At 43.9% G+C, this 71,250-nt stretch overlaps 3 protein-coding genes across 3 annotated transcripts; all 3 read left to right on the plus strand.

The window, feature by feature from the left end:
- The first annotated feature begins 10,552 nt into the window (after positions 1-10,552).
- On the plus strand, positions 10,553-14,401 carry LOC146759410 (obscurin-like protein 1). The gene is made up of 2 exons (XM_085510379.1): positions 10,553-10,871; positions 13,982-14,401. The coding sequence occupies exons 1-2, from the start codon at positions 10,553-10,555 to the stop codon at positions 14,389-14,391; spliced, it is 729 nt and encodes a 242-aa protein (XP_085366505.1). The 3' UTR covers positions 14,392-14,401.
- Positions 14,402-15,233: 832 nt separating this feature from the next.
- On the plus strand, positions 15,234-18,674 carry LOC146759411 (obscurin-like). Its single transcript, XM_085510380.1, has 5 exons — positions 15,234-15,685; positions 16,521-16,789; positions 17,433-17,702; positions 18,339-18,605; positions 18,664-18,674. Exons 2-5 carry the CDS (start codon positions 16,591-16,593, stop codon positions 18,672-18,674), a joined length of 747 nt encoding a protein of 248 aa, XP_085366506.1. The 5' UTR covers positions 15,234-15,685; positions 16,521-16,590.
- Positions 18,675-19,246: 572 nt separating this feature from the next.
- On the plus strand, positions 19,247-32,612 carry LOC146759412 (kinesin-like protein KIF20B). The gene is made up of 11 exons (XM_085510381.1): positions 19,247-19,355; positions 21,038-21,301; positions 21,794-21,855; positions 22,059-22,178; positions 23,398-23,593; positions 25,833-27,036; positions 27,477-27,615; positions 28,344-28,466; positions 28,859-29,020; positions 30,770-30,889; positions 32,406-32,612. The coding sequence occupies exons 2-11, from the start codon at positions 21,223-21,225 to the stop codon at positions 32,610-32,612; spliced, it is 2,412 nt and encodes an 803-aa protein (XP_085366507.1). The 5' UTR covers positions 19,247-19,355; positions 21,038-21,222.
- Positions 32,613-71,250: the final 38,638 nt, after the last annotated feature.

Here is a 71,250-nt window from a genome sequence, read left to right on the forward strand (position 1 = left end):
TGTCTTAATGCTCTTTAGATGCAAGTCTGGTATCTCATTTAGAGATGGAAGATTAAATCATAGGGACATTTCTACTTCTCCCTTTGCATGAGTGCTGGAAGAAGCACTTCTATGCTTAAGATCTGCTACAGAAAGTTCTGCCTCTTGCACATGTGACATATCAAAAGATAAGGATATTCATCTCTCTGTCACAGAAACATAACTCGTATCACTTTAGTGGTATCTGGAGGTTGATAGGAGATAGGAGAACTGGGAATAAAGGAAAGACTTTGGTGTGTTAATGCACTACTGTCCTTAAAGTCAAAGGAAACATCTTTAGGGAACCAACACAGCTGCTCAGCACACACTGACCCATTTCCATTGGGGTTTTTGTGCTTACCAAGGTGCACGCTCCCTGGGAATTCCAGAGACGGGCTCTGTCCATGCGCATTGACTGCAGACACTCGGAACTGATCATCAGCCTCTTCAGACAGATTGCTCACCGTGAACTCTGGGACGGGGACGTGAGACTCGTGGCACTCACCCACTTGAAGCCAGTTAGTTTATTGGGTTCCACATGTAGCCATGGATTGGAATGGGGAGGTGCATCTTCGGAGGGGACCATGCCAGCGTCACTGAGGTTTCTGTTTTATTTTTCACCACGGGGTCAGCTGGGGGCTGGGTGGGAGGTTTTCTGGGAGCTGAACAGAAATAAATACAGAAATATTAGCAGATGGTCATGTAGGCTGGAAAAGACCTTCAAGATCAGCAGACTCAACTTGCAGCATGACCTACTGAGTCCCACCATTAACTACTGTGGTACCTGAGGACATATATGACAAGCTTATTCCTGCAGGTATTTGCATAGTGAATATATTCACCCTCTGGTTGCTTTGGAACATTTTATAGGTTAAAATCCCATCAGACTTTTTCACTGTGTGCAGCCACTGATACAGGCAGGAGGCTGGGAATTACCTGATAAGCTCTAGTTACAGACTACTGACACAGTAAAGGATTGATTTCATTTCATTTTGGCCATCAGAAAGTTTGGTGTCTGGTTTAAGTCATTCATCTAGACTCCAATTATAATCATATGGAGAACAGCACATTTAGAAGAACTCATCTCATCTCAATAAACCTGAATGAAATCACAGAATCATAGGATCACAGGAGGGCTTGGGTTGGAAGAAAACATCAAGATCATTAAGTTCTAAACACCCTGCCATGGGCTGGCTGCCCACTAACTAGCTCAGGCTGCCCATCCAACCTCGCCTTCAACACCAAGGACAGGCACCCACAGCTTCTCTGGGCAGCCTGAAATGGAAGCAATGAGCCACATGTTGAAGATACTCAAATATTCATGACTGTAGAGAGAGCCAAATACTCCATACATATTGCCTGCCTGGTAAATGGCATTAAAATGCCAACAACAGACTCATCCAGCTCATTGAAAATGGAGTGAACATGGCGTACAGGATTCTTCCAGCAGCTAGTTAGATCTGCAAAGAGTAAAAATAGGAAATCTCAATGCGATACAATTTTCCCTCATAACATAAACAGACACATAACTGCTTTGGGGTGCACTGTTACCAGCCTGTCAGTTGCTGTTGGTCAGTGCTAGATGCCAAAGGTCCCACTAACACAGCATGAAGCCGAAAGCTAGACGCTGGAATCAGATCTCCTGACCTTACCATCAGAAACTGAGATGTCATATTTTGCTCAGAGGTGCCTGCTTGTAGGAGGGACAGCTTCCGAGCTTTTTCTGCTCCAGGAACCAGCTCGAGCTTCAGAATTTAAACAGCAGTCAGAAATTAAACTGAGCTTTGTCACCTCCATCAAACAGAAGGAGTGGTTGGGTGGTACAGCTTTCCAAATAACTTAGAAACTGTCACAACAATCAGATGCCTACCTTTTCTTTTTGAACTTTTTAATACATAGAGCTTAATAGCATCAGAATGCCCCAAGCACTTCAGATAACACGACAGCTGTAAACCCTTCTTTAAGGATTCCTTTGTTTAACCACTGAGTAACTGTAATTCAGTGGTGCTGGTGGGAGAATGGAAGTCCTAATCTTCCCAGATGGTGAATAGAGCTGATGTTCACATGCAGACTGGTGCTGCAGCACAGCCAGAAACCACTCATTTGGGACACAGAGCACCAAGAAAATAACAGGAATAGCTTCATAAAATCAGGCAGCTTCACCCAAATTTCATGTCAGGTCCATTATTCTTCCTATTTTCAGGAAGAAAGGTTTTCCCTTTTTCTTGTAGTTTTCGTTTCATGCAAGCAGCTTTGTAGCTTACAAATTGTTTTCTAATCACCTCCTGGTGTGGACAAATCACACAGGTTTGACTCCATGTTTTACATAGTTAGCATTTTATATTTGTTCCAGTATGGAACTGTACAGTCATAGAATGGCCTGGGTTGAAAAGGATCCCAAAGATCATCCAGTTCCAACCCCCTGCGATGTGCAGGGTCGCCAACCACCAGACCAGGCTGCCCAGAGCCACATCCAGCCTTTCCTCACAGGAGAGCTGCTCCAGCCCTCTGATCATCACAGTGGCCCCTCCTCTGGACCCACCCCAACAGCTCCACATCCTTCCCCGGCCTGGACACAGTGCTGCAAATGGGGCCTCACAAGAGCTGAGCAGGAGGGGACAATCCCCCTCTGCCCCCCCACAGCCCCACACCCCCCTGTCCTCCCCGCACTCCCCATCAGCCCATCCCACCTCAGTGCTGCCTCTGTCTCTTCTCTCCTCTCCCCATCCCAGCGCCGGCCTCCCCCGGCCTCCCATTGGGCAGCGGCAGCTCCGCCGGCTCCGATTGGCTGAGCCGCAGTGCGCGGGAGTGGCCATTGTGGGGGGGGCAGAGGGGGATGTGGGGCTGCAATGTGTCAGCGTCAGGAGCGCAGGTGAAGGCAGCTGAGCTGTGTGAGCAGTTGTGTTTGAGTCTGGCTGCAGCTCTCTTAGACCCCACTGAAGGGCTGAGTGCCACTGGGAAAGGATCTCAGTGTGGAGATTGCTTCTACTAGAGGTAGTTCTATCAGACTGTTCTATAGAGCTGTGCAGGGGCTGTAAAGGGAGTTGAGGGGGACTGTAGGGGGGATATGGGGCTGTGGTGGGCTATAGGAGGACTAGGGGCTCTAGGGGGCTCTGAGGGTGTGTAGGGGTTGTGGGGAGCTATTGGAGGATATGGGCAGGTCTGGGGCTTTAAGGGGTGGTGTATGGAGAGATAGACGGTTGTGGGGGCCTTAGGGTGATATGGGGCTACTGGGGGCTGTTGGGGGCAAATATGGGAAGGAATATGGAGGAGTACTGCTGCCCTGCAGCCAACAACAGCCTGAATGAGATCCTGGAGTCCCAGACGCTGGAGGATGAGCTGGGAAAGAGCAGAGGCTCCCCACAGAAGGGCAAATCACATCTGATAACGTGAGTGTGGAGCACAGCCAGCCCCTTCCTCACATGTGTGGGGCTTCCATGTTCCTCTGTGCCCATTGCAGTGTGCCACCCCAATCCTGCTGCCCAGCCAGGAGTGGATGGGATGAGCAGGTTGGGATGCACAGAGCAGTGCTCAGACATTGCTGGGACATTTGTGCACTGCTGTTGAGCTTCCCTTTGTGCAGCAGGGGAGAGGATGGAGGTTTACAGGTGGATGGTTGTTATTTCGATGGCATTGCACAGGTGGTAGAACCATGTCCATTCCCAAACTTATTCCAGGGCATGCGGGAATTTGTGCAGTTGTAGTTCCTGAATTGTGCTATTTAAAACCCTCCTGTAAATGGGGATGTTTTGTAATGCCTGCTGGGGCTGCAGGCAGCATTGCCTTCCTCCTTAGGGGGCAGGTTTAATCACAAACCTCCCTATTTCCTATCACAAACGTCCTACAAACCATGTCTGGGCAGTGCTGTCTCGGCCTGGATCTCAGCTCCTGAGACTGTCAGATGTGAAGCAGCAGCAGCTGGGACAGGGCTGGCTCTGTGTGCCCTCTCTGGGTCTGTGGGCATAGAGTGGGGCAGAGGGATGACTGTGAGAGGGAGGAATTGCCCAGCCACTAGAAAGAGGAAATCAGCTGAAAAGGGGAGATTTGAGAAGCACTGAGGCTGTGGCTGCTTTGACAGTAAGAAGAAACCAAGCTGTCACTGTGCAGATGGGAACTCCAGTAGGAGAGCTGTGGTGGCTTTACAGATGGCAGACAGCAGCTGGAGTGTAGAGCCAAGGGTAGGGGGGGGATCTTCCTCTTAGCAATGCCATGCAAAGAATGATGCAGACTCCTGCAGGGTCGGCTTTGCTGTGTGACCCTGGGTGGAAGCAGCTGGAAGGTCTCAGCCCTTCTGCGTTATCCCAGGAGCTGGGGCAGTGCTCGGTCTCATCCCACCTCTGCTAATAGCAAATGCAGAATCCCTTATCTGAGTGCCCTTTTCTCTCATGGAGAGTCACCGACCCTGGGAAGTTCAAGAAAAGTTTGGATGTTGTGTTGAGGGATATGATTTAACTGGGAAGTATTGGTGATGGTTGGACTGGATGATCTTATAGGTCTTTTCCAACCTTGATAATTCTATGGAGTTGTAGCAGATTGTGGGGGTGTAGGTGTGGTATATATATGTACATCTATGGGAATATACGTATGAAAAAGATAGATCCATGCACATAGCAGGGGGTTGGAACTGGATGATCTTTGAGATCCTTTTCAAACCAGGCCATTCTATGACTGTACAATTCCATACTGGAACAAATATAAAATGCTAACTATGTAAAACATGGAGTCAAACCTGTGTGATTTGTCCACACCAGGAGGTGATTAGAAAACAATTTGTAAGCTACAAAGCTGCTTGCATGAAAGGAAAAGAAAATGATACTACAAGAAAAAGGGAAAATATTTCTTCCTGAAAATAGGAAGAATAATGGACCTGACATGAAATTTGGGTGAAGCTGCCTGATTTTATGAAGCTATTCCCATTATTTTCTTGGTGCTGTGTTTCCCAAATGAGTGGTTTCTGGCTCTGCTTCAGCACCAGTCTGCATGTGAACATCAACTCTATTCAGCATCTGGGAAGATTAGGACTTCCCTTCTCCCACCAGCACCACTGAATTACAGTTACTCAGTGGTTAAACAAAGGAATCCTTAAAGAAGGGTTTACAGCTGTCGTGTTATCTGAAGTGCTTGGGGCATTCTGATGCTATTAAGCTCTATGTATTAACAAGTTCAGAAAGAAAAGGTAGGCATCTGATTGTTGTGACAGTTTCTAAGTTATTTGGAAAGCTGTACCGCCCTACCACTCCTTCTATTCGATGGAGGTGACAAAGCTCAGTTTAATTTCTGACTGCTGTTTAAATTCTGAAGCTCGAGCTGGTTCCTGGAGCAGAAAAAGCTCGGAAGCTGTCCCTCCTACAAGCAGGCACCTCTGAGCAAAATATGACATCTCAGTTTCTGATGGTAAGGTCAGGAGATCTGATTCCAGCGTCTAGCTTTCGGCTTCATGCTATGTTAGTGGGACCTTTGGCATCTAGCACTTAATGATCTTGAAGATTTATTCCAACCCAAGCCCTCCCGTGATCCTATGATTCTGTGATTTCATTCAGGTTTATTAAGATGAGATGAGTTCTTCTAAATGCCTGGAGGAGTAATGCTTGTCACTGACATGTTCCTGTTCAGGGTGGAGCTGGAGGGTAAAATAACACAAGAAATTGTCATTGAAATTCAATATCTGTGAAATTCAGCTGGCTGCATTCACAGAACCTGGCGTTAAGATCTGTTTTCTGGTTTCTATCTTGAGCCTATTTTCCATAACCCAGTCCTCAGTTATGAACTGAAGCTCTACTGAAAGCCTTTCGCTGTGTATGCTCATGCTGCAGCACAGCGCTTGTGACCTTTAACAGCACATTCACGTTCCTCTGATCACAGGATCCTTAAGGTTGATTAAGACCCTCTAGTCCGACTGCTCACCCATCACCACCATGATGCTCACCATCAGCTAGCTAAAAACTCAGCAGAGATGATAGATCAAGCACAACACTGGATTTGGGATGGCTAGAGATTCCTAAGATATTGAAAGATTGCTTGCAGGTGATGTTGGCTCAGGTATTCATCCTGCATCCCACCTGCTGTTCTGTTTGGTTGAGAATCATGCATTCTGCAATTTCACTTTGTAATTCAAAGACTCTGGCTTTATCTGTTGAAAAACTGATCTAAAACAAGCCAAGAAGACTCCGTTGGAACTGGTTGATGCAGAACAAAGGCATCCCCAAAGGACAAGTTGCACTGTTTGATGAACATTATTGGATGAGAGCTAAGCTAAGATTTTAAAAGTTCTGGGGCTGTCTCTGAGCATCAAATACAGAGGAAGCCTGCATGATTCCCTGAGAATGGATACCTCCTACTTTGGTGTTGGGTTAAGGGAACACTAGCAGTAACTCCTATCACAAAATGTCACATGGCTCAGACAAAATGCCATCAAGAGGGCTTAATTAGGAGCACCAAATGGTCACAAGATGGTCTTAGGGCAGGGAAGTAATCTATCTATGTGATATTGATTGATGCTGTTAGTTCTTAACAGCTTGACTCTAGAGGGACTGTTCTTCTTTGGTCACCTAGTTTTAAAATAGATGGCTCCTGTCTATTACAATTTTTAAGGCATTATTTGTTCACTGATGCCATAAATGTGCCTGGCATAGCAATTGGCCTTGGTGTATTCAGTGACTGAAAGCAACAGTTGTTGCTCTAAGAAATGCAGTACTAAGCTAGGTCTGCCCGTATCTGGCAGCCATCAGCTTGCTCCTCAGGCAGGTTCTGTGTGGATGGAATGAAGGGCATGAAATACTGATGTGCTCATCAAACTCTGCTTGTTAGCTTAGAGATAAAGTGTTGAATAGGTTTGTTCATGTATTGCAAACACGTTACTTAGCTGCCTTCATTTTATCTTCAGAAGAACATGTGCAGAATACAGAATTGATTAAAAGAAATAAGAACTGTCTGCATAGAACTTACTCTTTCCTTACACAGGAGAATCAAACAGACGTTTGTATGTAAGTACCCCCAGAGGTGAAACTCGATCACCCAAATGTAATGAGCAGAGACATTACAACCAGTTCTAACTGTATCTTCTTGCTGTGCTGAATAAGCCTGAGTCAGGATGTAAACCACTTTCTCTTTTTTTTTTCAGATGAAGCCATTAATTCTGTCAACAAGCCCAAAATGACTCCAGAAATATCAGTCAGTCCTTCTGAAGACCTGGAGCTGGTGTGTGAGGTGTCAGCTGCAAGCGGAGCTGTCGTATGGAAGAAAGATCAAACAGAGGTGAAGCAGGACCAGAGGACAACCATCATCTCCCAGGGGACGCACCGCAAGCTCATGGTCAAAAATGTGACCCTGAAAGACCGAGGGAGCTACAGCTGTGAAACAAAAGATGACAAAGCAACATTCCAAGTGAAAGTCAGAGGTGAGAAAATGCTTGGAAACCCAGAGATAAAGGAACGCTTCATTTGGTGTGTCTTGCATTTGGAGGATCAACTTACAGCCTCTCTGGTGCAAAACACTTTGGCTATAGGACTTTCTTTGTCATCTAGTGTCATAGCAACACTTTTCTACATGTGCTTTTCCATCCAGGAATGAATTACTGCAACAAACCATAGGCAAGGAGGGTAAATTGTGCACCTCTTGTAGTCAGCTGGTGTCTGCAGGGTTACAGTGCAAGCGCACACCAGGCATGCAAGGAGTGAGAAAAGGGGAGGTGTTTGAAGAGATCTGGTTACAAAATTGGAAGGACACAATGAGGTGGAAAATGCCAATAATCAGACTCATAAATGGCCTGGGTTGCAAAGGCCCACGGTGCTCATCCAGTTCCAACCCCCTTCTTCCTATGTGCAGGGTTGCCAAGCAGCAGCCCAGGCTGCCCAGAACCACATCCAGCCTGGCCTTGAATGCCTGCAGGGATGGAGCATCCACAGTCTCCTTGGGCAACCTGTTCTAGAGGGCTGTTCCCTTCTGATTTACTGGAAATGTAGAGAGACATGAGAAGAAAAAAATAGAAGGGAGGAGGTTCAGCAGTGCATGCAGGTGTTCTAAATCTCATGTCCAAATCTGCTATCAGAGTGCGAAATGTTTAGCTTTCTGATATGATATGATGTGATATGATAGGATATGATATGATATGAAGTGATATGCCTATTATTTCCCAAAGCAAGATAGAGGGGAAAGTATTTTCCTGTCTTAATGAGGCATCACAATGCTCAATGTGAAGGGCAAGTATAGTGAAAACGGGGAGCTGGAGTAAGCTCTGCAGCAGACTACAGCAAAACGGTGTGACTGTTGTGATGTCCCTGCAGAGAAAGAAGACGTGTTTACAAACAAGGACAAGGTACAAAAGGAGGTGAAGGCTGTACTGACTCAAAATGCCACGCTGAGCTGCGAGGTGGCCCAGGAGAAGACGGAGGTGAAGTGGTACAAGGAGGGGAAACTGATCACCTCGAGCAAGAAGTTCAAATATTCTGCACTTCTACAGCCTTTTGTAGGGCAAACCATGGAATAGAAATGGAAGCCCATTTATTTAGGGTTTATCTGTTCTCCCACGCCTCAAATAGGAACTAGCATGAACGCTCTCAGCAACCAGTTGTTGGTAAAAGGAGAATCAGATAAAACAGTCATTAAAGTAATCAATAAAAGATTCAATGTATCAATCGATCCTACTTAGCAAGGTGATTAACTGAATCACCTTAACTGAAGTGTGTATGCCTAACTAATTACACTTGCTATCTTTCTGATGCTAACTCCATTTGTTGACACAAAGGGTAAGGTGGGCTTTAAACACTTTCTTCTTTATGTGTTAGTTATTAAGAGGAGATGACCTCAGCCAGTTCTCTGAAGAATCAGGGGTTGCTGAGAGTAGAAAACCTTGCTTTATGCATAAAACTGAGCTACAAAATCTAATGTAGGCGAAATATTCACCATATTAAGGGCTATATCATTACCAAAGGGTAGACTCAAAAGATGGTTTTCTGCTCTTAAATTTCTATGGTTTCCTGATCTTGAGGTCCTCACTTCATAATTGAGCTGTATTTGGCTGATCTCCAGTGCAGAGTGGAGCAATATCAAAAAGACAGACAGATGAAGAGCTGTCATTGTCTTCATTAGAAGAAATCTGAAAATTAGGAGTTCCAGCTGATAGTAAAGACTACTCAGAGGGATGGGATGACCATAGGGACTGTGCTGAGATGCATTATAATGTGTGATAAACACTGTAAAGCAGTGTTGCTCCAGGAAATGGTCCAATACAACATAGAAGCAACTTTTAATGTCTTCCAGTCACAAGTTGTTCATATCTAATGTATATTTTACCCAATGTTTTCCAGTTCCAGAAGCAGAGGATGCCTTTATCAACAAGCAGAAGGTGCAGAAGGAGGTGAAGGCTGCACCAACAGAAAATGCCACGCTGAGCTGCGAGGTGGCCCAGGAGAAGACGGAGGTGAAGTGGTACAAGGAGGGGAAACTGATCACCTCGAGCAAGAACTTCAAGGTGGAGTCAGAGGGCAAACAGCGTCGGCTGGTGGTGAGCCAGGTGGAGAAGAAAGATGCAGGGGAGTACAGCTGCGAGGCTGCTGGCCAGAAACTCACCTTCAAGATTCGTGTCACAGGTAAGACAGGTGTTGTATGAAATACAGCAGAGAACAGTAAAGTAAAATCTAGTTTCTATTATACAGTGATCCAGTTGCAGTAGTCTGTGCTGAGGTTTTTCCCCTATACTTGATTGCCTGGGTTTGTAGCAAGTATTTGGATTTAGTATGGCACAAAGACCTGTTTCAGTCTGTCTGTAGAATAATAATTACTGATATATGTACAGTGGAAGCAATATTCAAGATATTATTCAAATCTCTCCTGTGCCTGAGATCCCAAACTGTAATTCCTGTTCACCGAAACATTTGACTAAGATAAGTATGTGCAGTGAGGCTGGAGTGCATGTTCTACGTGCAGCCTTTCGTGGCAGGAGAAGCAGGAACTTCTCCTAGTAGTACACTGACTTTTTACTATGCCTTTATGTTGGAGGCTGCATCTGGATAGGTGAGTCTGCTACTCACAGTAAGAGACCTGGTAGAGCTGACTATTGCCAGAGCTCAAAGTAAGATAGATATCTGCAAATCACACACAAAGAACAAAGGACTGCGTTGGTGAGCATATTTCCTTTGTGCCTTTGACAGTCACAGTTGTGGCAATGGTAGAGGCCATGAGGAGTCTGTTCAGGAAGCCAGGAGTACTGTTCTGGGTCATGAAAAGGCAGCCAGTGGTTTGACTATCACATGTTTATGTGTTTTGATGTTTCACAGTGGGTCTTAAGTTAAAGGAACTCAGGTTTTGGTTGCCTGCAGGTCAGATGTTCTTTTGGGTTCAATATGTTTGCATAGTGACTTGCAACCATGGGACTGGTGTTCAAGGACCCTCTTGGTTCCTTCAGTTCCTAGGTTCTTTCTTGCCTAGATTTGACACTTTGTTTCAACAGAAGAGCTGATATTCTCTATGAAGGCTATTAGTTTGGGCACAAGTGGTAACCTAAACCTGTTCCAACCTGTACATACAAACCTGCAAGATGGTCTCATTTCAGTCCTTCTGTTTTTCTTTTCTTCCCTCAGAGCCAAAACCTGTGTTTATAAACCAGGAGCAGGTGCAGAAAGAGGTGAGTGCTGCCCTGGCAGCAAGTGCCTCCCTCAGCTGTGAAGTAGCACAGGATCCAACTGGAGTAAAATGGTTCAAGGATGGAAGACTGCTTGCCTCCTCCAGAAGGTTCAAACTGGAATGTGTGGGCAAAACACGGCGTCTGGTTGTGGAGCAGCTGGAGAAGAAAGATGCTGGAGAATACATCTGCCATGCTGCTGGCCAGAAGATGACCTTCGAGCTGGAAACAACTGGTGAGCATTCAGAAATTCTCAGCCAGGATTTTGTAGCCTTGTTGTGAACTGGGTTTTAGGGTGAAATCTGAGTTTTCTTTGCACCTGACAGTGTGAGAATTTGCTCTGGCCCTTTGTGTACCTCCCTGGTGCTCAGTTGTTCCTTCCCTTACTTGGGGATAACGTCATTTATTCAAGGTGATGTCCAAACGGGCTTGTTAACAGTCCTCCGCAGTGCTTTAAGCTGTCATAGGTCAGCCAGAATTTATGCATGTTCTATAGCTATTCCTACATGTTGAAAACACTGCACTGTGCTTAAGCTTCAGCATATGTTCCAGTAAGTACAGTTCCATTAATTCTAGGGAACTGGGTGAATTAAGCATAGATCTGAAGGCTGCCTTTGCCCAGTGCAGAGGTGGAAGGACTAATGTAGATTTGACTTGATATTTTCCCTTCTAGGATGGGAAGGAGCTCTGTCAAAGTAAAAAAGTGGGCATTACTTCCCAGGGAAATAAGAGAAGTCTCATTATTCACAGGTGGTGAACTCTCATTTTCTCTCTCAGTCTGCAACCAGGCTGGGTTGCTGTTTCAGTACTGGCTGTTTTATGCAGGAACTCTGCTCCTGAGGTTAATCCAAGTTGTATCCAGGCCCTTCAGAAGGAAAGGGAAATAGCAGCACAGAAATATGGTCTGATTCTGACATAAATAAGTGCAGACCTAGAGAGTTAAAAGGGATTGTGTGATGTTCAAGGGACTTTGAAGCAAAGATGTCCCCTAGGTAAGATTTGTGGCTGACATTCCCCATACATTGTGGGCACACAAGCTAAGGAGAGACTAGTGATGAGCATGCAGAGAAGCCAATGGTTCAGACAGGTTTGTAGTGACACGACATTGTAGAGTTCTGTCTAGTTCTCCTTGGCATAGTTTGGAAAATAAAGATGAGGAGATTGGTGGTAACCAATATGGCTTCCTCAAGGTCAAGTCATGCCTGACAAACTTGGTGGCCTTTCATGATGGAGTAACAGCATCAGTGGATAATGGGAGAGCAACTGACATCATCTACTTGGACTTGTGCAGAGCATTTGATCCCGTCCTGCATGACATCCTGGTCACCAAACTGGAGAAAAATGGTTTTGATGGATGGACCAGTTGCAGGATAGGGAACTGTCTGGATGGTGACACTCAGAGAGCTGCAGTCAATAGCTCAGTGTCCAGGTGGAGGGTGGTGTTGGGACCAGTGTTATTTAATATTTTTGTAGGCAACATGGAGAGTGGAATCAAATGCAGCCTCAGCAAGTTTGCAGATGACACCAAGCTGAGCGGTACTGTTGATGTGCTAGAGGGAAGGGATGCTACCCAGAGGGACCTGGACAGGCTGGAGAGGTGGGCCCTTGGCAGCCTCATGAACTTGAGTGTGGCCAAGTACAAGGCCCTGCACCTGGGTCAGGGCAATCCCAAGCACAGGCACAGGCTTATAGGAGAATGATTTGAGAGAAGCCTTGACCCTGAGGAGAAGAGTTGGTGTGGAGGGAGGTGTCCCTGCCTATAGCAGGGGGACTGGAACAAAATGACCTTAAAGATTCAGTCAGTTCTATTGTTTTTCTATACTTAATTTTGCTTGAAAGGTTTTAGAATAAATGAGATTCTGGTTTCCATGAAAACTGTTTGCAGGGAGCTCCATTGTAGCTAGTAAGTCTATCTTTAAGTTCCAGGGCAATAATGCATTGACTGTGTTGAAGAGAGAAATGACTCAGGAATGGATGATGGTTTAGAATAAAACATAATCCTACTTATTTTCTATGCAAATATGTGTAAGGAAAAGATGCTGCACTCAGTTCTGGAAATACCCTGACAAATATATCTCTAGTGTTTCACAGCTGGAGATATCAAGATTGTTAAACCACTGGAAGATGTGGAAGTGAATGAATATGGGAGTGCATCTTTTGTCTGTGAGATTTCACACGATGAGGTTCAGACCCAGTGGTACAAAGAGGACAACAAGCTGAAGGCTGATGACAACATCAGAATGCGGCAAGATGGTAGGGTGTAAGAGGGAGATCTTTCTCCTGAGTGGGGGGTGGGTTGGAGATGAAGCAGAAAGGACATCTGAAATGAAGTGAAGAAGGTTCAGAAGGGAGTTCCCCTTTTGTTTTGGGACTGAGGTTAGGGTGGAACAAGTGACATGGACCAGCTAACATCATTTGCAAGAATGTCAAAAAAGTTGAACGCCACCAGGACCTTTGACAGAAATAAAAACTCCTACCTACCTACCTTTCTGCCCACAAAATATCCAGCTAGTCTTTTGGGTTTTACTTCTGCTAAATAGAACAGATTATTTTCTTACGAGGTTGATTTTCTACTTTTAAACTTCTGATTTGTGTTTGAACGTTGAGGGATAAAAAACATAGCTTGACTTTTTCTTCATTTTCTCTGTCTGTTTGAAAAGAACACAGGGTTTTGGTTTTGTTTTGTTTTTTTAATATATGCAATATTAGGGTATATATATGATGTTAAGTGTGATAAAGAAAAGGGAGACATATGAGTTAGCACACTACTCAAGAGTTCAGTCCCCAGCTTTGCCACTGTTACCATTATAAGGGCAAGAACATCCTGGAAAATGAATTTCTCCTAAGTAGAGTCATTACATTTGAGCTACAGAGACCTTTACTAGGAGAAAACTTGTTGTTCAGAGCTAAGTTGCTGTATTTAACCAAAGTAATTATCAATGTCCGTGTTTCATTGAACCTCTTTTCCATTTCGTAATGTGAGGAGTTTGATATTGGGATGGGAAGGTCATGGTTTGATTTGGATGTTGGACTGGGAATCAGAAGATCTGGACTCTCTTCAGGTTGTCAGTCTTATTGTCTGACTTCTTAACAACATTCCTTTCTTTAGAATATTATTTAATGATGTTTTAAGGCATTTTGAGCTGATAGGTGTAGTGTTCATGTGACTTCTTAACAACATTCCTTTCTTCATATTATTTTTTAATGATGTTTTAAAGGCATTTTGAGCTGATAGGTGTAGTGTTCATGTGCAGTTATGCTGATGTGAGTAAGTGGGGTGATAATGTAAGGGTTTTTTACATTCCTTCTACATCTCTGCTTTCTCTTGTTCCATCCTTCTTAAAGAGCAATCCATTAGTCTAATAAAGGAGCTGTGTGATGAGGATGTGACTGAGCCTGAAAAAGCCAAGTTTGAATGCGAGATATCCATTCCTTCTGTGAAACCTCCCAAGTGGTATCTACGTGGGGAAGTCTTACAGGCTGGCAGAAACTTGATTATGCAGCAAGAAGGCACCATCCACCAGCTGACCATACCGAAAACCACCACTGATATGACAAGCACCATTCAGTTCTCAATTGGCAAATCAAAATCCACAGCCAATCTGCTTGTCAGAGGTAACATATCCTGGCTTGGTTTACATCATGAAGATGAAGAATTAATTAACGTACAGCCTTCCTTCACTGGGGTCTTTGAAATATTGTGTGTGTGTCTGGAGGGTCTGCTCCATTTCCAGTTCAAAGTCGTTGGACACTAAATGAGACAGCTGCATCTCAGTAAAAGATCTGTTTGAATAGCTGTGATGTGCTTACTATTCAGATCTGCAGAGCTGAGGTTTTGTCCTTGGCTATACCAAAGAAGTCAAATCAGGTGAAATTAATTGTATTTCTGAACTAGACAAGGTTAAGTTTGGTAGCACCTAAATTTGATGCAGTTTGTCATTGATTTCACCTGAAAGAAACTTCCAGGTTTTTTATCTGCTGTTGTCCCCAGCGTAAGAGTCTCCATTCACACCCTAAAGTACTTGTTATATTTTCAACTCACTCTTATTTGAATAAAAGCCTCAACTGGGAGCAATTTAATAAGCACAGAACAAGAGCTGGACCTTGCATTTGGTAGATAATATACAGTATTACTTTATAGAAATGTAGTCAATGGCATTCCCTATAGGCAATCGTTTGTTTTATCTTTGGAGTGGTTCAAAGAACCATTGTGAACTTGACATTATTAGGAATGGAATACACGCAAGAGACTTTCCTCTTCTTCCAATTGTCCTCATCCTTTCTTCTCTTCCACCCCTGCTTTGCAGATTACCATATACAAATCACCAGGAAGTTGGAGGACAAGACAGCTTTGGAATGTCATTCTGTCATCCTGTCCTGTGACTTCAGGCCTTCTCCAAAGGTTGTGAAATGGTTCAAGGGCCACACACTCATCAAGCCCTCTGAGAAGTACAAGATCAAGAGGAATAAGCATTCAGCAGAGCTCAAGATTCTGAAGCTGAAGCCCGATGATGCTGGTGTGTACAAGTGCAAGGCAGGAATTGCAGAGACTGAGGCCACGCTGACAGCTGAAGGTATGAGCAGGGAGGGTGGCCTCTTCCATGTCCTATTTCACCTCAGACTTCTCGTCTTGAGGTTGATTTCTGCCGTTCTCTCCTGCTAACTTTATAAATGTATAGTCTTCACTGAGAAGATTACACAAAGATCATCTAGTCCAACCATTCTACCACATCCCAGTATGATTTATAGTAACAGTGGTAACAGTTCACCTTGTTTCCCCACAGCCTGCAACGTAGAAGTAACGAAGCACCTGCAGGATGTGGAAATTGAAGAAGAAAGCTCTGCTGTCTTCTCCTGCGAGCTGTCTTATGATGACGAGGACGTGGAATGGTTCCTGAATGGCAACCTCCTTTACACCAACAATTACAATGACATCAAGAACGTTGGCAATTGCTGCACACTGACAATGAAGCAGGTTAAGCCTGAGGATGCTGGCACAGTGACAGTGAAGTCAGACAGGGTGTCAGAAAGCGCACCTGAAGGTGATAGGTGGGTCTGATCACACCCCTCCTGGATGTAAGAGATGCTAAGGAGCTCCAGTTCATTCTATTGTGCAGCAATCCTGCTTCTAAAGCTCACCTCTCTGGGGCTCAGATAGCCACCAAAGTCATGATGGGCTTTCTTCCAGTGATTTATGGAATTAAGGATTTATGACTGCAGGGAGAGATCATTCAGTGTGTGTTTTGCCTCTGGGATGACTAATGACCAGGCTGTGAGCAACCTGATCTAGCTGTGAATGTCCCTTTTTATTGCAGGGGAGCTGGGCTAGATGGCCTTTAAGGGTCTCTTCCAATTCTAAGGATACTGTGATTCTAATCTGCTCTCCCCTGCAATTAAGCTCTTTTACTCTATGCGCTCAGAGTTTGAAGGATTTCCTCTTTCTCCTTTCTTTTGCATTTGGTGGAAGTTTTTTCCCCAGTATAAAAATCTGATGTGTGAAATAGAAGACAGATAAGAGTAGTCAATAATACAGGAAAATCAAAAGTGTTCCTCTTAATCCTGTGGCCTGCTGTATGAGCTCTGCTCCATGTGAGGGCAATGCCAGCTCTCCAGCTTTAGAAGAGCTGCATCCCAATTACTTCATATGATATCAGTCCCACCCAAAGCAATGCAGGCTGTCCCTCCTGTTCCCTGTATTCTCCTACTGATTAGTTCAGAATTCCATAAAGCGTATTCAGTCAACAGACATGAAACCGCTTTAGGTTCTATCTTGGTGTCGTCAGTAGTGGTGAAGATTTATTTATCCCTCTTTAAAAATCTGAAAGCAACTGGAAATGTCTGATCTTCTGTATCATGTTGTTCTGTTTTGCCTGTTTAATTGCAGAGAACCCTGCTGTCTTCATGAAGTCCTTGGATGATGTTTTTGGTGAGGAGCGGGGTGTGATTAAATTGGAATGCGAAGTCTCTATAAAGAGAAGGTCAAACCAGTGTGGAAAAAGGACGGTGTTGTGCTTCCTTCTGGCCACAAGTATGAACTGGTACAGTCTGGGAAGACCCTATGTCCCCTTATCCATGACCTCGAGATGTCAGATGCAGGTTTCTATACCTGTGATATTGGCACTGATGTTGCCAAGTCAAAGGTCGGCATTCAGGGTAAGTACTGTGGAAAGTAAAGGAGTGCTGAAAGCACATTCAGTGTGGTCACTATGTCTTACACCTATTCCCCCTTGAGCCTTAATAGTTTCTACAATAGAAGTGTATTACTGCAATTTAGTGCAGTGATGTCTGGAAAATTCCCATTGCTTTTGATGTAAATGTATCTCATTTTGCCATGGAAATCACCAAACACATCAAGAATGTCCTGGAAATATTTCCTTTCTAAACATCCCTAAAATGGAGAAATGGTTTGAACACCAGTAGGGGTAGGATGGTAACAAATGAGCTAATAGAAACAGTTAATTTCTTGTCATAGGCAAAACCCTTTTTCTCACGCAGCATCTTAGAGTTGTCCTCTCTGTTAGGTTTTTCCCTCTGTAGCTCATTGAATCTTCATTCTGCTCCATGGACTGAGCTGCTCTCCTTGTAGTTCTTCCAGAGCAAAGACAAGAGATTCACGTCTCTTTTTTTTATAGCTTTCTGGTAATTCTGAGTGGAGAATGTCTTAGAGAATACATCAGTAAGGAACACAGCCATGTTCTGCAAATCCTGAGTTAAAACACCAGTACTGCTACTCACATATGTCACAAATGCCTTTTCTCCATATAAACCTCATACTAACCTATCTCTTATCTTCCAGAGCTGAATATTGGCATTACCAAACGGCTGAAAAACACTGAAATCCAGGAGGGAGAAGATTGTACTTTTGAATGCATTCTGTCCCATGAAAGCATTGATGAGTTCAAGTGGACACTGACTGGAAGCAGAGTGGAAAGTGGTGGGCGATTTAAAGCTTCTAACGTGAGTCGGAAATATACTCTCATTATCAAAAGTGTGACTCCTACGGACACTGAGGAAGTCGTTTTTACTGCCCGTGGTCTAACCTCCAAAGCCTCTCTGTCTGTGAAAGGTAATGAGATGGGAGAGATTCTGGGGTCTGATTCCTTCAACTGTCTTCTGATAAGATTGTCGTGAGAGCTAACTCATAATATGGTTAAAGTGAATAGCAACCTTCTACTTGAACCTTGAAGCACTGAGAATTTCTCTTAAAAATAAGTAAAAGGAGGAAACATTTACACAAATGTGAGAACTACCCAAAGCACTGGGGTAGTGTTGGAAATGGGCATCTCACTACAGCTTGTTCCATTAACAGTAAATCAGGAATGCTCTGTTGAGGGAACTGTGGGAGCAAATATCCTCTAAGTATAAGCTGAAGGGATGGCCTTCACATCATCTGGCTGTACAACAAATTCCTATCTAGAACATGTGCATCTGAGAGCATCATCTGAGGCTCCCAGTGTGATGAGTGGAGAGAAGAGAGAGGCAGTTTTCAGACATGGTTCATCATCCTCAATTGGGTAGATTTAAGAGAAAATAAATGCTGCCTGGAATTCTATTGTCTGTACTTTGCAGATTACTGCTGGCTGTAGGATGGCGTCTGTTGCAAGTGCCTCTCTAACTTATCTCCAGCATGTAGATGCGTGTATTTTGAGAGAGGCATCCTACCCTAAGTGTATGTTACTCAAAAAGCAATGTTTTCTTCCAGGAAAACCTACTGAGGTTTCAAAACAGCTGGAGGATAAGACAGCAGCAGCAGGGCAGGACATCAGCCTGAGCTGTGAGCTGTCAAAACCGGATTTGAACATCAGGTGGTACAAGGATGGCAAAGCAATCAGAAAAAGCCAGAAGTACGACTTGCAGCAGGAGGGAAGTGTGGCCATTCTGATCATCCATGACTCTACTGCCAAGGACAGTGGGGAGTACCCCTGTGAGACAGAGGACTCCATAACAAAAGCCAGGGTCACTGTGCAAGGTGAGTTGAAAAGCACACTGGGGATGGCATTTAGAGAAGTCAAGGTAAATATCTGCAGCCTGTGGGTGATGTTTTTCTCTTCTGTTTCCTTGAGCAGGATCAATTCTTAGTTTTCAGAAAATATGATGGATTAAAATATTTCCTTAAAATAATCTGGAAACTGAATGATTCTCCAGTGTGATGTGGATCTGGGCAGCCTGGTCTGGTGGTTGGTGACCCCTTGGAGGGGGTTTGAAACTAGATGATCTTTGAGGTCCTTTTCTACTCAGGCCACTCTATGATTCTGTGATCATTCTATGATTCTATGATCTTGGGTGTTAGTGAGCCAAGAAAAGATGGCAATCTGAATTAGTCTCTATTGAATATGTGTAATCCAAACTATATGCAGTTTATCAGATGAGATCCTACCAGCGCATGTATAATGGTATTGAACTTTCCAGATATCTACTGGAATTATCAAACCTATGTAAATGGGTGGACTCTGTGGTCTTCTTAGACTCTTTGCATCTCTATGTGATATTCTGAAATGAGGGCAAAGGAGATTCAGGACACCTCTGTATGCTTGGGACTTGTTGGGGTAACAAATCCCTTTGTCCTACACCCTCATCCTTTTTTTTTTCCTTCCAGAAAAACCTAATTACTTTATCAAGGAACTTTCAGATGTGAAAATTGAAGAAAGTGGAAGTGCACTTTTTACATGTCAGAGCGAGAAAGCCGCATCCTTCGTCATATTATCAAGACATTATCCTGGTAGAATTTGTACATTTATGGCAGGTCTTTGGGGCTGCAGCTGTCTGGCCTGAATAGCGGTTCACAAGCCATGCACAGAGCAAGCTGCACAGAAAGGGAAAGAACTACCGACTAGAGCAGTGCTATTGAGAACTTTATGTATCATTTAAAAACCAAAAATGCTGATGTACGGTGAGGCTGGTGACCCAGAAATCAGTATGAACTTTCTATCTCTGACCTTTCTGAGTTACAAATAGTCCTCCAGAGTTCTAGGCAAAAATTCCCTTATGCTGCATTCTGGGTAGTTGTCACGGTTTAGACAAAAATCTACCTGTGTCCGTGACAGGGGGGCCGCAGGCAAGCGAGGTGCTAGAAGGAGCTGAACCTCTGTCCCAACTACTTCAGAAGCAACCCAAACCCCCTCATACACGGCTAAGATCTCCTTCTCAGTTGGAGTGTAGCACTCCTCAGACCCTTTATATGCTCGACTCCAAAGTCCCGGGGGTTGGCCTTGGGTTTCTCCTAAAGCTCTTTGCCACAAACTCCAAGTGGGACCTTTCTCTCCAGCAGCAGTGTAGAGATGTTCTTTACATCCTGTCCCGTCCGTACTGGCCCCAAGGCCACGGCACGGGCTATCTCTTGTTTTCTCTGCTCAAAAGCCTGCTGCTGCTCAGGACCCCATGAGAAATTATTCTTCTTCCGTGTTACCTGATAGAGGGGGCTCACTATGTGGCTGTAGTTTGGGACATGCATTCTCCAGAAGCCCACTACTTCCAGAAAAGATTGGGTCTCTGTCTTGTTGGTGGGCGGAGACATAGCAGTGATTTTGTCAGTCACATCTGCTGGGATGTGTCGATGCCCATCTTGCCATTTTACACCTAAGAACTGGATTTCCTGTGCAGACCCCTTCACCTTGCTGCGCTTAATGGCAAAACCAGCTTGCAAAAGAATTTGGATTATCTGTTTTCTTTTCTTGAAAATCTCTGCTGCTGTATGGCCCCACACGACAATATCATCAATATACTGCAAGTGTTCAGGAGCAGTAAAAGTATTCATGCTTTATATGACGTTATGATGTGGAATACTGATAGCAAAATTACGAAATTATTAAACCATGACACCCTGGTATTTTTCTTTTTTTTTTCTTAAATATTTTCCTTTTTACTATTTAAATGTTATGGGCACATCTTGTAGAAACACAAGGCTGTTTACAAAGAAGTGCATGCTGTGTTGCTGTATGATGAGCAAGATACATCTATTCTTCATCTAGCAGGAATAGTTGCTGAGCCTTAAGAACAGTTTCAGAAAGCTTTGGGAATTTGGGCGTTTTCCTTGTTTCTGCAACACAAAATGAAAATTTACGCTGTGTACAAAGAAAAGGGGAGTCCGAACTTGTACGTTAAATTTGAAGGAGAACAATCTGGGGTAATATTTAAAAAAAAAAAAAAAAAAAAAAAAAGGGGGAGTGTGGTCATCAAATACTATAAAATATATTAGCTTTTACTACTAGAATGCCACTTATCTTCCCCCCATACGAATCACTGTCATGTTGTATGTAAATTTGTGAGGTGGGTTTTGAAGCTGAAATTAAAAACTTATTGTATGGCTGTCTTCATAGTGGCTATCCAGACTATCTGAAGAAATAACAGCTATTATGTAGTCAGCTATTCACCAGTTTTAACTGATTATAAATTACGTTTCAGGGTGGAGAACATAGCATAGTGCCTGACACCTGTGTTGATCCTGAGGGCATTCTTGATTCTGTGCATTATGATGTCATGGAAATTAAAGAGCAAGCTGAGGCAGCACATAGTTCCATTGTATCCCTGGGGGACCCGAAGGAAGATACTGGCTGGTTTGAAAAGCAGCTGGAGAAAACTTTGAACTGATGGAGACCAAAGAAGAGCTAACAGAGAAAAACACCAAACTACTTATAACTGAAGAAGAGCTGATGCAGAAGAGCAAAGGTGAGTTATGCGATGTGAAAGGTAGAAGACAGAAATAGTTCATTAATCTAAAAGAGAAATAACCAGTTTGAGTAGGAATTAGAGGAGATGTTCTACCTTTGGAACCATAGCCTGTAGATAAGTGATAGTTTGTTCCTTGTGTATATTCAGGTTCAGCAATTCCACGGTTTTTGGTTATTTCTTTTCTTTTTTCCTCCCTCTCCTTTAAACTGCAACTAGCAGCTTTACGCTTTCGTAAGTATGGGGTTAAATGTCTATATCTTGATTTTTACTTTTATATTGTAATCTCTACTCTTTATGTCTTGTTGATGCAATGTTTTCGTTCCAAGAAATATAGAAAACTTTTGAATCACTCCCAATAAGTGAAGACCACATGCAAATTAATTAATCTGTTCAAAAGCTACCTAACCGTTAGAATATCTGGAAAAAATGATTACTTAATAAACTATCTATTGGCTACTTATGTAATACAACCTTTTCTGTGTGTTACAGACTTTGAAATGCAGGTGATTAAATTGGATGAGTCTGTTGAGCAACTTAAAGAAGCAACTGAGGTAACTTTATCAAGAAGATGTTGTGTAAAATTGTTTTAATACCAACTTGTGGTAGCTTAAAATGCTATTCCAGTAGGCTCCATTAATAGATTTCTTACCGAGCTTAGCTTAACTGAATTTGCCTTTAATGCATTGTGTAATTCAGCTACTTAACACTACATTAGAAACTGATGACTGATTTTTTTTTATTTTTTATTTCCAAGAAAATGAATGCACAAAATGAAAGGATTCGAGAGCTAATGGACATCGTGGTGCAGAAAGATGACATTATGACAGAGCTACAAGACTTAAAATCTCATTTAGAAGAAAAAGTAAAAGATTATGTGAGTTTTACACATCTCCGTATCCTTATACAAAAAAAGAAAAACACTAATTCTATGCTTGTAATCAACACATTTTTGGAAAAGTGATTTTCTGTATGTAGCTGGTACTCGCTTGAAATTGTAAACAATTCAAATTTATCTGAAGGTAGTTGTTGTTAACACAAACAACAAAAATATCAGTGTGTTCCACTAACTCCTGCCTCACACTCCTACATCAGAGGAAGAGCAACAGTAAAAGTATGTTGAGTAGAGTTGGAAGTACGAGTATGAATGGTCAGGATATCTCCACGTTCTATGCAGTCCATAAAACTTTATCCTGACTAATGTACCGCGAGCTACTGAATATGTGAAGACTAGCTTGATTAAGTATGTGTGCATACCACTTCTGGTGGTTTTTGTTCATTTTTTGATGTTTGGTAGCCTGAAGTAGCTCTGAAAACATTTATAGTTAATTCTGTCACTCAGATCTCTAACCTTGTAAGCTTAGCAACTTGACCCTTCTTAGTCTTTGACTGTCTGCATCACTGCAACTTAGTATTTCCATGGTATTAAAGCTGACTGTGATGAGTAGTCATGTCCTCACCTATTACTTCTTCCAAGAACAAGGCTCCAACTCTATCTGTGAGATTGTGTGGCCTGAACACTTCTGAGGCTTTTCTTTTCATAAGTTACTAAAGATGAATAATCAGTCCTTGGCAGTGCCAGCATGGCTTAACAATCGTCATCTTGTAAGTAAGGAAGCTTCACTTGTGGTCAAGGACACAATCTAAAATATGCGTGACAGAGCTGACTAAGCTTTAAGGTTGGATTATATCTGTCACGATGAAAGTGATTTTAGCAGCTTAGCAGAAGTGTGATGTGATGAACTTGTATGAGAGCTGACCATTTGCTCTTTGACCATGTTTGTAATTTTGTTGACTTCTTGGAAACAGGAAATTCTTTGATAAACTGGTATACTCTTGATTGTGTGCAAGTCTTTTACTTTGTAACCTGCTAGGCTCTTGCTTTCCCTTGTATACTCTACCGAGTATTGCACTTGTCATTATCTGAAGGTGTACTTGTTCTGTCTTCTATTGAGATTTGTAACTGATGTCTATAGAGTCACCGGGTAAATATTTTAGCTGTATGGTTTTGTGTAAATATTTGCCTACAGAAGATTACTGAGACTTAAGTGCTCCTTTTGTTAAGCTTCAATGTAACTGATCTTATATCAATACAGGAAAAGACTACCTACCATTTAACTACCATTAAAGCAGAACCGGCAGAAGAGAACACTAATAAAGGAACTGAAAGCAGCCAATTTTCAGTGCTTTCAGTTAAAGCACTGAAACAAGAGAAAACTGAGTTGGAAGTGGGAAGAAAGCGCAGTACTGACGAGGATAAGCCTACTGTGGAAGAGCCACCTCCAAAGAAAGGTACAGTTTCTTCCATCGTTGAACAGGGTGTCTTCCAAAACAATAAATTGCTTCCTATTCCGGATAGGAAGCAAAAGGCTGTGAAGCGCGTACCTTATGGTATAAGGAGAAAAGCCACTGTGTTAAACTGTAAATAGAAGTAACTGTTATGTAAATATCCCTTTTTCAGAAGGTCCTATGCTGTTCATTTTTGAATGCTTAGGAATAAAAGTTTTTTGCACTATTTTTTTCCTTTTTGCTGCTTTTTCCTCATCTGTTGATGCACTTGCAGATTTCATAGTTTCATAGTTTCGTGCGGGTTGGAAGGGACCTTAGAGATCATCGAGTCCAGCCCCCGGGATTCGAGCCTCTGTGTAGCAGAGCGGCACTTCTACCACTTGCGCCACAGGGGGGATTTGAACCCAGGGCCTCCAGTGTTGCAATGCGGCATTCCTACCACTTGCGCCACCGGGGAACACATTTGTCCCTGCTGCCTTTATTTGGCATAAATATTGAATCCTAATGTGACCACTGAATGGCATCACATATAAGCATCTTACCAGAGACTGAGGGAGGGATGTGGACTCCTCCATACTCCAAATAGTAGTGGGTTTGTTCTAATCATATGACCAAAGCTCTCATTTAAAAATTAATGACAGCAATGCTCCACATAGGAATTAAAATGGGTAGCTGATAGTCACAATGTCAGCATGAAGTTTTCGGTTAAGAAGTACTGAGTATTCAATCATGTTAAAATTTTCTTCTATTTGTGAGTATTAATAGCGTCCAATTTCAAAAACCGCTTAATATATATTCTTTAGCTATGTTAAATATACACAGTAGAACAATGAGCACAGGTATGTTGTGCTGGTTCTTTTGTAGAATTAGTTATATAAGTAGCACGAGCAAAAGTGTTTTAGGAGATGCTAGGTTATCTCAGCTTAAAGTTCAGGGTATTTACACCATTCTCTGAGCTTTTATGTCTTGTTTCCTATGCTCTGTAATAATGCTTTTTCCCTACTTCCTCTGTAAGGAGCTTCTAGACTGAACATTACACATCTTCTCCCTAGTCTTATTTATCTTGCTTTAGTGCTTGCTTGTTGTTTTCAGCATAAAGTGTTTAGATTACTTATAAATCATTTTCCCCTCACTAGTGTTGCTGGGAGCAGCAGTCAAAACCAAAACCTGGTTTGGGGTGGAATACGCCACTGCTGTTTCTTCAGTATGACTTTTAAATCAGTTGAGGGCTGTATATAAAACTCCTTAGATGAGTTAAGAGGCTGTTTCCATGCAGTACATGTGAATCTGTATGTAATGCAGGCTGCACGTGGGCGCTATAAAATTCTGCATTTCTGTAGTTGTAGTAATAAAAGCACTGTACAAGAATCACCATGGAATATATTGTTGTGGTGACCCAATCCCTAGTAAGTCTTGACTTATATTTATTTTAATACTTAAAGTATGCATATTATGGAATGGACGTAACTGGATTCTAAAGCAATGATGAAATACAGCAGAAGTCGCTTTTGATAGAAAGAAAATGCATGTGATTTTAGCTAATTGCTCACCAGTTAAAGAAAAAAACAGCCCCAAGCTAATGGAATATTTATGGAAACTTGAATCTGCAAATTTGTACAACTTTATGAGTGAACTTTATATGCAAAAGAGTAAGTGTGGACAGAAGTAGGAATCCTCATATTTTGTTTAGAGATCAACTGAATAAGAGAGACAGATATCAACACTTAAGTGATCAACTTGTCCAGGGTTTTATCTTTCTTTTGAAAGTAAGAGGACTGTGAGTTGGAATGAAATTTCTTAGAGAACTGTTTATCTACCATTTAGATGTAGATGGAGTGATTCCTGGCTGCTTTATAGGGATTGCTGAAGCACGGAAGATAGAAAGAATATAGCTGTGAATTATCTATCTCGTTCCCATGTTTCTTAAATCTAATTAGATTTTCTACTGGTGTGGAGTGGAAGGTTTGAGTAGTGCCATGGTAAAAGTGTTCTTCCAGACTGAAAACCTTTTGCTGTTAATTCTGTATAGAAATCTGAGGCACCTGATTACGTGTTCAGAGGACTTTAATTCCTTCACTAGTATCAAATACTATGTGATGTGAGGGCATGGCTTGCATATTACGACAGTTTTTCACTTAGAAGTTGCTACTTGGTGTTGTGAACTGCTATGTAATAATGATTTTAATCAATCTGAGCTACATTCCTTTTCCCGTTTTTGTTTCTTTGTTTGTTTGTTTTACAGTAGTTGTAAATGAGAGAAAGAAAAAGAACACTGTAGAGCAAAAGAAAATTGAACACATGAAACAAAAGTGCTCCACGTACCGAAAGGAAGTACTAGCACTGAGGGAAAGAACTGAAATCTTGGAACGTCATTTAGCTCTGCTTGAAGAACAATGCAGCAGAGAACAAAATAAAAAAGAAGATTTCAGTAAGCAGGTAACAAGCCTGCGTATTGAGCTTTCTTTTTCTGAAGAAACAGCTGATGTCCTCCGTGAACAAATTCTGCAGGGTCAAGCTGACTATCGGGAAATTGCTTCTGAACTGGATGAACAGAAATCTATAAATATGACACTAGAAGACAAAAATGCCCAACTAACTAACAACATAGAAGTTGCCAAAGAATATATAATTGATAAAGTGTCACAAGTAAAAGAAATGCGGACCAAATTAGATGAATTATACAAATGTCACTTAGAGTTTCATGCCATCGGTACTGACTTTGTCAGTGTAAAGGATTCCTCAGACTCTGAAAAAGATGAGCCAGGGACATCTCAAATTAGTTCTGCATGCATTCAGTCACAGACTTCTTCCATCTCAGATCTTGTGCAGGACCTCTCCTTTAACTATAGTCTTGAAAGGATTTGGGAAGTATGCAGAAGTATTGTTGATGTTTCCTCACAAAAAAGTCAGCACATCAAAGCACTGCTTCAAGACAATGAAAACCTAAAGGCGGGACTGAATAATGCTGAAAATCATAATCGTCAACTTGTAACGAAGCTATGTGAGATTACAACTCACACTAGTCAGGAAGATGATCTTGTGAATCAGTTACATGAGCAAATAGAAAAGAAAACTCAGGACTTTGAAGAAAAGACTGCAGAAGATCAGAGAGTGATTGCACAATTTCAGGAGGAAGTTGCCAAATGTGAGGTAAAAATAAGAGAGCTTGAATATCTCCTGGAGGTTTCCAAGACAATGGAAGACAATGTGTCAAAACTCAATGAATTACTTAAAGAAAAAGAATCTATTATTGTTAATCTAGAGACAGTTACAGCAACTCTGCAGGAGAAGTCTGCTAATGCAGACAAAAAGGTTGAAGAGTTAAGTATCAATGAAGCAAATCTGATTCAAGAAGTTATGCAGCTGAAAAACAGCTTGGAGCAGATGAAACATTCTCTTCGGGAAAAGGAAAAGAGTGAAATGGAGAAAGTGCAACGTATAGAATCGTAAGTAACCACTGAGTTAACTTAGAGCCCTTTGAGAATGAACTAGAGTTAAAAATAGTTAATGGGAACATCCCTTCGACTTAATGCATTTGCATGCTTATCAATGGCCAAACTACTACTTTAGGATGCTTTGGTATGCTACTTGAGTTCCAAGGGAAAACAGGAGTGTGCAAGGAAATAAAGAATAATATGGGGATTTCTGGTGGTTTTGTTGTACATCCCTCAGAATAGCATCTGAATAATTTATTGCTTCAGCATCTGATTATGAGAAGCAAGCTGAAATTCAAAAGTAATTGTTTAAATCTTGTCACTGGTCTAGATAGATTTAAGAGTCTATTTACAAATAGAAACCAACAGGCAGGGCATGGATTAAGCTGTAATTGCTGTTTCCATGAGATGTGTAACAGTAATGTTCTTTGTCTCTTTATTTTTAACATAAGGCTAGAAAATATTCTTTCTGAGAGTTCTGCCCTTGTACTGAATTTGAAAAAAGATTTGCAGAGGAAAGAAGAAGAGTATGCAGATCTAAAAGGCAAACATTCTGATGCCGAGAAACAAATTCAGCAAGTACAAAGCGAGGTTTGTAGTCAACTGAGCTATTTTTTTCTGTAAGATTATGCTTGGTTTTCTGCTGTTAAAACTTCTCAAACTTTAACTATGAAGCTGGAAATTTCACACTAGTGTGACTAGCAGCAAATCTTAGGTAAAGTTGCCATTGAAGCTCTAGAGGGGACCACAAGTTAAAACATGGTTTCGCATAGATAATGAACAGAGGAAAGTAAAGTTGGTTGGTAGTCTGGAATAAGGTTTGTGAAGAGAATAGCTAATCTGCCTCTGGAGGGGACTTGTTATTATCTCTAAGTTACTGGTGACTTGCCATTGGTATCCGTGGTAACTCCAAAGCCTAAAACCTAAGTCTTGTGAAAAAACGCTGATAACTGGGAAGAAGAATGCTATTTACTTGAAGAGAAATAGACTAATTTCCAGAGGCTCTTTAATATAAGCATGTATATTTTTTTCTTCAATTTCAGCTTCAGTGATGCTAATAGTTAAAATTTAATTATTAAACAAGAAGATATCTTAAAACCCATTTTGCAGGATCTTAGTCTGAAAGTTTATTGGGTGTGCTTGGGGTGGAAAATTGAAGCTTAAAAATGAATTCATGTCTTCCTTGGTAACCTTGCACTTGCTGTCGTTTTCCTACTCAGCACTTGTTTGTGAATTCCTCTTTATTTAACAAAGAAGTATTTGGCCAGGTTGGATTACAGAAGTCTTTTAATGAACCGTGAGCTGTGCTTACATTACAGGTGTCCACGATGCGTTCTGTGGAGGAATCCCTCAGGAACAGGATGGATGAACTTGAAAGGATTAATAACCAGTTTAAGGATGAGCTGGATTATAAAGACTATACTATCCAACAACTTAAACAGGTATTTTTCTTGCTCTTATTTTTTATTAAATGAATGATGCAGGTTTTCCAAGCAACAGGAAAAAGGTGAAAAAAAAAATTGGAGCAAAATGAAAGTGGCCAACTGAAATTAGTGGTAGACCATGAAAGATATTCAAATAATTAGTCACTACAGAGCACTGGCAGATTGCTTTAAATACAATAATCTGCATAGTAAATACATATGTAATACATGCATGTAACCTGATCTTGTTGAGTGACATCACGATATGTTAATTGAAATGTCTTACCATAAACTCTTTTTATCAGCTTGAGTCCTTATTTATGCTATATGAAAAACTTATTAATTCTAGGCTGTCTTAAAAATTCTGCTTGTTTCTACTGTGTATGCTTTTCTATCATCATGAAATATAGGAGCTGGAGGAAAAGGACCATAATCTTCAAAAGTGGCGTGAGGAGAGAGATCAGTTTGTTGAAGCTTTGGAAGAACAGCTCAAAACTTTGGCTTCTAATGTCATACAAAAAGAGACAGAAATAGCAGAACTGAGACAATCTGCCTTAAAGGATTCAAGCAAGGTCAGCTCTCCTTTCCTCCTACCTGATTAGCTACCCATAAATTCTGTAAGACTCCTGTACCTGCTCTTTGTATTCTGGGTGTGCTTCTGTTCTTGAACACTGTCGTATTGACATCATGTGCAACTAACCAAAAAAAGCACCAGCTTTTATTTTTGTTCTTCAGAAACAGAATTTCTGTTAATTACTAAAATTTCAATTTTTTCAGTAGTTCAGATAAGCAGATGTCAGTTTGATGCTTATGATCCTACAGTCAGACTGGACATCTGTAGCTTTTTCTGATAATTCACAGCATTTCCGGATCCCAGGCTAGGCTCAATACTCAGACAGTAGTTCTGTCTCAGGTTTCTTACTTTCTTTGCTTTCTCTGAGGTAGTATCTACAATGGCATGAAAAGACAGAAGGGGACGTGGAGAGAGATTAAGGGAAGCATCAAAAAGCAGAGGGGGGATGATCTCTGGAAGTTGCATTTCTTATTTCAACATCCAGCTTTTAATCAGGATAGCCAATCTAAGCCGTAGCATAGAATTTCAGAAGCTAAACAGAAGACTAAATGAGTTGTGCTCTTTTGAGAATGTTTGGATTCACTTTCTCTGAGAAGAAAGATGTTCTCATAGCAAAACTTCCCCTACAACTGCCGACTTTCTCACAGTACCGAGGATTTGGGAACAAATAAAAGCTCGGGTTATTATATCTTAAGAGAGATGAAGGCTGAAGCACATAAGTAAAATAGAAGAATCAAAATATATTGTATTACAACTTCCCAGGCAATTCTGTGACTACTGCACTTGTAACAGTGACCGTACAAATCCGTGAAATGTTACTGTTCTTGAGTAGTTAAGTGTTCTAGCCTGCAATTCTAAAACTGATGCTACTAAGTAATTGCAATACTGCTTGTGTGTGTTAATTCCTTTTGCCAATCCCACAACTCAGCAGTTTTTACTGTTTATTAGGATAATGCAACTGTGATAGAAGAGTTAAGAAAAGAACTGGCTGACAAAGATGACTTTATAAAGGAATTAAAACAACGCATTAACCACAGTAGCCCTCAGTGTTTGCCAGAAATACCTTTACTTGAAGAAAGACAAAGTAGAAGGAATGACTCTGTAAATGAAAAGGTATGATTATATTTAGAGAAAGTAAGTACTTAACATCTTGTTAACCCCTTTTTGTTCTTCTGTTTTCCTAGGAGATACTGGAGCTGGAATCATTTTTCTTAGCATATAGTCCTTTAACTACATATTCAGTGATGAGTACTTGTTGGTTCTTTTTGTCTTCCACTCAAACATGAGCTCTCATCTTCTCAAAAATATTTTATTTACTAGAACACCATCTCTCTGTGTACATTATGGAACTTTTCCATGCAGTTTTCCATGTATTCATATGTGGATGCTGAAGATTAGGCAGAGGTTTAGCCTTTGGTGTTCTAACATAGCAGCTGTGAGCGTGCAGAGTATGGGGGGAATGGATGACAAAACGACCAGCGTTACAGATTTTGTCCCTAAATAATGTCTCGCTTTCTCTCTTTTGGAGGCAGAATACTGCCTGAGACTGTTAGTGAGACCCAGTAGGGTGTATCTGAAGATCACACAATGAATAGATGTTACTACCTTCCCACACTTGTGCTGTGTTTCAGCTTACGTGTTCATGTGGCGTCTGAGCTTGAGGTTTTACACTGTAACTTTAGAAAACTCGAGATATTTTGGAGGTCTAATGCATAGCCTAATCTTTACTCCTTTTAAATATTTACAGCCTAGGAAACAACAAAGCAAAACTAAAACTGGGGAAAGTATTCCATTAAGATGCAAAGCTGAAGACAATTATTTGTCACCTCCATGTACTAGGAGCCTCACTTCATTAAATGAATCTGAGGTTAGTATGAAACTTCAGATCTGAAAATGTTGTGATTGTATTGCTTTTGATAAGGAATGAGTAGGAAAAGATCTCATGTTCTCTAAACAATTCCCAAGTTTTAATTTATTTATCCCTTTCAAGGTGATCAGATCACCTGTTTTTATAGCCTTTGATAGGAATAAAAGCTGTTGAAACAATTGTGTGATGAATTTTTGTCAGGTGCTGTTGAAAACTCTCCTCATGTTAATGCTTATGAAGTGGCTCATGATTAGATAAGTTACTTGGAAAAAATTCATGGAGCCACTGAAACGGGCACAGCAAATTGAACTTATTTTCTTCCTCTGCAGGATTTCTGGATATTGTTTTGTTAGCAGATGATGTTAATCATTCCTATATAAGTTTTTAATTGCTAACTTTCATAAAATAGCAGTTACATATATTTTAAAAACAAAGTATTTATTAACCAACTTAATTCTTGGAAATACAGTGGGTGGTGATACTCCATTCAGATTCTTAGCAGAGCCTGATAAAGTGGCTCTGACTACTTTTTGTCTTTCTACAATCTTTGGTAACTTTTTGAGAGGAAGAAGACTCCCCTCAGGGGGTCGGAACAGTGTAAGTAGTAAAAGCTGCTAGTCTGTGTTTGGGACACTGGAGTTTGCTAGTTACTAGCAGCAGTAGAAGCAGCCATCTACCATTTTCTGATGCCCCCAGCAGCCTGTCTTCTATGTGTTCAACCAGCATCTGAACTCATTTTTGATATGCTAGCTGAATTCCTGCCATAGAGAAGGAGGAGTCCAGGTGATCTCAGTTCTGACTTTGTTGTTCCTGTTGAGAAAAACAGGATTGGGTGGATTGTGGACAGTAAGTGCTGCTGGGGAAATGCATACTGACATTTCCCTGTCACTTAGCTGTGCATTTGCTGCCATTTGACCATGAGCAGGTACATGATAGCCTTCAGCTTAAGTACGGTGTCATTGCTTGAATGCCTGTATTCTCTCCAGGGAAAAGATAGCAATGGAGTTCTTTAATGACTTGTACTGGGCTTGCACCTTGCCAGCTGGACCTTACTTATGTAAATAACATCTCTAGTGTAGAAGAGGAAGGGCAAATTCCCTAAGATTAAGCTGGAAGTTAATTGAACACTTGAATCAAATGCTCCTGTTCCTGCCCAGTTCTGACGCAGCAGAGTTGAGATGAAGAAAATCGTGTCAGTTCTACCACCATTCTCTATTAAAAAAAAAGTGTAGTTGTCTGTGCCCTTGAGAAAAAATGACTTGTAAAGTATCAGGCTTAGTTTAACATGGAGAACTTTTTTTGTGATCATAGATTGGAAATAATTTTAAATGTAACAAGTTCTAGGAAAGAGGGGTAAAACTCTGCTGTAACTGAAATAGACTCCTTCTGTGTCTTCCTACAAGTGTTCTTACAGCAGGAAAATCGAATGCTTACATATCCTTTTCCAGATGCTTTATAACTTTTTAATCTCATGGCTACCTTAACACTTGCACTTAAAATTCTTCTGTACTATCAGGAGCATTTGGAAACTGTCCTCGACTCTTCTGGAGTGTCCGCAGAAAATGGCAAAACTAGTCGGTTCCCAAAACCGGAGCTGGAAATCCCACTGACACCTCTGCAACCTGATAAGACGGAGATAAAGCAGCACGGCAGCATGATACCTTTAGGAGTGAAAATGCCTAAGTCAAAAAAGAAAAGAAGTGATGACGTGGATGAGGTATGACCTAGACCCAACAGAAAACAAAATATCTGATGCCTTTTTACCATTCTCATTTAAGCATTAAAAAAATGCTATTTCTACCTCAGTAAAGTAGTTGAAGAATTTAATCAATGAACTGCTTTAATGAACAAAACTAATAGCCAAGCTCAGTGATAATGGTTTAAGAGAAGGGAATTTCTCTTAACTCCATTGTGTATTTTCTTTGAAACCTGTAGACATAAATCAGCTTTTTAGACATCATGAGATGTCTAATACTGATATCTTAATGTCCTGTTTTTATAATTGAATGCTTATTTATTATTTGATTTACAGTGGAATAGTTACCACTAGCAAATACTTCCCTACTATTAGCAAAAGTGTTTAAAGTGTTCACTTTTGTGACATCAATTGTTCTTTCCAAAAGAATCATGGCTGAAACGTGTCTTATTTTCCCAGGATTTTGTGAAAAATGAGAACACGAAAAATACAAAATCTGTCATGGCTTTTAATTCACCCTCTGCAAGTGACGAGAAAATGGTTGGTTTTTGTTCTAGTTTTGAAGCTAGCTTGGGACTTCCTGTAATTGTGTGGTCACACGAAAGAAGCAGTGTCTTATCCTTATGTGTATACCTGAATGGGAATCTTACATGCTTATGAGCTCTTCCTATTAAATTTCATAAGCTAACCAAAGGGCAAGTCAGTCTGTCCCCAGAGCGTGTAATGGCTGTACTGTGTAATGATTTGGAGGGAAGGATATTGCACACTGAATAGTTGGGAAGAGAAGCTTTAGTGTATTATCGTGTGCTTTTGTAAGTGAAGCCCTTGTATTAAACTAAGGTTCATATCATTAATATGCATGGCAGTTATTAAAAACAGACGTTCACATGTGATAGCAGTATCCTTGGCATGGTCAGAGTATGAGTAGTAGATTTTTCCCATCTGTTGTCTTCTGTTTTGTATGTTTGTTTATTTTATGTAATTAGAACAGCTTATGTAAGAAACAACTCCACAGCTTGGGAGCTACTTTTAAAGAAACTACTGCCTTATTAAGAAACTTTAAGAAACGTATGCCTTGAAATAGCTGAGATTTTGACAACTCCCTAAAGGGTATAAAATTGTCTACATTACTTGCCGTTGTGGTATCATCAGCATAATGAACAGAGGTGTCAGTAGTAAAGCTCAAAATGTCAACTTAAAATAACGTTGAACTAAAATGAAGTTTAAACAATGCTCTTGTTTCACATGTTCACATCTCTGTTGAACAGAAATCCGGAAAAGACTACTTCCTGAGAAAGCGAGTACATGCTTCAAGACTGACTAAAAAGAAGGATGAAACACTGCAAAAAGTTGGAGATTTTATTCAAAGCTCTCCTTCTATTATACACTCTAAAGGTTGGTGTAGAATAAGTTTTATTCCATGTTTTCTAGACATTGTAGAATGGCTTGTTTCTGCTGTAGGCTATTAATGTATGTGTTCTTAGAGAACTTGTCTGCCATGTTAAGTTGTCCTTTGATTTATGAAGTAAATGCATTTATTCGTCTCTTCAGAGATTCATTATTACATTTGTGAAAACCTACAAGTATACAGAGAAAGTTGGTTCTGTCTTGTGCTTCTGTCAGCACGAAAGTTAGGCCTGTTGTTTAACTCCTGCTGAAGTTTCTGACTTCCAGCGACTTCTGAGCCATGATTGTCTTTCATACTCCATTTTAATGCGTGCTTTAAGCTGCCGTACCTGAACCTATAAACTGTTTCAGCTATAGAAGCAATAAAGAGCCTTGATGAACAAATACAATTTCTGAGTATTTTCACTTAAATTTTATGTGTCGTTTATTAACCAAGTTTGTTACGAAGCTTTTTTTGCATTCGTTGATTTAAAGACTCACAAAACCAGTAAGTTGATTGGTTTATGTATCAAAACAAATTTCTTCTAGCCAAGAAGCTGATGTCAGCAGTAAGTTCTCCTAAATCAAACGAACCTGAAAGTCTCGAAGAAGGAGAGACCAAGCCAAAACGATCCAAAAGGAAGCTGTATTCCACTGTCGTTTCTGGCCCTCTAGATATACCTGCTTCTTCGGTAAGCGATTATACTGTAGTCTTGGCTTAAAATAAACTACTAAGGAGTCCAAACAGACTGGTGGTTTCATCTATTTGCAGGGGGAGGTTGAAAGTACTGAGGTATTTCTTTATTCTACCAAGTCATTCTTGTTGGTCTTCCTGCTGTTCTGTTTTATTTTGTCCTCAAAGATCTCTGTGTTTGGCTGGCTTACAGTTTACTAAGTAGGTGATGTAGCAATCACGGAGATGTCTTCTAATTTGGAATCATAGATAATTTCAGTGTGTTGGAGTGGGATTATTCTACTACACGCTTTTCTAGAGCACAACTTAAACAGCTTTTTAGGTATGCTTAAACTATGATCTCCTGTCTAAGCCAACTTGCAAAGGATCTGATGTGCCAGTTTCATGACTCTGTCGGCAGCTATTGTGCTAAGAACATTCTTGCTCTGTTGGAACTGCATCTTTTAATTATATTAGAGTCCTTTTTCTGTTCAGCATAGTGATCATTTGCCCATACTGTAATATCCCTCTGAATTTTTTGACGATTTGACGAATGATAGGGGCAGAAACCAAAATGTTATTTTTTTTTGTTAGAGGATGAAGAAGATGAGACAATTTCTTCTCTCACTGTAGTTCTGAGAACATGGAACTGAACCGAGAACTGAAATTCTGGGCAAGTCATAGCTACAGGGATTGAGGCTAAAAATGTTTTCTGAACGCTTCATGTTTCACAAAACAAGTATTATAATACTCTTTTGAAAACAAGTATTTCAAAATGAAAGCTGCCTTCAGGCTTTCCTCAGATGTGTGTGCTTTTTTAAGATAAACAGGATTTTGTACATTCTCCATATTTGTTCCTTGTGATTAAGCTGCATTAAAATGATCTCGGTATCCCATAGTTTTCTGAATAAAATATAATAAGCAAATGCCATTCTGAAATCCATTTAGGGGAAGAAATATGTTTGCGTGGGTCAAGAAGAGCTTATCAGTCTTGTGTGAAAAGATGAGTAACTTTTGAAATGTTTTCTTCAGGAATCTGAGGAACAAAAGAAGGAAAGTGATCATCTGATCATCAAGCGACGGCTGAGATCCAGAACAGCTAAAAAACCTTGAAGAAGCGTGTTTGTTCCCCTTTCTCAGGACATACTTTTATCGTATTATTAAAACTGGTTGTTAATAAACAGTAACAGTTACTCCGTTGTGTTCTTAAATTTGTATATAGGTGTACAGTGTCTCTCTGACAGTTTCAAACTGACTCCACTGAGGCTGAAATAAATACAAGCTTTCTTAAACTGGGTTTGGATTTTATTGTGGTTAAGGGTTTATTTATTTTTGTCTTGCCTCCCCTGTATAGGAACAGTATCTCTAGGACTGATTGCTATTTACCCATTGTGCAGTAATAACTGTACTTGTTCAGGATGGCCTGGCTTGCTTTTTTCACGTGACTGGTGTACTTAGCAGAACTCTGGCAGAGAGAAGAGCATGAATACACATTAATATTTATGTATACTTAATTTTTGGGCCTTTTTAAAAAATTTTCTTTGGAGAGAAGATGGTGCCAATTCCTCAGTGTGGAAGAAAGGTGCTTTCCCTCACTTGTGCAAGTTCAGCTTTAAATTAATAAACTTAGAAAAATAAACCCAATACATTTGGGGGGAATTCTAATATCCCAAATACTGTCCTCCCTCTCAGTGAGCTTCGAACCTTTAGATGCTGTTGGATGAATTAGCTGAAAGGTTCTCAGCTGGCAGTATGTCCTTGTGTTGTCTCCAAGTCCAATAGTTCCTATAGATTCAATTGCTCAGGAGGTAAAAACATGGATGAAAGCCGACTTGGGTGAATATTTGAGAGTTTGATGGGAGCGAATTGCCTTAAAAGCTGCTGGTGATAGAACAATATACTGATTGTATTTAAAAAAACCCACAATCGTACTATTTGTTGCTGTGCCGATAAGCTTTCTCCTTGCTTGTAGGCTTGTGAGATCCAGGTTTGCAGAAAACAATCTGTGAAAAATCATGGGAATCATGTGGTTTTATGCTCAGCAATCTCATTAAAAACTTGAACTGACTTTTAGAAGCTTTTCTCCATGGTGTTATCTGGACAAATCTGCATGTGGATGTCAACATGGAGGCTTTTATTGACCTGGAGTAGAATACAGCATTCATACCTACCAGGTGAGATGGGCAGCTACTGCACAGGTACACAGAAGAAACTGATGAAAGCATAAGTACTTGAAATCACCCTCCCTCCTATTTATTGACCTATGTATGTGAATGCCGTGCATGAATGCCTCATAGCCAGATGTCAAAATGGAACAATGCTGCCTGAAGTGGTTGGTGACAATATGGAAGACGGTTCTGATTAGCTGCAGTTTGCAAATTACTTGCAAATATTTCATATCCAGAAGACTGCAATTTATCAGCCATGCGATATTGGAGGCAAAGTCATTGCAGGGGATGGGAGTGATCTACTTGTTCCAGAAGCTGTTAACAGAGCTCTCGTTGCTACTGGGTACATCATGATATACACTTAATTACACTACTTTTCAAATGGTATTTTTATTATGAGAACAGCCTCATTGCTGCCTGCTGCTGCATGGGAAAAGTAGTTGCACACTTGGTATAATTATATGTGGTTCTCTGCTGCAAAACTGACCTTTTACAAAATGTCACATGTGGTGTTTGGTGAGTCTCAGGCTTGCCTAATTTCTGTGCATTTTCGTAAGGCACAGCAAGTGCAGAAAACAGGTTGCTTTGTTTAGGGAAAAGAAAAACCAACCACAAATGTTTAGCTGACTTGCGGAATCAAACTCTATAATCCAGAGATGGGTTGTAAAGCAGGTATGTTTATTCCAGCGTTGCGCAGCGCCGGGTGCAAGGGGGAGAGCTCCTCCAAACCTGCACACCGACTTGTAAAGCCATGATACAGAAAGCAGGCAGAAGAAACATCCTTCAAATCCAGAAGGTAAACTCCACCTATTCATTCCTTAACTGGGTTAATAAAGTGCATGGATTTGCCACCACTGAGTGTATGCATTCAACAATTCTATTACTTGCCTTCAAGTGTTGTACCAAACTACAGCACTTGCTATCAAAAATTTTTGCAAAATTGGAGTCCAAACTCCAGAAAGTCTTCTATCCTTCTACAGTTCTGTATCCTTATAGGGTACCACTTTACCCTGACTGGGCAATCTCTTGCTTTTAACTTCTATTCAGGGCTTCATGTTTGGCCCTGATGCCCACACCCCTAAGTGCATCATGTTTGATATTGCTGTGACTCCTGGGGTACAACATTGTTTTTCCCCATTTGTGCTAATGTCAGACTTACAGTTTTTAAACAGTCAATATTGTTGGACCCTTGGCTCCAGTTTTATTAAATTTCTTGCCAGAGCAACCTGGCAGGTACAAGAATTTCTGTATTCCTACTTAGTTTATATTTAATTAATCCAAAAAAAACATAAACCTTTTCTTGTTGGGCAGTAGCTTCTATTACTGTTACAAAACCATCTATGAGTAGTAAGAAGCACCCATATCCACCAGAAAATAAATCTCTTTATCCTGCTTCCCTAGATGCAATTTCCCGTTGCAGTTTGCACACTGCTTTCCTTTCAGTGGGGCGGAGCCCTCCCTGGGCACTTCAAGCCCCCACTCCCCCCACCTCTCCCTGAGGGGATCTCTGGGTCCTACGGCCCTATTCTGGCACCACAACAGTAACAGCTGTTATTATCACCAATTCCCTTACTATCTGATTGTCAATCAGTTTTGTTTTGTTTTCGTATCGTTCACCTCTTTTCAGTCCTGACATCCCTGTTATACCTTGCCAGTCCTTCCTCCTCCAACCTGTGTCTGTCCCAAACTCTCTCACTTTCCAAACTCTCATCATTACAAAAACTACTAACATCCTATTTCAGTTTCACCTCCTTCTCTCCAGGTGTCCAGTGCTAACACTGGGATTTCAGGTTTCCTACATCTCTGCACATGAAGGCTATTCTCACTTCCATTGCCCCCTCCTCCCCACCTCCCCCCTTTGCTGCTTACAGCAACAGTCTCCGTACCCGGCTCTCTCTCACTCCAAGAGTTCTTGCAAGGGGGGGGAAACAATACAGGGGGTTGCTCTCATACCAGCACACATAAACTCACTTTCTCTTTAACCCTTTTTCCTTTGTACACAATTTCACTATTTGTATCTTCAGTTACACTTTGACACACCCTCAATTATACTTCTGTATACCAATAGCAATTACACTTTCTTATACCATCAAAGCAGTTTGTCCCATTCCCTTCAAAACCCACAGATCAAACAGTACAATTTTTCAGTTTCCACAAACACCCTTAATACCATGTAACTTTCCCTTAGCAATCCATATCATTCAGTTCCTTGGGCTGTTCCACCCTTATCTTTATGGCCTTATTTCATGTTTTTCTTGATTCCCAATTTCATCTTTATCCCCTAGTTTTAATACAGTATTCTCAAAAAGTGGTACTGTCATCCCGGTTCTCTCTACCCCTGTTATCTTTAAGGCCTCATTTGTTAATTTGAGTCCTGACACCTTACGGGCCAGTGATGAACGAGCTGTCCCAGTATCAACTAAAACCACAACTTCTTCCCCCTCAGGTCCCACTTTTATATTTACCAGGGGGTCCTGATGGGACCAAAGTTTTGAAAGCCCCAGAAATCGATCTAATTGTTCTGCTAATCTTATAGAATCTTCAATTAAAGATTTCATTTCCTTCTTAAAATTTCTAATTTCTCCACTAGTGAGTGGGGAGTTTACATAGCATATTTGTCCTTGTCCCAATGGGACCTCCCATAAGGGGTACACTGAGGTGCTGGTACAGCTAGTGTCTGGGAAAGGAGAAATTTTTATGTCCCTTTTACATTGTTTTAATTCTCTCCTGAGCCCAGCATGCCCCTCTTTTCTGTGAAATGTCCCTGTGTGCTTTACCATTTCCTCTTACTGGGGCAGCGCCTGTCTCCCTTTGTGCTACATTGGGGTTATATGGGGGGGAGATTCTCAGGAGGGTCCCATTGATTAGTTCCTTTTTCTAATTCCTCTCCTTCCTGGTCCGGGCCTTTTTCTTTTTACTAATAACAGGCTGATTTCTTGTATCCAACAGGCAGCATATTCTGATTCCTCCTTTGAAAAGGGGTTTTGTTCTTTACATATAAATTCGAGATCTGACAAACCCAACCCTCATCAGATCCATATTTTGGCCAAATATTGATTTTCCCTGTAGTGGATCTCTAGGCCATATCTAACACAATATTTAAACAACTTTTCCCTATCCTTTTTCCTGGTTTTGGGATCATTTTAACCCGTCCTCCAACTTATATACTAACCACCAATGATTACATTATTTGATGAGGGTGTTCTTGCTTAGAGTCCCTCCCGGTTCCCCAGCAATATCCCTCTGATATGCCAATGTACATCCTAAGAGATTTTCTTAGGTATCTCTTTCCCTTATTTTCCTACACACACGAGGAGGGGGAGCAATGGTTCAAAAACAAATTTTGTAAAGTTAACATGTTAAAGCGGAGGTAACACAACCCTATTGTTTCTCTAATCTGGATCATTACCACATTTAAACCGCGGTATTTTCTACAACAAAAGCAACAGGGTCTCGATACTAATTGTGTCAGTCTCGATACTAATTCCTCAGCTTATAACAAAGCTGAGGAAGTATGGGATAGATGAGTGGACGGTGAAGTGGGTTGAGAATTGGCTGACTGGCAGAGTGCAGAGGGTTGTCGTTGGCGGTGCAGTGTCTGGCTTGAGGCCTGTAACTAGCGGCGTCCCCCAGGGGTCTGTACTGGGTCCGGTCTTGTTCAACATCTTCATCAACGACCTTGATGAGGGGATAGTGACCACCCTCAGCAAGTTTGCTGATGACACGAAGTTGGGAGGATTGGCTGACACGCCTGAAGGCTGTGCTGCCATTCAGCGAGACCTGGACAGGCTGGAGAGCTGGGCAGTAAGAAACCAGATAAGGTTTAACAAAAGCAAGTGTAGAGTCTTGCACCTGGGTAGAAATAATTGCATGCACCAGTACAGGCTGGGGGAAGAGCTGCTGGAGAGGAGCTCTGCTGAGAGGGACCTGGGCGTTCTGGTGGACGACAGATTGACCATGAGCCAGCAGTGTGCCCTTGTAGCCAAAAAAGCCAATGGCATTATGGGGTGTATTAAAAAGAGCGTGTCCAGCAGGTCGAATGAGGTGATCTACTCTGCCCTGGTGAGGCCTCATCTGGAATATTGTGTCCATTTCTGGGCTCCCCAGTACAAAAAAGACAGGGATCTCTTGGAAAGAGTCCAGCGGAGGGCCACAAAGATGGTGAAGGGCCTGGAGCATCTCCCCTATGAGGAGAGACTTAGGGAACTAGGTCTGTTTAGCCTTGAAAACAGAAGGCTGAGAGGGGACTTGATCCAGGTCTATAAATATTTGAGGTGTGGGAGCCATAGTGGTGAGGCTGGTCTCTTTTCAGTAGTGCGTGGGGATAGGACTAGGGGTAATGGGATGAAAGTACAGCATAGGAATTTCCGAACGAATGTGCGGAAGAACTTCTTTACAGTGATGGTGACGGAGCACTGGAACAGGCTGCCCAGGGAGGTGGTGGAGTCTCCTTCTCTGGAGATATTTAAGACCCGCCTGGACGCCTGCCTGTGCGACGTGGTGTAGGGAGCCTGCTTTGGCAGGGGGGTTGGACTCGATGATCTCTAGAGGTCCCTTCCAACCCCTACAATTCTGTGATTCTGTGATTCTGTGATTCTGTGAAGTCACCTCACCACCCAGGCAGGACCACTGAAATCAGTGGGGGGCACCTCTCCTGTCCAGGAACCCGAAAGAGGTGATAATAATCCCAGGCCAGCAATTGTAGTATTGATATGATGATTCTATTCAAAGTCTTTGTTAAACAAAGAGGGAAGGAAGGGAGGGGTGCGCTGGGGGGGGAATGGGAGGGGTGGAGGAGGGTTGATGTCAGACTGTGAAATCAATTTTTTTAAACTTAATTCTGCTTCAGAAACAATATCTGATTCCCATGCTCTCTGCTTGGTATTTTGTCTTTTGACGCAAACACATAAGCCCCATTGGTGCCTGGTTCAGCAGTTCAGCTTGTATTTCAGCCATCATCCTCCACACTGGAGAGGATTTATCCGCTTGGCTTGCTTAATTGCAGTACGCTTCACACGCGTGGATAACCTGTGCATATTGCGTCACTACCTCTCTGGCCTGAGGTGTTGCACCAGGCTGGAAATAATGCCTTCTTGGGGTTGTTGAAGCTCTGCAAAAGTTTGCCAAGCAAAGTTGTGGATGCTCCATCCCTGGAGGTGTTCAAGGCCAGGCTGGATGGAGCTCTGGGCAGCAAGACTCTGTGGGTGGCATCTCTGCCCGAGGCAGTGGGGCTGGGGTTCTGAGTTCTTCACTGTCCCTTGCAAGCCAAGCCATTCTATGATTCTGCATTTCTATGATGTAAGCACCAGCCCCACACAGCCCTGGTGCAGTGCATCACAAGAGCAGCAGCCTGCGGGGAGCCACCACCCGGAATCACAGAGATGTGAGGTCACAATGCCCCATCCTATGACTGTGCTGAGCTGCGTCATGAGCTCACAAGGCCTGGCTGCAGGCTTGGCTCAGTGCGACACTCACTGTGGCTGCAGCGGTGGTGTTGGAAGCGTGGTGCAAGTGTGGGGGTGGCCATGGACCCTGCCCGCCTTGTCCTCTTCCTCCTATTGGTGGCCATGAGTTTTCAGGAGAGCTGTGCTGCTCCGTGGCGAGCACGGGGAGCAGGTGAGTGGGTAGAGATGGGACCCAAACTGAGCAGCGCTGGGAGCAAGAAGTCAGGCTGTGTCCCCACGGCCCTGTAGTACACTTGCCTGGGGCCTGCCTTCCATGGGGGTGTTGCTGGGTAGGGGGTGATGGGCATCTTCTTCCACGTAATCTGTGAGAGATGTGGCACGTGGCCCGGAGAGAGCACTGCATACGCTGCCAGGTGCCAGCCTACGGGTCATCCCGTCCACCCTGCAACTTTGGAAATCATGACCTGAGTTATTCTCCACATCCAGTTACTGAGGGAGAAGGAGATCACATCATATAGTGTATATAAGTGGGAACTTATCTCATCTGTTCTTGATTCTAGATGATGAGCTTCGTGCTCCCTTTCCGGATGCTCCTTTGGATCCGGACTTCATGCCTGTGCCTGGGGGACGACCCAGGGGTAAGTTGTGAGTGTCTGTTTCCTTGGAGGCTGAAACGTTCATGCTCTCATGGTTTACCTGGGTGCAATTTTACTGGAGATCCTCTCCAGGTCTTCCAAGCCTGTTTGTGCCCGGAAGGGTTTGCACAGATGAGCCATGAGTATTTTTTCTCTCAGAGAGCTGCCACGTTTCAGTGGGAAGGTTACCGCTGCCCCTCTGCAGCTGAGGGAGCCCAGACCTTTGTATTTGGGCTGTGGCATTCCCCAACCACCGCCAGACCCTACAGGTCACTCAGGGAAAAGGAGGCCCCCACATGTGCCGGAAGCTCTCCTCACCTGTGTCTGATCACACTTGTGTCTGCAGGCCCTGTCCCCTGTATGCTCTGCTACTCAGTTGATGCTGTAGTGTGTGACTAAAACTTTTCATGGGTCTTTGGTTGCAGAAGTGCCCCCAGTGTGGGCCTTGCCCGGTCATCGGTTTCCTCCTGTGCTGGAGCCCAGCTGGAATCCCAGCAGTGAGTACTCTGTCTTCACTGACTTGGCTGACTCGCCGCTGATCTTCAGATCTTCATGCACATGATATTTAACTTCATACATTCTGTTAAGGTCCGGAAAGAGAAGAGGATGAATCCAATCGAGGAAAATACTCTCAGGGCTCATCCCGTCTCCTGAAGCGACTGCTGAAGGAAATGGAGAAGGCAGAGCGTGGTGGGTATACTTCAGTCTGTTCACTGTGGGACCTGGGAAGCTGAGGTGTGATATACAGGTGTGGGCAGGCTGTAGCCTGCACAGCAGGAAGGGATGGGTCAGAGCCGTGCTGCAGCCGTGTTCCGTGTATCACCTTGCAGGTGCTGTCAAGCACCAGAGCTGGTCTGCTGCCAGATGGTCTGCATCCAGCCAAGACCCAGAGGCAGCTGCTCCCCCAGCACAACCATTACTTGTCAGAGCTGCTTTGTGCAGTCGTTGGCACCCAGATGGCAGCAAGTGGCAAAGTGGCAAGCGCTGTGCTTCTGTTCATCCAAAGCCCTCCGTGCAGCTGAGCAAGTTCAAGGCAGGAGGAGCGTCCTAAGCAGGGTTGGCTGCCTTTGCTAATGCTGGAAATGAGGTGGAGATGCTAATTCTGAAGGCTTGGACTGTGTGTTAGAGCTTGGATTTCAGCCTGCCGCTACCTGGCTGTGACGGGCTGGTGACAGCACAGTATGTGAGGGCCTTGCACAGGAGCTGATTCCTCAAGAGGTGTGAGGGAGTCAGCATTGTCCAATAGCTGGGAGGGCCCAAATGCCCTTGGGTAACAGAGGGGCTCACAGTGTACTTGGGGGGGGGCCTGGACTTTACCTGAGCTCGGGATTGGAGAAGCTCAGTTTTCGATGAGGGCACGTGACATCCCAATCCTACTGCCCTGCTTTCTTTCTAAAGGAACGGACCAACAAAGTGAGCGGGATGCACTCCAGGAAGGCGGATATCCCACACTGCCAGTCCCGGATGCACTGCAGGAAGGCGGATATCCCACACTGCCCGTCCCGGACAGAGGAATGCAGGCAGCACCAACCGGCATGCCAGGTAATTTCTGTCCTATGATCATACGGTGTCACGAACCAGAGTCACTGCGTGCCTGCAGGCTCTTGCTGCCAGCTCTTGCACACCAGGTCAGCAGCCAGACCTGAGCGTGTGAGCATAGAGCACATGTAAAAGAAGCCAGGGGTGGCTCTCTGAAAATGGCTGGCCTTCGTGGGGTGTGGAGAGTTGTTCCAGCAATGTGCCAGGGAAGGTACTAGCAGACCTCTGTGACCCTGCTCAGCTCCCACCGCTCCCAGATCGCAGAGTTTGCCCTTTTGGAACGAAGCCACCTGAGGGTGATGAGCAGGGTCTTGTGTGGTAGGAGCCTGCAGGAGTGTTTCTCCCCTGGGCTGGCTCTGGCTGTGCCCTGTGCTGGCTGAAGCCTGACCTTCAGCCTGGGGGGCGTCCCACAGGGGGAGCTCAGGACACACATGCCGGGAAAAGCGTGAGGGATTCTGCTCTGTAGCTCTCCCCACGGACCAAGCCCAGACCCCAGAGTACAGCCCCAGCTTTCGGCCCAGAGGAGGACACGGGTAGTACCTGTGCAGCCTCTCCATACCCAACGAGAGGTGGAAGCAATCCTTCTTGTCCTCCGGTGCTTCGGCACCAGAGACGGAGGCACCCACTGACAAAATGACCTCTTGGGTCCATGAAGCACACTGAGAGATTATCTGTAGTGCAGCTGAAGGTAACGTGGGACATTGTCTCATTTCTTCCAGGGATGAACACAGGCAAAAGCACAGAGGCTGCTGCTCACACATCTGTGCGGAAGCGCCACATTCCGGTGACGGTCTCAGCGATGCTGCTGCCTGCGCTGGTGCTGGCCGTTGGTGTTGTGATATGGGTGCTCAAAGACTACCTGTGAGTTGGCCTTTCCCCAGAACACCTTATTGCTGCATTTGGCAATGAAGCATTTGTGGTGCCAGGATCCTGGATGGCCAAATCAGCCGCTGGCAGTACACTGCCAGGACTTAGGTTGCAAAGTCTTTCAAGTTTCCCCTTATTTCCTGTCACTGAGTAGTGCTTTCTGAAACTCATTCTCACAGAGCGCGCAAGAGGGAAAAGAGAGCAGCAGAAGCAGCAGATGGAGCTGGGGAAGGCAACGAGACAGATTCTGACCCAGTCAAACAAGAATCTCCGTAATAGCTCCAGTCCGTTCCATTCTGCCATTGAAGAGGCCCGAAGTCTTCAAGGTCATCTGGACGACCAGGAGCTTGAACTGAAAGCCATGAAAGAGATCCTTGGGAACAGTCCTGAGTGCTGCCTTCTGTCAGAGGACGGCCCTGAATGTGAGAGCAGAGCTTTTGTCCTTCATCCTGCGTTCTCCAGGACAGGTATCACCAGCAGTTTGAAGATTCTTAGCTCGACACAACTACATTCCTGTTGAGGGTCCTCATGAGGACCCAGAAAACGAGCTTCCTCTGACTGCCGGACAATGCGTAATGTCTTTGGAGATGTGGGTGAGAATGGCTGGTTTCAGGGAGAGCTGACAGATGGCACAAGAGGACTGGTCCCTTCCAATTTGGTTGCGGAGCTTTCAGTTGATGAACTGGATACACCTGGAGATCCTGTCAGAATTCCTGCACTGCTCCATCTGCAAGACTACCATTGCTCCACTCAATGGAACAACTCGATGTTGAGCAGAATGTGGTTGAGCTCCTTCGGGAACTCTCTGAGGCGACTGACAGCGGAACTGCAGAGCTTTATTGTATATTAAAAATAACCAAACAACTGTCCCCTCCCTCTCCCTTCCCCTTTCACCCCTCCACCCCCCCCCCCCCCCCCCAAAAAAAAACAAAACAAAAAAAAAGACAAAAAAAAACCCCAAAAACCCTAAAAAAACAACAAAAAACAACCCACCCCCAATAAAACAAAAAACCAAAACCAATTAAAATCTCAACGCTGTTCTTTTTCTGGGATACACTGAGATGACGCTTCTTCTAGCTTAGACTTTGCAATGAGTTTGTGTCACGGAGTTCTCTCTAGAGCTCACTCGGTGACAGTGGGAACAAACCCAGGGAGAGAAGGAACAAAGAACCTCCCCTCTCTAACAGCGCGGTGCAGCACGGCCGAGAGGGGAAGGGAAGGGAGATTGTGAATGGGTCTAGGAGGGAAAAAATGAAAAAAAACCAACGATCTGAGAATGAACAGCAGTTTAACGAACCCAGTGACACTAAATAACAACGATGTTGCAGAACGGCGGGAGAAAAGCAGACGACCACACCTGTCATTGACATGATCAGCTAATCTCATCTATTCCTTGGCTGTGTGTACCTTTATAATACGGATAATTAGCTCATACATATTGCAAAAGTGGAGCTCATCATTGGTTCCCAATTACATACCATCCCCGAGTATCTTAACAGCTTGTTGTTATCATCCTGAAAGATACTCCCTTGCTGAGTTCCCAGAACCATGGCTAGTTTCTAACCATCACAGGGCATCCTGATGTTCTCACTGTCCTTGCAGGTGTTATGGCTGCTTGATTAACCGCACCGTGTTTACGACCCTTCTCAGCTAACTAGCTGTAAAAAACACTCTCTACAGGACCCCACAGATTACCTTCAGAATTCAACAGTTAGTTCTGTTTCCTTTCTGAGTGCATAACAACCTGAGCAAATGAATTGAATGACGAGGCTTGTTAGTCTGGTACAAACTCTGCTGTACACTGGAACTTGGTCCATTTGTAAGCAGGACTTCGTCCATCTCTGCAGGACAGCAGAAAACCCTTTGTGCTAATCATGATGCCAAGAAGCAGAATGCAGCAAATGGCAGATGATCCAACTGCTTCAGGTGTTCATTTCCTTAAAACTGCGAATAGTTTTGGACTGAGAGTTTGTAAGCAGAACGGAGCTCTTAAAGCTGTCAGAGATTATTTCTGCACTGTTCAATTCTATCCGCATAACATACACAGGATCTCAGAACTGCGTTGCTTGAACTGGTGGAACTTGTTGAAGTGAACTGGGATGAGCAAGTTTTAGAACTTAGTCAGAGTGCTGTAAAAAATGGATAATCTCATGAGTACTAAGGTACAGGATTGCTATTTCTGCACTGAATTTGTTTTTATTTTACATGGCAGTGATCTGAAAGTTGCTTGAAACGCAGGCACCTAGGCACTGTTGTGTAACTGAATTTCACACATGATAGGTCCTGAAATATCCTGGAATCAAAAACTCTGACTTGTTTTAAGTCTGCTGCTTGAGTATAATCAGGGTCATAGTGTCTGTGTGCAGTGTTTCTTTCCCTGTAATGCTCCACATCATTTCATTTTGGGAATATTGAAGGAAATGGACTATGTGCCATAACTGTTGTTAGAACAAAGTATGTCTGGTGTGATCTTATGCATAGGTTCTGTAACTGCTCTTCACAGCTCAGGTGTTTGACCTTCGTTTTGGTGAAGTGATGAAATACTGCTGGTTTCTATTTGTGCTTCTAGGCACCTTGAAGCTCTTAGGAATAGAACAATTGTCTCCAGTTCTTTTCAGTGATATCAGTAACAGCTCGAGTGTTGCTGCCCACTAGGTAGACCCAAAGAAGCGGATTACAGTGAAACAACACACGAGCTGGACCTGCACGAGGATCACTTTAAAGACAGTGGCTCTGTTGCTTGAAGCCTATTTGCTTCTTCCTGACGCCACTCTATTACCAAGTATCAACAACCTCTTTCATGATTCAACTTGCAAATGTTTGACACTAACCCTTGTGTTTCTATGCCTTCCTAGGTGATTCGAGCCCTTGTCAACCCCAGAGATCCAAACCAAGTAGTGATGTGCAGTGTGTTTCCATCAATGGAGAGTTCTTATTAAGCACAAATTGCTGCAATTCGGATGACAGCCTTCCACATGGTAACAGTGATGGACACAAGGGGCTCATCCACGTTCATGCTCTCATATCTCCTGGCTCTGCTGAAGATGCTGACCTGAGCCTGCCAGACACAGCAGTCGCCTGCCTGGATTGTGACCCAGCGCCTTTGCAGTGCTGCCCATCCCAAGCACAGCCCGAGTGCCCCAACAGCAGCACCACCATGCAGGAGCAGGTCAGCACCAGTGAGGTGAAGCTGAGCATCTTAGATGGGGACTTAGAGTCAGGCTGCCAGTCCCAGGCACCAGGCAGCAGCACAAGCTCTGAGCCACTCTCATCTTGACAAGAGGAGTCCCATCTTCACCCTTGACCTCTCAAGCCCTCCTGTCTTTTATTGAATAAAGTCACTCTCATGCTCAGTCATCGCCTCGACTGCATTCTGAGTCTTCATTCACAGGGATTGGGATGAATGCAACAAACAGCAAGGCAGCTCAGCTTGCAACGCGATGGCTGTGGGGTTCGTGCAGGCAGAGCTCTGGGTTCCCATTTTGCCTGGCTTTGGGATGTCTGCAGCAAGATCTCTACCATTTTGTATGGGAGCAAATAATCTCTAGCATCCAGGTTGCTGCTCATGATAATCCCAGTCTTCCTGGCTGTTGCTTTGTGATACCTTTCAAAGCCTTTTGATACTCTTTGATGCCTTGGCTGCTCCCTAACACCTCTGTCCTCCTGCCATGTTGACTCATGTCTCCCACTTTTAAGCTGGCTTTGCAGATAATCTCCAGCCCTGTCATCATCACGCTGCAGCAGGAGGTGCTCACCTGGCCCAATGTCTGGCAGTACTGCTTGTTCTGCAGATGAGCAGCTGCCTCCTCATCTCTTCAGCTACAGTAGTTTTTCTCAGGGCAGTTAGATGCAGTCATGCTCCTCTGGATTTGCTGTGTTAAATCCATGCTGCATGGCAGCAGTCAGTGCAATACAAAGGTGTTCTGTGTGCCATAGCATTTCTCCAGGGGCTGCCAAAGGTAGAAGCACAACACAGCACCATCCTTCTGACAGTAATGTCTGTGAGTGTTAGACATGTGAGCACTGCATCATCCCCAGCGTGTCAGTGCTTTTCCACACCAACCTGACTCTCACACTCTGCACTGAATGTAACTCTGCTCTTGTGGAGACAAATGCTTTCTGTCACATCCTCCATCCCTGCAACCATTTGCCGGTAGGCAGCTCTTGCAGAAGAATCAAGCAGCAGAACCTTGTGCTCACCCTACAGCATGCAAATGCTATGAAAGCAGAAATAACCTGGTGTGCTCAGGGTCTGCAAGGTTGCTCAGATGGGAGAGGTAGATTGTGTTTTTGCAGTGGAGGTTTCCAGTATTTTCAGTACATAGTGTAGGCCCTAACTGAATGTATAACCCTCTTGTAAAACAGCTGTATAAGTAGTTTTTGCACCAAGAAATTTGCTGAACAGAGTTAAGTTCAGACTGGGGGCGTTCTGACATGGGGAGAATTGAGACAAGCACAAGATAAATACACAGGGTGGGTAGAGCCCAGCACAGGACAGAATGAATGTACTGACTTTTGGAAACATTGCCCTTCTCTCTCCACAGAAAAGTACAAGGCAGACCTAAAAACAAGAGGTTGGTAATTGACCTTATATGGAAATGAATCCTAGCAACAGTCTTGAGGAGTCTGTGAGCCTGTGATGCTCAACCAATGAAAGCCATGAGAGCATCACCTGCATTGGGTTTAGGGCATAGAACAGAATTGATTTCACTGACTGGTGTGCAATTTCTCCCTTGCCAACAGGGGATGTGCGCGCAGTATTGCAATAATGAATAAGCACTGCTGCTATCGCTGCCATCTTTGCCTAACTAGAAATCTTTGACTTTGAGAGTTTCTCACACAAGGGGAGAGGGTAAGAAAGTAAAGAGGCACAGAAAACTAAGGAAAACTGCTCTTCTTATCTATAAAAATTGATACAATTGATGCTGTCGTGCATTTATTTATTTATTTTTAATTTTTACCCAATGTCAGTTAGATTGTTTTAAAATATCCACACACCAAAATCTGACTACCAAGCAAATTTAATGAAAATGAAATGAAGGTGAGTTAGCGGAAAGCACAAGGCCATATTATATTAGGCTCTAGCAAATTTACAGGCAGTCACTGCACGAAGAGGTAGATCTGAGTTGCACATTATATGATTCCCACAAAGATTAATGAAATCTGGAGCTTTCAATATATTTTTTTTATGCTTTTTTCATTTCATTTTTTAAACAACTGACCCAGACCCCACCCCACATAGGAGCTGTAAAGATAACAGCACTAACCCGCAATGTAACTCTAATCCTAACCCTTACCCTGATTCTAAAATCATCTCTAACTCAACACTTTTGTAACAACAAAAATGATGCTAGAAGTGTGTAGCAAAAGGAACCTTAACCCTGATCATAATCCAAAAAACAATCAAGGTAACAATAATTTTTACCTTAAAAGTAATATTAATCAGAGCCCAGATGATGCCTGCATCCAATCAGAAGCATGCTTTGTATTATTTAAGAGTTGTATTTTTTCCAATGAACTCTCTCTATTATCACTTTTATAAAGTAACAGAGTCTGTTCTTTTTCTCCTGACACTGTGCCTTACTCCTGACATCCCCTGGAAATGACCCAGATAGGGCACCATCAAAGTAATGCTAATAGTAATGTCAATCCTAATGGTATCTCTAGCCTCAGTGTTAATGGGACGCTAACAACAGTCCCAACAGCCTTAAACATTCTGGTGGTGTGAAAGAGGTGCTGCCTTGCACATGCTGGGCAGTCCCATTGCCTGTTAAATGCAGGCGGCAGCGTAGAAACATGATGCCCGTGGTCAGAATGCCCTGTGGCAGATCCTGGCACCGGAGAACTGACCGGAGAACCATGAGAGAACTGACAACAAATCACTCGACATCAGAACCGACCCAGTGGTTATTTACAAGCCTTGGGTGATCCAGACAGGATCTCAGAGGGGTGAATGTAGGTACAGAAGTTGTTACTACTCTGTTTCCTTCTAAAAGCTGCTCAGCTGCTTTGCGTTTCAGACCATCCCTGGCTTCACTGTGTGCATCTGTCCAATTGATACCAGGTGTTTTTTTTATCTCGGAAGTTGGGGGGGGGTGGGGGAGAGGGGAAACAGACATCAATTCAATTACTCATTTATTTATTGACAGACATTCATGTTTGCTACATTTGGAGAAGTTTTTATTTGTTTGCTGTGGTTTGTTTTTTTCTTTTTTTCTTTTTTTTTTTTCCCCCTTCCCTCCTCTTCCATCTTTGTGTTCTTCCCCTATAATCAAAAGAGAACGGATCCCCAGGGTCTGTCCCGCAGACGTTCTTTCCGTGGTCTCTGCTGCCACCTGCTGGCCAATACACGGAACTGCCACTGTTGGGCGTTTGGTGCCGCAGGAAGCACAACGCAGATCTGAGTTCTGACCGGTCTACGCAGCAAATCCGCCAATCTTTATTGCGATAAGCCCTCCACATGGCATTGCGCATGCACTCGAACACGCAGCAGGCACAGATTTCTCCTGACTCCTTGAGGAGCAGGCAAGCAGAACAACTGAGCGCACCACTGCTTGTGATTGGGCCACCCCCATCATAGAGATGTGTGTTAGATCTTTTACCCACCCCTGGACTGGCCTTGTTGTTTAACGATAACCTCTGAAATCTGAGTTACTGGTTCTACCACCTGTAGTGTAGAATAGGTAGCCAATAAATGCTTTTCAACTGTGATGTATCTTTATTCTGCTCCATGCCAAACCTGTGACCAAAACCTCATAGGGGTTCACAAAGAACTCTGGCTCTGCCAGAGCCCCCATCCAGACCCTTCTTGAGTTACATTCACATCTAGTTTGGCTGAAATGTTGGACTATAAATACTCAGTGCTTGGGCCTGTTTAACAGATATTTTTTCCTGATTATGCTGTCCATCGATCTTTTTAAACTGAACTCCTGCTCTAATCTGGTCTTTAAACATTTGTTGTCTCAAGACCCTAATGGGTCCAGACTGGATTACCTTAGGGGCTGGACGCCTAAGTCATGGCAGCAGATGGTTCTCTGACCTTTCCACCACCATTCAGAGCCTGCATCTGGCCGTAGGCACTCTTGTCTCCCCATCAATTGGGCAGCCTGTTGTATTACAGCACCTGAGGGCCACTGGGGGGTTCAGTATGGATAACATAGACCCATCCTGATGTAAAGGTGATGGCTGTAGGATGAGATCCCTCGTTCCTGATGAAAAATTTATTGACTGGGCTCTCAAAATCATCTTCATAGATTGCCTCTTTCATGCCTAATTCTCTAATATAATTTTGTTAGTCCTCCATAGAGGACCACAGGCTGATATTTAATGGTATGTCATTCTTATTTGGCCATGTTATATGACACACAGCCATAAATCATTCACTGATCAAATGGCTATCCTCATTATGTTGGACAGAGCATACAGTCTTTGCCTGAGGGCAGGGTGAGTAGTAATGGATGTCAGTTTTGAAACTTCCAGTCCATTCACCACAGCGCTTTCTGTCTCCATGTCCCATAACCAGAGCAGCTATGCTGGCATGCTCTCTTGGTTTCTGTCTAAACCACTGTACTATATCCATCAGTTCAGCTGCTGTATTATGGGCAGCAGGGTTTGGGGGGTTGGACACTGGTCAGGGCACTCCCACCAACCTATCCTGCATTTTTTTTTTCATTTTTGGGTTACAATCAGTCAGATCTCAAATAGATCTAGTCCAAATGGAACCTCAAAATCTGACCTTTTAGTGCCTTCATTTACAGAGTCCATTTTATACAGATTCCCTTGTACAGGGTCCCCATGGTCTTCCAGAGAGATATTATTGATCTTCCATAGGAGAATGATTGAATTAGGTTTTTTCCCCATCAAAACTGCCACCTGTCTTTCCAGTTTTTCAACACCATCATTCAATAGCTGATTTGCATCAGCCTGAGCCTCTTCAGTTATGTTCAGACAGTTCAAGGCCATCAGCAGTGGCCATGCCACCATGAACGCAGCTAACTGTCATTCTCAAGTTGTAAGTATGTCTTTGCTAAGACCATGGAAATACTCAGTCAGGTGGGCCAGGGACTCATGGACCCTCCCTCTGTCCCTCACAGGGCCCCATTTTTCAGTGACAGAAGCAATGCTGCATTTTGAGGATCCTAGGAATCCCAGGACATGCCCTGACAAAAGGTCATTCAAAGGGGTAGTCTTTCCCCATCCAAACCACCCCATGATATTCACAGAATCACAGAATTGTAGGGGTTGGAAGGGACCTCCAGAGACCACTGAGTCCAGCCCCCCCGCCAAAGCAGGTTCCCTACACCAGGTTGCACAGCTCGGCATCCAGGCAGGTCTTGAATATCTCCAGAGAAGGAGATTCCACAACCACCCTGGGCAGCCTGTTCCAGTGCTCTGTCACTCTCACCATAAAGAAGTTATTGCACACATTAGTGCAGAACTTCCTATGGTCCCGTTTCTGTCTGTTTCCCCTTGTCCCTCCTCCACACACTGCTGAAAAGAGTCTGGCCTCACCACTTTACCCCCCTCACCTCAAATATTTATAAACCTGGATCAAGTCCCCTCTCAGCCTTCTTTTCTCAAGGCTAAACAGACCGAGTTCCCTAAGTCTCTTCTCACAGGGGAGATGCTCCAGGCCCTTCACCATCTTTGTGGCCCTCCGCTGGACTCTTTCCAAGAGATCCCTGTCTTTTTTGTACTGGGGAGCCCAGAACTGGACACAGTATTCCAGATGAGGCCTCACCAGGGCAGAGTAGAGGGGGAGGATCACCTCCTTCGACCTGCTGGACACGCTCTTTTTAATGCACCCCAGGATGCCATTGGCTTTTTTGGCTACAAGGGCACACTGCTGGCTCATGGTCAATCTGTCGTCCACCAGGACGCCCAGGTCCCTCTCAGCAGAGCTCCTCTCCAGCAGCTCTTCCCCCAGCCTGTACTGGTGCATGCATTTATTTCTACCCAGGTGCAAGACTCTACACTTGCTTTTGTTAAACCTCATCTGGTTTCTTACTGCCCAGCTCTCCAGCCTGTCCAGGTCTCGCTGAATGGCATCACAGCCTTCAGGCGTGTCAGCCAATCCTCCCAACTTCGTGTCATCAGCAAACTTGCTGAGGGTGGTCATTGATGAAGATGTTGAACAAGACCGGACCCAGCACAGACCCCTGGGGGACACCGCTAGTTACAGCCCTGCAGCCAGACACTGCACCGCCAACGACAACCCTCTGCACTCTGCCAGTCAGCCAATTCTCGACCCACTTCACTGTCCAATCACCTATCCCATACTTCCTCAGCTTTGTTATAAGTACGTCATGGGAGACTGTATCAGTTATAGAGGTTATAGAGTTCAATTCCTGTAGTCAATTTGGCGGCCCAGGTGGGACCAGCTCTGTTCGCTGCAGGACCAGCTGAGAGGGAGACACTTTTGGCGCACCCTGAGATTTCTCTGAAGGACTCCCTTCCTCACCTGATCACTGCAGGGACAGGCAAGGACCACCCATAGGTGGACCAGGTATGTGTATGGTAAGTGGAGCCCATATGTCTTGAGGAGACATCCTACACAGTTTACAGCCATACGTGCTGCTCCCAGGGAGGTGAGCTCATGGCTTTGGTTGCCAGCTGGGGTAGGAAGACTCCTTGGGTGAGTTCCTATGAAAGGGAACTGTATGTCATATGAATGGAAACAAGAACAAATACTCTCTCCCAGGTGGTTGGCAATACGAGGGACCTAGGTTGGTCTCTCCTACGGGTATGGGATATAGTGGATAGCCTGTCAAATGGTAGCCTGGGTTCTCCAAGGTGTAATCATGGGGCTTATAGGTTGTATGTTCAATATTATCATCTGCTTTAAGTGTCTGGTACCGTGTGTCAAGCCGACTCTGGGAAAAACATTAACGTTTGCAACTGGTCGACCAGAGTATGAGTGTTATTAAGATTCCAGCTAGAAAACGTTGTCAGCATTGTGTAGTATGAATAAACCATGGTTTTTGATCTAAATGTCAGAGTGAGTGTGGTGTGAGTGAGACACAGAACAGCTGCAGGGTGAGTGCCGAGTCCCGACCCGTGTTTCCTTCTTCCTGTGAGGGAAATGGCCAGACACGGACAAAGTGAAAGACTGTGTTGTCTGTCCACTCATAAGTACTTTCTGCTTGTATGTAAGAAGATGGGAGTTTGTACTCTGTAGATTAGTAAGATTGTCCTGAGGAGAGGTGTACATTCCACCTGACCAATGAATGTCAACCCATTTATGTAATACTATGTACTGCTTGCGAGGAAGTGTGTGAGGGAGGTGGTTCAGTCAGTTCTGGTTCTGTGGCACAGTGTTTATAGCTGAAGAATACAGACTGTATTAAGGGAGTTTATGTGAACTGAAGAACTGTATTGTTTGACGAACTGTTTTGATGGTATAAGAAAGTGTAATTGTTAATGATATATGAAAGTGTACTTGAGGGAATGTGGAAGTGTATCTGAGCATAGAAACAGAGGAAGCATTTACAGAGGAAAAAGGGTTAAAGTGAGTTTACTTGCACTGACATGAGAGCAACGCCCTGCCGGACCGCTGCCCTGTGAGCTGAGCAGAGAATAGTGGAGACACAGTCCCCATGTATCAGGTAGTGTTATTCTGCTTACCAAATGAATGAGTTCACTACAGAAGAGGCAAATCTTCCCCTCTGCTCCATCTGTGGCATACTCTGGAGTTCAAGGCATTGCAAAGCTATGGCACATCTACTTTCTTTCTATGATGACACCTTAGTTGCTCTGGGCTCTCATTTCAATTGCATCTATAGACGTCTAGGGTCATACCAGCTGACAGGAAGCTGGCAAATGTTGTCTCGTTGTAAGGAAGAGCAAGAAAGATGACATGGGCAATTATGGACCTGTCAGTCCAGAGCCTGGTAAAATTATGGAGAAAATGATGGTGGGAGTTATGGAAAAACAGCTGAAGGACAATTCTGTCATTGGTCGCAGCCAACACAAGTTTGTGAGGCGAAGGTCCTGTTTAATTTAAGCTCATTTTGTGACACAGTTATCCGTTTAGTTGACCAAGGGAAGCCAGTTGATGTAATCCTTGAGGATTTCAGTGGAGATTTTGATACTGTTTCTCACAACAACCTTCTGGACAGAATGTTCTGCATATGGCTAGACAGAAACACAATGTGGTGGGTGAGCAGTCGGACAGTAGGTCAGTCCCAATGGATTATAGTCAGTGGGTTCCATCAGGCTGGTAGATGGTCACTGTCGGGGTCCCCAGGGTTCCATTTTGGGGCCACTTTCCTTTCATGTTTATGCAGATGACTTGAATGCAGGACTAGAAGATGTTCTGAGCAAGTTTGCTGATGAGACCAGATGAGGAGGTGCTGTTGCCTCCACTGAGGGTGGAGAGGACTTGCAGAGAGATGTGGACAAGTCAGAGAAGTGGGTACCAGTTGGTACTAAGCACCAAGTGCATAAAGTATAACAAGAACAAGTGCCTGATTGTGCACCTGGGTAGGGGCAATGCTGGACATACACAGTGACTGGATATGGGACACTGGAGAGGAGTCTGACTGGAAAGGGTTGGGGTGCTGGTCAGCATCACACTGAATGTGAGTCAGCAGTGTGCCAAGGCAGCCAGGAAAGCCAACGGTCCCCTGGAGTGCATGAAGCAACTTACTGCCAGCTGGGTGAGGGAAAGGATCGTCCCTCTGCTCTGCTTTGCTACTGCCTCACTAGCAGCACTAGGTGCACTTCTGGGCACCGCAGAACATAAAGGACTTCAAACTCTGGGAGAATGTGCAAAGGAGGGCACTGGAACTGAGAGATTTGAAGTTCAGAGTTTCACAGGGATTGACTGCTTGTTCAGACTGGGCCCTTCTCACATCCCTTCTCACATCCTGCAATGAAACATAGGTCTCATATGGGACATGAACCTCACAGCGTCCTTGCACCACATGTAGAGCCTGGGATCTTCTGTCCCCATGTCTTTCATTTAACATCATACAAAATTCCAACCCATTGCCCCAGGAAATGCCAGGAGCCAACATGAGAGACAGGATCTCTCTACCACTGGTCTTGCAATCAGGGCTTGACCTGTCTGCTTTGTAAGGCAAAGGAGAGGTTTCTTAGCATGCCAGTGCCTTTGCCTGCCTGTAGTCATGGCTTCCAGTTATCTTCTCTAACAAGTCCCTTGGGAAGCTTGCTTGGTAATGGCCCTCACTGGGCCCATTAATACTCCAAGAAACTTCACTGTTACTTCTGACTTTGTCTTGTTGAGCACTCTGTGCAAACTTCTCTCTGCACTGAAGGCTGATCGACTCAGCATCAAATGCGCCCTGGGACCATTATAACCTAAAGAATCTCCTGTGTTTTATGCCATCTTGTTATCTTCTTCAGGTTATCAGAACTTGTTCAGCAAAAAGGAGGGATATCTGGATAGAGAATAAAGAGGTAGAATCCATTATAAATTTATTTTCTCTTTATTTATATCTGGGTTTAAAGCAGCACTGTGCAACTGATACCAATCCAGGATGTCCTAATGAGTTCTGTACTGTTACTGTGTTGACAAAGGTCCTTCTCAACCTCCCCACACAATTTCTGCTCACATTGGACCTATGGGACTTGCATTACTTTTCTTCACATCACTCTTCTCCTCTGCATTCATCCGCTCAGTGTTAAAACTGCTTTGCACCAACTCCCACTGGCTTTCCTCAGAGAACCAGCTACACATGGAAAAGGAAAGATTTCTCTTTCTTATCTGGCCAGAAATGGAAAGAAAGGTGATGCAATTGAATGAACAGTAAAACACAGTGATCAACTGCATGCCATGTTCAAGCTGCATCTATTGAAGTTTGTCTTTCATATGGAATATTTTTAAAAGAAATGATTTATTCTGAGGTAGGATAGGATAGATTGAATCACAGTGAAGTAGTTGACAACAGAGGCCATCAGACTCTGGTAGATAGAGCAAATTCCAGTAATCTCCCTGGGATAGATCAGCCAGGTAGTTGAGAGGTATCAACTTAAAACTGAACAGGACTTCTGAGTATTTCACACATTGAGATGGGTTAACACATTCTCATTGATTTCTATCTTTGTCTCCAAATCTGTTTTTCACTTTTACTGACATTAATGAACATCTTTCAGACTTCGTGCCTTAATAAAAAAGAGACAGTGATTGAGAAAAAGTATAAGAAGAAAAAGAAAAAGAATAGATAGGAAGGGATAGATCAAATCACAGTGAAGGAGTTGACAACACATTCCATCAGACTTTGGGGAGATGGAACAAATTCCAGTAATCCCCCTGAAAGTCAGAAATCAGACAGATAATTGGGAGGTATCTGACTGAACAAAGAGCAAGGGATGGAGAAATCTGGAGGGCAGTGGGAGTAGTGTGTGCCCAAATGGCCTGCTGAAAACATGCCCTTAACCATGGCCATTTCTTTAGGAGAGCTGAAAACACTTGGAGGATGAGACACATCAAATAGGCAGCAGGGAAGAGTAGTGCTGGGCACCGGGCTATAGTCACAGGGCATTGGCACTGGCACCGCTGTCTGTGTCTCTGAACCTGAAGACATTTGTGTCCAGCGAACACAGTTCTGGAAAACATTGTAGTTTCAGTAAAAGAAAAAAAAAGACATCAAATCACCTCAAAGATTCGTATTTACAACTTATAATGGAACAAGACTCATGAGAATTTTTCATGTTGAGAAGGGTTAACACATTTTCATTGATTTCCATCTTTGTCTTCAATTATTTGTTTCAGTTTTATTGACATTTATGATCAACTATTATGCTTACAGCCTCAAAATAAATAAATAAATAAAAAGAGATACATTTGCATCTTGCACATGGCCTGATGCCCCTTTGACCTTCACAGTTCCCACAAGTCCTTCCATGCCGGAGAGTATGAGATCCAGCAGAGCATCTCTCCTCTTTGGTTCCTCCACTGCTTGGTCAAGAAGCTGCCATCTGTGCTCTCCATGGATCTGCTGGATGGCACATGCCCTGCTGTGCTGTCCCTGCCGCAGATAATGCAGTGACAAAGGCCCCCAAATGGGACAAGGGACAGACAACATCAGATTCCCATCTGTCTGCAGAGGGCACCTTCCATTGACTGTCCCTGATCAGGAAGACAGGAAAAGACACTGATGGTCTCCTCTGTTGGCCATTTCCATTAGCTCTGACCTGTCTGCTCTTCCATCCCCAGGCAGAGCTCAGTGCACTCTCACAGAGGGCAGTCACCCTTCTTTATCTCCTCGCCCATCCATCCTAAAGACTCGGTATCCCCCTTGTGCTACAGTGCAGTTATGGAAGCCATTAAACTGTGTCCCCATGGTCCAAACAGGAGCTCAGGCCTGCAGCTCTACCAAGATTTCTAGCTTCTTGTGTGTTGGTGTTTGCATTAGTGCAAAACCACAGAAGTAAACATCCTAATTGAAAAGCATCACTGGACATAGCCTGACTGGATAGCTCATCTATGGTATCAGTGTGCAGAAGGTGGCACACAAACATTAAACTGATTGTGGGTCTTGGAGGTGATGTAGCAGCATGGACACACCATGGGCATGGCTTTGCTGAAGGCCCTGTACTGCTCTTGTAGCTGCATGTGAATTCACCAGACAGCCGGTGCTATCCCCTCTCTGGCCCTCAGCTGAAGCCCAGGAAGGAGCTGTCTATCTCAGGGATTTCCCACATGGTTTACAAGCACTGGCACGCATCAGGAGCAGCCCAGGCACCTTGGGCATCACCCAGTGTCTGTGTGTGAGCAGCTGCCTCCCTGCTGAAGGACCAAGGACTCAGAGCAGGAGCTCACATGCAGGCAACTCCTTGTGCACTTCTGAACTGAACCAGAGGAATCCCAGCTCCTGTGGGTGTGTAGGGAGCTGAATCCCATTTCAGCTCCAGGATTTCTGTCAACGGATGAGACTCCTGCACTGCCTCAGCTGGATCACTGCCCTGCACAGGGAAAGTCCAAACCTCCCCGTCCTTTTCTGGGTGTCCTTTGTGCTTCATCAAATGAAGTCTGGTAGTACTCGCTATATGTCTCCAGTCACTCTCTGACCACTGGACATGTGGTGGTTAATTGAGTGGATTTCAAAGATCAGTCATGATGCTGTTGTCTTTCAGGAGCTGTTGGCCATGAGGACACAGGGACATTTCAGGAGAGATGAGTGGGAAGGATAAAAATGACATAATCTGCTGCTTGCTTGTCCAGGCTCCTGGGACACAGGGAGCTCATAAAAGTGGGCAGAGCTGCAGAGAGACAGCTGTGCCCAGGAGCAGATCTCGTGCACAGCACAGCCTGCAGGTGACAGAAGAAGAGGAGAGAAACTGGAGAGAGCTTACAGGATGTGTGTGGTGTGAGAGGGCTTCGAGCTCACTGCAAGAGGTTTGCTCACAGACCATGACAGGGTAAGTCTCACTACAGACCATGCAGATGCTTTTCATAGAGGGTTAACTTAATCTGTGACATCCAGTAGCAGATCTGGCTGCAGGCACTGCATATACCTTTACTGTGTTAATAGCCTTCTGCTACAGCTGAGGGCTTCGGTGCTGCAGCATCAGAGCACAGCCATGAGGGCTGCATATCCCAGCACGGCTGCAGGCTGTGCAGCCGGGGCTGCAGGCGGGTGCCCAGGGCTGTCCTGCAGAGCAGGGTCCCTGCTGTGCCCCAGGGGCTGTGTGCCGGGTATGGGACTCTGCCGCCTGCCAGGCTCAGCACTCAGCCTGCCCGGGGAGCTGCCCAGGGCGCTGCAGAGAGACGTGTTGGGGGAAGGAGCCCCCCAGCAGGGCTTGTGCTGCCACAGCTGCTGCCTGGGGCAGGGGGATCACAGCTCCACTGCACAACTGAATGTTTCTGAGGGTACTTTGCAAGAAGAGAGCCAAGGCAGGGGGTTTCCATTTCCTGTTCTGGGGCAAAAAGGATTGGAGTCAGAAATCTAAAAGGGGCTGTCAGAGATCTGAGAATTTTTTTCAGTCATTTGCTTGTTTTGTGAACAGTCACACATGATGTGCTCTCAGTCTACGCCTTTTCTAAGAATGGAACCAATTGTAATTATCTTCAGTTTCTGCAGGCATGAATAATTTGCTTATCATAAAAACAGGCAGCATTATCTAACTGAAACTGTATGTCACTGAAGCTGGGGTAGGGGGTTCTAAGAGCACTTGGGGTAAAGATAAGACAAGAAATAGTAGGAAATATCCAGGGAGAAGGGATAAGAAAAGAAGAGGAAGGTTAGAGCTCCATATGCTTCTTCTGCTTAAGGAATGCTAAAATACATGAAATAAATGCAAGTAATGGTGCTAAATGTACACTGTTGTAGGAGAATTAAAACATTTCATAGTATAGCAGGAGGAGTGTCTCTGAGAATGGTCTGGACTTGTCATTATCTTCTGCACTCTGAGCAGGACTCCAAGCCCAACAACAGCAGATGCCCAACAGCAGCTCCATCAGTGAGTTCCTCCTGCTGCCGTTGGCAGACACGCGGCAGCTGCAGCTCCTGCACTTCTGGCTCTTCCTGGGCATCTACCTGGCTGCCCTCCTGGGCAACAGCCTCATCAGCACAGCCGTAGCCTGCGACCGCCGCCTGCACACCCCCATGTACTTCTTCCTCCTCAACCTGGCCCTCCTCGACCTGGGCTGCAATTCCACCACTCTCCCCAAAGCCATGCCCAACGCCCTCTGGGACACCAGGGCCATCTCCTACACAGGATGTGCTGCACAGCTCTTTTTCTTTGTCTTCTTCATGTCAGCAGAGTTGTCCCTTCTCACCATCATGTCCTATGACCGCTACGTTGCCATCTGCAAGCCCCTGCACTACAGGACCTTGATGGACAGCAGAGCTTGTGCCACCACGGCAGCAGCTGCCTGGGGCACTGGGGTTCTCAATTCCCTGCTGCACACTGCCAGTACGTTTTCACTGCCTCTCTGCCAAGGCAATGTTGTCAGCCAGTTTTTCTGTGAAATCCCCCAGATCCTCAAGCTCTCCTGCTCAGACTCCTACATCAGGGAAGTTGTGTTTATAATTTTTAGTGCCAATTTATTCTTTGGTTGCTTTGTTTTCATAGTTGTGTCCTATGTGCAGATCTTTGTGGCTGTGCTGAGGATGCCCTCTGAGCAGGGACGGCACAAAGCCTTCTCCACTTGCCTCCCTCACCTGGCTGTGGTCTCCCTGTTTGTCAGCACTGCCATTTTTGCCTACCTGAAGCCCCCCTCCACTTCCTCCCCACTCCTGGATCTGACAGTTGCACTTCTGTACGCAGTGGTTCCTCCAACCCTGAACCCTGTTATCTACAGCATGAGGAACAAGGAGATCAAGCACGCTCTCAGGAAGTTTCTGCAGTACACACTATTCCAGCTTCCATAAAATGCACAACCTCCTCATTGGTTTCCCAGTGATGGTTCTTTATGGTTTATGCCTCTTTTGTTGTTTGATTGTGTGAGATATAGCAAAGTGCAAAAAAAAAAAAAAAGAAAAAAATATTATTGAACTTATAAATAAAAATATATTTCACTTCTTTCCTACCTAATTTCCATTTTCTCTATCCAAGAGCTCATGGAAACATGTAACCAGATTCCCTGAATACATTTTAAGGTACCTAAAAAGGTTTTAAAATAGACATTTGCTTAGCTTTTCTTCCTTCCTACTTTGTCTGGATTTGGGGAAGTACAGCCACAGACAGCAGCTCAACGTGCTCTTTTCATTTCTGATCTCTTTACACCACCACAGTGCTCTCAAGCCCTCTCATTTGTGCAGTCCTGAAGGTCTTGTGTGTCTCATGATAGTCCCGTTGCATCTACAGCAGCACTCTGGGGCTGCAGTCAGTAGCCGGCAATATGAACAGGTCTGTCAGAGCTGGTCTCCTTGCTGGCACTGCCATAACAAGAGGGCCCCTTTAGAGCAGGACCAGAGAACTGGAGGGAGGCCTCTTCCAAACTGATGTAAAGAATATACATCAGGAGCTGCTCCCTGAGAAGACCTCGTGATCATCTGGTGCTCTTCAGTGTATGACTAGATCAGATTGAATAGTCCCAAGGAAATCCTTAAGCATCTCGGGACAGTGCTGTGGTTTAAGGTTTATGGGTTGAGACAAGGAGAAAAAGAAAAGGATAATAATTATGACAAATGTATTTATACATATATAATATATTTAGTATATTTTCACACATATACAACATATGCAGTTGCAATCATATATGCACAGATACTAATACATATGCATATCTATTTGCAAGTCCAGGACTAGTTTCAGGGGTTTTAACAGCCACAGGGTTCACTGTAGGAGCTGAAGTGGCTGTTGGGCTGTTGCAGAAGTTGAAGTGACCTCAGAGTTCATTGCCAGAGCTGGAATCACCACAGAACTGTGACTAAGTTGGAGCTGCCACTGGGCTCATTGGAGGGGTTGGAGCCACCGCAGGGCTGTACTTCCTCCCTTGGAATTTGGAATTTGTTGCATTTTCTTATTACCATACTTGGAACAGCTACAGGACCCGTAGCAGGAGTGACTGCTGAGCTCATATGAGGGGTGGAGTGACAGCGGGATCTGTCCAGAGCTTGGAGCAACTGCAGAACGTATAGCAAAACCTTGGAGCTGCTGCAAGGTCTGTGCCAGGAGTTGCAGAGGCTGCAGCACTGTCAGCAGATCCAGCTCTCTGGATCTGGCACACTGCAGTCATGTGTGTTTGTTGCGGGTTACCAGAGCCACAGCAGACCTGCCCCCAATATTCTACCTGTTTCTCAGGATCCTGCAGTTGCTCGGAGATGAAGTTCCAAAGCCCTGGGGGTGCCCACCGCTCCAGGCAGCTGCCCAGACCATCCCACACCCCCTGCCATGCAGAGCCTTCTCACCTTGGGGCAGATCTCTCAGTGATATTCCTGAATAATTGTTTAACCTCAATCATAGATTCATAGAATCACCAATGTTGGAAAAGATCATCCAGTCCAACCGTTCACCTATTACCAATAGCTCCCACTACACCATGTCCCTCAACATGGCATCCAGTCACTCCTTGAACACCCCTGGGCTCCCAGAGAAGACAATGTAAAATGTGGAATTTCTAATCATACCAACAATATTACTTCCAAAACCCAAAGATGACCACAGAGCTGAATGTGCACAAAACTTCACTTTGTCAGCTGCCAATTTTATCGTGGTACAAACTGAGGTCAAACAGTATAGCAAAATAAATACCCTAATCCAGCATTCTGAGTTGACAAATAATGCAGCAGGGCAAACAAGCAGCAAGCAAGGAGCTGTGAAATGCAGCTTCATGAGAAGACTCAGCAAGCTCCACACATAGGGAAACTATCGGCATCATGGCCTGCAGTTCTCCAACTCCCTCAAAACCCTGTGTTAACTCGCTCTGGACAGATGTGCTGTTATCTCAACCCCGGGGAGACTCACATCGGGCACAACAAGTGGTTGTTGAACCCAACATGTGGCTCAACAGCGCACAGTGCTTTGTGCACTGCCCCATTCCTAATGGGATGTTGAAGAGAGCTGGGAAAAAAAAGTACAACTTGTGGGTTGTAACAAAGCAATTTACTAGGAGAGATAAAAGGAGAGGAGTAATAGTTATCACTATATATCTGTGGATATGGAATTGTATGTAACAACTGATGCACAAGCACTTGCTCAGCATCACCAGACTGATGCCCAGCTGGGCCCTGGGAAGAGAAAAGACTGAGATGAACTCCCACCCCTTTCAATACAATTTCTGCTTGCTGTCAGCTGATAGAGAACGTCCCTTTGGCCACTTTCAGTCAGCTGTCCTCACTCTGTTCCCTCCCAGCTCCATGTGCCCTCCACTGACCATGGCCTTGGCTCTGTACAACACTGCTTAGGAGCAGCTGTAAACATCAGAGTGTTATCAATGGTTTTCTCCAAGAACCAAAACACTGCACCATAGCAGGCAGTCTGAAGAAAACAATTCCATCTGAGCTGTAACTCAGATTCCTGCCTGTCCCCCTCCTCTTGTTCTTCCTAATCAGGAAGCAAGGAACAGAATCTGCCACTCTCCTCTTTGAAATCTTTTCTTCAGTTCTCAGCTGGCTCCTCTGCCATCCCCAGGCAGAGCTCAGTGCACTCTCACAAAGGGCAGCAGCCTTTCCTCATCTTCCTTGCCCATCCATCATGAAGTGTCAGTGAATAGTGAAAAGGGACCCCATAGTAGATGAAAAGGGAACACTTTGCTACAGAATTGGAAAGGGGGCCTCACTAAGGCAATGGGTAGTTACAGACAGTTTATGTTAAGGGGGAACAGAGAGAGGGGGAATTGCAGAAGCTAAGTTTGAGAAAACAAGGGGATGAAGGCCATGAAGATAAGGGTGGAACAGCCCAAGAACAGTGTGGTGATTAGATGTCCACAGTGCAAGCTGGAACCAGTTTGGGTGGTGCCCCTCCTGAAGGGTCGAAAGTTTACAGCGAGGAAGATGATGAGCCTTCATCCCACAACAACCCCCACAAATCACTATGCATGTGCAAGGGGGGAGGGACTGCATGCTAATGGGGTCTCAGGAATGTAATGAATATGTATCCCAATTCCTGCAAACTATTGATGATGTATTAGTTCAGCCTATATCTGTTGCATGCTTTCTCCTGACGGTGTGCAAGTCTGGAGGAGCTATCCCCCTTGCACCAGGGTGTGTGCGCATCACTCATTAAACATACCTGCTTTGTAACTACTTCATGGTTATGGAGTTTGATTCTGCAAGTCAATTTGGCACCCCAGGTGGGACCTCCTCTGCTCAGCTGCAGGACCGGCTGAGAAGGGGAACGCCTTTGAAGTGCCCCGAGATTTCTCGGAAGGACTCCCCTCCCTTATCTGATCACTGCAGAAGCAGACAAGAACCATCTATCGGTGGACCAGGTATGTGAGACTGGGAAACGGGGCACCCGTAAGTCGTGAGGAGACGTCCTACGCAGGGCAGAGAGGAGTCAGCGTGCTCCCCCCCAAGGGACGTGAGCTCACGGGTTAGGTTAGGTTGCCGGCTGTGTTAGGAGGCCTCCCTAGGGAGTGCCTACAAAGGGACCAGTAAGTCGTACACATGGTTAAAGAGCTATTGCTCACCCTCAGGTGATTGCTAATTGGGCAGAGCTTGTCTGCTCTCTTGCACAGGGTGATTTGGGTAATCTTGGGATAATTGGTATCGTACAACGCTGTCTATATAGGTGACCTAAGTCAACCACTAGCACCGGTGTTCTTAACATCTTTGGTTAAGCTTAACAAATGATATATTGTAATTCTGTTTGAATTGTCATGTGAGTGTGGTGTGAGTGAGACGCAGCACAGCTGCGGGGCGAGTGCAAAGTCCCGACCCACGGTTCCATCCTCCCACGAGGGAAACTGCCGGGGACGGACGAAGCGAAAGTTGTCTCCAATACTTGTTTATCTTTGTTTTAATACGTGTTTATTTTGTATTATTAATTACCAGTTGTTGTAAAGTATGTGGTCATAAGTCATAACAATGCTGTTGTGTCAGAAGTGGTTTTACTTCTAAAAGAATACGGTGGTGTATAATAAGCTATGATGGTGAAATCACAGAGCAAAGAGGTCCTTGCGCGCTCACCCCTGGGGTGTATACTGACACATTGGTGAGATATTGCTGGGAAACCAGGAGGAACCCTGAGCCGGAAAAATCCTGATTAAATATTGTAATCAGTGGTGGTTGATGTATAAGCTAGAGGATAGGGACAATGAACATATAGCGGGATGGCCGTGTGAAATGAGTATCAACCCATTTATGTGATATTGTGTTCTGCCTGCGAAGAGGTGTAAGGGAGGTGTGTCAGTCAGTGCTGGCTCTGTGGTGAGAGGTTTATAACTGAATGATATGGATTGCTAAGGGAAAGTTATAAGGTAGTAAGGGTGTTTATGGAAACTGAAGAACTGTGTTGTTTGATTTGTGGGTCTTGAAGGGAATGGGACAAACTGTTTTGCTGGGATAAGAAAGTGTATTTGTTAATGGCATACAGAAGTATAGTTGAGAGTACGTGGAAGTGTAACTGAGGGTACAAATAGTGGAATAGTGTACAGAGGAAAAAGGGTTAAAGAGAAAGTGAGTTTATCTGTGCTGGCATGAGAACAACCCCCCCGCACCATTCCCCTGCAATCAGAACTCTCAGAGTGGGAGAGGGAGCCAGGGTCAGAGACTGCTGCTGTAAACAGCAAAGGGGAAGGTGGAGAGGACAGGGCACTGGAAGTGAGAATAGACTTCAGGTGCAGAGATCTGAGAAATCTGAAATCTGGGCAGCACTGGATGGCTCTGGAGGGGAGGTGAAATGTAATGATTAGAGTTTGGAAAGTGAGAAAGTTTGGGAAGGACAAAGGTTGAGGAAGGCAAAGATAAAAACAGGGATGTCAGGTCTGAAGAGAGGTGTACAATAAGAAGAAAACAAACAAACAACAACAACAACAACAACAAATAACAAAACAAACACCTGATTGAGAATCAGAGATGTTCAGGGAATTGAGAATAATAACAGCTGTTTCTGTTGTGGTGCTAGAGTAGGGCCATAGGACCCAGGGATCCCCCACGAGGAAGGGGGGGGAGGGAGGCTTGAAGAGCCCAGGGAGGGCTCTGCCCCACTGGAATGAAAGTAGTGTGCAAACTGCAGTGGGACACTGGTAGAGAAATCCGACCAAGCTGAGTGAGAAGGAATTGTCTCTGATTGCAGAACTGAACAATGAGAACTTGGGAAGTTAACCCTAGCAGATACACCGATGAAACTGCAGTTAAGGAAGCAGGATAAAGTAGTTCATTTTCTGATGGATATGGGAGCTTCTTACTACCCATAGATGGTTTTGTAACATTAGTAGGTGCTACTGCCCAACAAGAAAAGGCTTACTTTTGGAATTAATTAAATATAAGCTAAGAAAACAAGTAGGAATACAGGAATTCTTGTACCTGTCAGGTTACCCTGGCAAGAAATTTAATAAAACTGGAGCTAAAGGTCAAACAATATTGGCTGATTAAGAATTGTAAGTCTGACTATTAACACAAACTGGGAAAAACAATGTTATACCCCCAGGAGCCACAGCAATCTCAATTAAGACACACTTAGGGGTGTGGGCATCAGGGCCAAAAATTAAGCCCTAAATACAAGTTAAAAGCAAGAGCTCACCCACTCAGGGTAAAGTGATGCCCTTTGAGGATATGTGACTGTACAAGGATAAAAGAAATAATAGATAATTTTTTTGAGTTTGAATTACTAATTGAATGGGAATCCAAGTACAAAACTCCAGTTTTGCCAATTTGCTAAATTTTCGGTAGTTTGGTAGAAGACATGAAGACAAGTAATGGAATTGTTGAATGGATACACTCAGTGATGGAAAATCCATGCACTTTATCAACCAAGTTAAGGAATGAATAGGTGGAGTTTACCTTCTGGATTTGAGGGATGTCTCTTCTGCTTGGTTTGGCTAAAGGAAGCCTAAGGTTATTTGCCTTTGAATAGGAAAGCCCTAATAAAGGGAGAAGAGACTCAGTTAACCTGGACAGTGTTACCCAGGGTTGTGAGAACAGCTGAATGACTTTTGAGAACCGGTCAACTTGTGAGCCTGAGACCTGGGATCCTCCATCCTAGGGTGGAACTTTACTGGAGCATGTGGATGCCACAGCAACAAAAGGACTGTGTATAATAGACTGAGAGTTTGCTGAGTTTCTTGGTTTACAGAAAGCACAAATAACTCAGAAATTACAGCTGGACTTTGAACCTTAAGGACTGCCAAGAAAGAAGCCATCTGCTAAACCCCTGAGCTGCAAACTGCCAAGGAACTCCATACGTTCCCAGGAATGACGGGAAGATGCCGACCATGGATACATAGCTACGGACTGATGGTAAACCTCAAACAGCTTGAAGTGAGTAAGGGATGGTGCCTGAGGGCGGTGGCTGCACTAGTGCTCAATATTCAAGAAGCCTATAAATCTACACTGGGCCAAAGGACACCAGTTTTAATATCTCATACAGTGTTTACTGTATTGGAGGCAAAAGGGGGACATTAGTTCATTGGCTCTCACCCCAAAGATTCCTGAAATACCAGGCCATCCTGGTAGAGCAGGGTGATGTAGAAATAATTGTGACTAATATTGTCAACCCAGTATCTTTCCTTAGCGGAACTCCCGGAGAACCAGTATTACATGACTGCTTTGAATCAACTGAAGCTGCACATTCCAGCCGGTCAGTCGAACCTGAAGGACGAACCCTTAGAAGATGCAGAAGACACCTGGTTTACCAGCAACTGCAGTTTTATGAGACAAGGAGACTGTAAGGCAGGACATGCAGTAACTGCTACTGAGCAGGTGACCGAAGCACAACCACCAGCTGTGGGGACTTCCCCTCAGAAGGCTGAAATAACTGCCTTGACAAGAGCTTTAATCATATGGACAGATGCTAAATATGTGCCACACGCTCATAGTACCACCTGAAAAGAGCAAGGATTGCTCACACACAAGGAAAACAGCCTGATTTAAATCTACCAATGGTTATTATATGTTGTAAAGGACATCAGAAATGTAACACTGTACAGGATACAGAAAATAAGATGATAGATCAGGTGGCAGAACAGGCAGTCGAAGAGGGCTTCAATTCCAGACGGTAAACTTAAAATCTCTGAAGCCAAGTCAAAACCTGTAAAATATTCTAAAGAGAACAGGAGTCCAATTAATGATTTAGAAAGGAAGAGAGCAAGCTGACAGATGGGTTCATGCCCAAATGGACACACTGTTATGCCCTTTAGTATTTTATGGAAATTGGTTATAAGGGAAGGTAAGAGAATATATTGAGCAAACCAACACTACAAAGTACAGTCCCAGTACCAGGAACAGGGCACAAGTGGGCCTCACAGGAGAGGGCCTTCCAGGGCAACAGTGGCAAATTGAGTTCACAGAACTCCCAAGAAAAGGGGGGGTATCGCTGTATGAAAATTTCTGTAACCTTAGAAACAATTGAGGATGCTGCTGCAGATGCTTGATGGACAATCCAAAAGGAGGTATCCTGTTTATCCAAAGATGCATTGCAACATGGAGTAGGCAGGGATAACACCGATTGGGGAATAGTTTTCTCTGGATCATGGGATAAACTTACTAGTTGCCAAATTTAGGATGACTAAAACAGTTTTTCTTAGTCTGCATCACCTTGCTACTCTTGGTGTGTTTTACTTGTGTTGTTATAAGGTGCTTTTTGTGTCTGTGCCAGGATACCAGAAGGGAATATGGGGTTTGGAAGAGACATGAGCTGAGACAATAGGTACAGAGTGGAGCCTATTTTGAGACCCATTAAGAATCTAGCAGGTAAAAGCCTGCTAGATTAAAGAAAAGGGGGGAATTGAAGAGTGAGCAAAGCCTCAAAATGGTGGTAAGGTTACACTTTGCTATAGAAAGGGAAAGGGGAACTTCACAGAAACCAAGACAAAGGGTAACTGTACATTTAAAAGTGCAGGGAAAGGGGGAATTACAGACACTTAGTCAAAAGAAAACCAGAGAAGAGGGCAATAAAGATAAGAAGAAACTGTCCAGAGACCTCTGACAAGAAGAAGGATTGGATACCCCCGGGCAAGACGATGCTTACGTGGGAGAATGGTACCAGCAGATAACACCAAGAAGAAAACAGAAGAAGAATTTCACCCCAAAACAACGGCAAGGGTCGCGGGGAATGGGGTCAGGGGGAATGAGGGAATGGGGTTGCGGGGAACGGGGCCATAGGGAATGTAATGAATATGTAATCAAACTGAGGAGGAGACTATTGATTATGTATTAGCTTAACCTATATCTGTAACACACTTTTCTCTTTACGGTGTGCAAGTTTGGAGGAGCTATCCCCCATGCACCCGGCGCTGCGCAACGCTGGAATAAACATACCTGCTTTATAACCCATCTCTGGATTATAGAGTTTGATTCCGCAAGTCACTGTCCAGAAGGTTGTGAGAAACAGTGTCAAAATCTCCACTGAAACCCTCAAGGATTACATCAACTGGCTTCCCTTGGTCAACTAAACGGATAACTGTGTCACAGAATGAGC

This window comes from Coturnix japonica, chromosome 10, assembly GCF_054131305.1.
Source record: "Coturnix japonica strain WE chromosome 10, WE-NBRP24, whole genome shotgun sequence".
NCBI lineage: Eukaryota > Metazoa > Chordata > Aves > Galliformes > Phasianidae > Coturnix > Coturnix japonica.

Coding starts and splice junctions, on each gene's coding strand:
- LOC146759411 (XM_085510380.1), top strand. CDS start 16,591: ATGCGAAGTCTCTATAAAGAGAAGGTCAAACCAGTGTGGAAAAAGGAC. Junction 16,790..17,432: donor GTCAAAGGTCGGCATTCAGG/GTAAGTACTGTG, acceptor CTTATCTTCCAG/AGCTGAATATTGGCATTACC. Junction 17,703..18,338: donor AGCCTCTCTGTCTGTGAAAG/GTAATGAGATGG, acceptor GTTTTCTTCCAG/GAAAACCTACTGAGGTTTCA.
- LOC146759412 (XM_085510381.1), top strand. CDS start 21,223: ATGGAGACCAAAGAAGAGCTAACAGAGAAAAACACCAAACTACTTATA. Junction 22,179..23,397: donor AAGAAAAAGTAAAAGATTAT/GTGAGTTTTACA, acceptor ATATCAATACAG/GAAAAGACTACCTACCATTT. Junction 30,890..32,405: donor CTTCATTAAATGAATCTGAG/GTTAGTATGAAA, acceptor CTGTACTATCAG/GAGCATTTGGAAACTGTCCT.
- LOC146759410 (XM_085510379.1), top strand. CDS start 10,553: ATGGTCTCATTTCAGTCCTTCTGTTTTTCTTTTCTTCCCTCAGAGCCA. Junction 10,872..13,981: donor CTTCGAGCTGGAAACAACTG/GTGAGCATTCAG, acceptor TCCTTCTTAAAG/AGCAATCCATTAGTCTAATA.